This window comes from Canis lupus, chromosome 28 (assembly GCF_048164855.1).
Source record: "Canis lupus baileyi chromosome 28, mCanLup2.hap1, whole genome shotgun sequence".
NCBI classification, from domain to species: domain Eukaryota; kingdom Metazoa; phylum Chordata; class Mammalia; order Carnivora; family Canidae; genus Canis; species Canis lupus.
The window spans coordinates 32,636,979-32,689,385 of record NC_132865.1 but is presented as its reverse complement, the minus strand read 5'-3'; the positions used below and the strand labels follow the sequence as shown (position 1 = coordinate 32,689,385).

The 52,407-nt window shown below is 37.3% G+C and overlaps 1 protein-coding gene and 1 pseudogene across 4 annotated transcripts; one reads left to right on the top strand and one right to left on the bottom strand.

The window, feature by feature from the left end:
- Window positions 1-15,738: 15,738 nt before the first annotated feature.
- On the bottom strand, window positions 15,739-51,660 carry CYP7A1 (cytochrome P450 family 7 subfamily A member 1). Of its 4 annotated transcripts, none has more exons than XM_072804553.1 (6): window positions 34,294-34,450; window positions 31,889-32,129; window positions 30,496-31,073; window positions 28,579-28,709; window positions 26,780-26,955; window positions 15,739-16,465 (listed from the first exon to the last, which is right to left on the bottom strand). In XM_072804553.1, exons 1-6 carry the CDS (start codon window positions 34,371-34,373, stop codon window positions 16,448-16,450), a joined length of 1,224 nt encoding a protein of 407 aa, XP_072660654.1. In that variant the 5' UTR covers window positions 34,374-34,450; the 3' UTR covers window positions 15,739-16,447. The 4 variants fall into 4 exon arrangements, with proteins under 4 accessions (XP_072660654.1, XP_072660653.1, XP_072660651.1 ...); XM_072804552.1 differs by lacking the exons at window positions 15,739-16,465; window positions 34,294-34,450 and adding exons at window positions 24,037-25,960; window positions 51,544-51,660; XM_072804550.1 differs by lacking the exons at window positions 15,739-16,465; window positions 34,294-34,450 and adding exons at window positions 24,037-25,960; window positions 34,965-35,090.
- Window positions 44,381-45,137, top strand: LOC140620007 (ATP synthase subunit g, mitochondrial pseudogene; annotated as a pseudogene).
- Window positions 51,661-52,407: the final 747 nt, after the last annotated feature.

Here is a 52,407-nt window from a genome sequence, read left to right as displayed (position 1 = left end):
CTGTCTCTCATGAATAAATAAAATCTTTAAAAAAAAAAACATTTTAGTTTTACTAATGTTTTATTTCAGAATGTGGCACCTTAATGTTTTTGTTTTAGAGTGTTTTATTAACGTTTTATTTTGGAATGTGACACTTCATCATAATTTATTTAGCACTTTAATACTGATATCTCAAAGATGTGGAAGTTGATTTATCAGTTAATTGAGAGTGTGCTAAAATATATGTAAACTCTTGTTAACTGAAAAGCAACAGAAAGTCATATGATACTAGAGATTTTATTTACACGTCCCTCGTGCCTTTGAAATGAAACTAGTTTGAGGAACTGTTGACTTTGGCTTGACTCTCAATTTGGCTGAACTTGCAAAGAAAATTCTCACTAGTCACTTTATATTGTTCTTGTTCTCTAAATTAACTCCCATTACCCAATCTTCCACGCAAGCAAAGAAAGGAGAAATGACCTGGAGTTACAGATTTCCAAATAACCTTTTAAACAGACAAGTATACCAGCAAACGTGTAGGAGTTTCAATGTTCCTGAAATTATTTTTCAGAGAGAAAATGTTTAAAATTCTCTTATTGTTGATATTCTTTAATAGCGCTTTTTTATGTATAATAAAATAGCTAGTACTTATTTAATTTGCATAGATTTTTTAACATATTGTAAATACAGATCTTAAGTATGTTTGACATTTAAAATGGCACTGGAGCTCATAGTTGTAAGTGATCAAGGGTTCTCTATGTGCAGCCCTTGAAATAAATGACTTTTTTTTTAAGGATTTTATTTATTTATTTGTGAGAGGGAGTGAGAGGGAGAAGCAGGCTGCCCGTTGAGCAGAGAGCCCAATGTGGGGCTCAATCCCAGAACCCTGGGATCATGACCCAAACTAAACGCAGACACTTAACTGACTGAGCCACCCTGGTGCCCCGAAATAAGTGACTTTTAACATAGAATTGTATCCCTAGGCATCTTAATCATTTTGTTTTAGATGTAATAAAAATAGCAAAGAGGCTAGATTTGATTCCAAGATATGCACATGACTCAGTGAGTGTGTGGCATATATTCATTTGATCTAATCTCCTCAGATGTGAAAGACCACTGGATGATTCACAAACTGTATGTCTTTTCTTTCTCCAAATTATTATTTTAAATAAGAGGATCTACCTTAAACTATTAGTGAAAAAATTATGAAAAATGTTTGCATTTTTAGAAGTTGTAATTTTATGATTTCAGTTTTTCACTGAGAAACTGCAATAAGTGCAGTAAGTCCCCTAATTCCACTTTTGGATGGTTCTCCAATCAAGGCTAGGACTTTTACTCAAACATTGCATGTAAGTGTATGCAAAAGCATATTTGATTATTTCCTTATCATTCTTCCTATTATAAACAATAGTGCTTAGTTTGACTCAGAGGAGCTACCAAAATATCTAAAAATCTTCATACTAAACATGTGGAGATTGGGAATAGTGCTGATGTGTGTTTTCCAGTCAACACACAAACTTTCACTTCCTTTCTTATTTCTCCTCCCTTTCTCTTGTCAGGTTACCTTTTTTCTTTTTTTCTCCACATACTTGTAAATACTACTTCCCAAACTTTCTGACTTACTGGAAGCTTTCCTTGGAGGAATAAGTTCTCTATCTTCAGATGTTAAGGAGAAGAGTCGAGTGTAGGGAAGATGAGGGGGGCAAGCCTTCATGAGGACTGTGGGAGATAAGCAGAATCAATGTTTTCACCATCATCTTCATTGGGAAAATCACACTAAGCAGAGATGAAGTCAGCGTCTCCTTCTTGGTGTGCTTCCATTTCCAATGTCCATCAGTGTCGGGCAACAAACATTGTCTTCATTTCTTACATAATCAACTAATTATCTACAGTGTAGGTACAGAGTTACCAGGACACTCATTTTATAGATCATTGATAAAAGATTAAGTTATTTTCTAAAAGATATTTAGCAAATGTGGCAAATATTCCCCACTTCAAGTAATTTTCAGCATGCTAAGTAATATCCTAAAAGATATTCAGCAAATATAGTAACTTCACCACCAAAACCATCCTCAGGTAAAATGTTAATCTATGATAATTTGGTAAATTTGGTGCTTATGTACCTTTCTGTGTGGAGTATTCAAATACAGTTAAAAGTTTTGTTATATCTTTCCTCAGTGTTTGCTGTCTCTCTAGCAATTTTGTTCATCAAGAATAATGCAGAGAAAGCGAAGTATTTGAAGGGAACTGACTTTCAATAGGAATATGTGGGGTTTTTATTAACTGGAGATAGAAATATCAAATCCTTTTTTATATTGATCTAGCGGATGAATACCGGTGTTCTTACTAAACTCTAACCCAGAATATCTTGAAATCCAAAAAGTTGGTAATCTTAGAAATCTGAGAAGTTCTTCATATAGGCTTTTAAAAATCTTATATCATGGCAGGAGGGTGGGGAATGGGTGCTGTTAGGTGATGATCTTCAATGTAAGAAAATAATTGAGATTACTATAGCACCTATCATTGCCTGGAAGCAATTAACAATATCAAAAATGCTATTGTTGATTACAGTTTTAACTTTCACAAAATGCTTCCAATTTTACAAAACAACCCAGCATGGAAGATGGAAGAACTGCATTCCTACCCACCAATACATATGTCTGGAGGAGGAGCCGTGTGAGGTAGAAAAGTGAGTGAAGAATTTTTTTTTTTTTTTTAGAATTTTTTTTTCATATGTCATCGTCTGACAAGAAATATCTAAGGCCATGGGCCCCTTTGATCTCCACAATGATCAAAGTGCTGCTGTTAATAAAACAAAACGTTATAGTACCTTTGACAAGTTAATACTACATCAGTATGTGGGAATTTGGTTACTTATTATCTCCACCAGAGGGTGTATAGGCCCTGGGAAGGAATTTACATCATTCTGTCTCACCAAGCTGTTTAAAAAAAGTGAAGGAGAGTCTAAAATTTACTTGTTAAAATAAGAACTGGGGGTTACCCAGACATCAATATCATTTAGCACTGCTTTTCTGACCTGTAGTATATATAAGAAATATAAGCTAAATATAATTTGCATTTTCAGAAATGTAATAGTATTAAATGAAAACTATCAATAGTATCAAGTACTAGGCCTTGGGTTTTTTTAGTGTGATAGTGGCCAGATGTTTATCATTTTGTCATATGCCCACAGGCCGTTCTCCCTAGAAAGTATTTTAAATGCCCCAAATGTTTTAATTCCCTCAATAATGCATTTTTCATTTTGATGCACTGCCCTAAATGCTTTGTCTGTTCTGTTTTGTTTTGTTTTGTTTTTTCTTTCACCCATATCATATTCCCTCTTGTTTTCCTTGGCTAAATTCTGATTACTCAAATTTCAATTCTTACAGTCACCAGTTCTTCCAGAGTTGTGTGTGCAACTTTATTATCACCAAGCCCACTAATGGAAAAAGAAGTGATAGAATTGTAAAAATTAAAATGGAGAGGATTGGCATAAGAGCTGGAGGTCCTACTCTGCTCATCATGCCTCCGCCACCAACTCGGCAAGTCTCGATTTTCTTATCTCCAAAACAAGATTAGAACACAGTCCTTCAGTTTTCAGTTCTGATTCTTTCCCCAAAATTAAGTGCCAACCAACATAACATGTCTAAAAATGGTGTGGTGGAGGTAAAGAGGTCAAATGATACAATTCAGTGGCAACCAATAAATAAATCCATAGGAAATATAACTTGCATTGTTCATCCTCTTCCTTTTGGTTGATTTTCTGGCACTATCTTCCTGGTAAAAGAATTTGAGAATTCTTATTAAAAGCATTTTTATTCTAGTAATATCTGTAGGATAACTGGTAAGGTATAGATTAGCAAATAGGTTAAAGATAATTTTACAGGTCAATACAATTTTCCTAATTGTTTAATAGCTTCTTTAAAAAAATTATGTTAGGGTCTAACTACAGATTTAATCAACAAAAACGATGGTGTCTTCATATAACAGTATTCGGTCATTTTTTTAATGTAGAATATTTAATGATGTGAAAAAATTCATGATAAGAACAAAGTCAAGTTAGAAAAAATTTACCATAGGACAACAGTTTACTTAGGAAAAGCAAAATGAGCAAACAAACAAGCTTTTCTAGCCCAAATTTTGGTCTCTAACATATTCCTCACTAAGGGTAGCCAGAACCCCTTCAAAAAATGTCTGATTCCAAATTTAGGAAAGGGAAACACAGGTGACTAAAAGGTTATCTTGTGACTAAAAGTAAAGGTGCTTTCAATTACCGATGGAGTCAAGAGCCAGCTGATGTGATTCCCACTGACACCATATCAGCATCTAGATTTTGGTTAACCAAAAGACATTGGGTCTACAAAAATCCCCTAAATCTTTATGACAATCAAATGAGCTATTAAAACTTCTTGGTCACCATGTGAGGAAGCCATTACCTTTGAAAACTGGTAAGTAAAGGGAAGCATTTACCCTGCCTTTCCCAAGACCTTCATTTCTAGTAACCAGTAGCCCTAGCAATAAGTGAAAGCTGTACTTTACAGAAGAACACCAGCTAATAAATGTTGATGATATAGAAATATAAAATCACCATTTGAAGTCCCTAATGAAATTACTAACTCAGACGAGGATTATCAGCTGGTGTTAAAATTATCAAATGATTGATTGGGGGAAATGAATTTTCTATGTAGTTTGCCCAAGGCACATCAAAAAATACTGTGGGAAGGGGGATCCCTGGGTGGCTCAGCAGTTTAGCGCCTGCCTTCGGCCCAGGGCACAATCCTGGAGTCCCAGGATCGAGTCCTGGGATCGAGTCCCACATCGGGCTCCCTGCATGGAGCCTGCTTCTCCCTCTGCCCGTGTCTCTGCCTCTCTCTCTCTCTCTCTCTCTCTCTCTCTCTCTCTCTCCTTTCTGTCTCTCACGAATAAATAAATAAAATATTAAAAAAATATATTGTGGGAAGGGGGAAACCATAACCGCACAATGAAAAATAAGGCCATTATCACCCTAATTCATTGACCTAACTTAGCAACCCCAGTGGCAGAACAACCAGAAACTGTATCTCCTCGTGGGTTACCTGTGGTGTATACATGTAACCCGTGATGTACTCTCAACTAAAATATTTGACTTGAATCCATCAAGCTTTTAGATGTAACTTCTACTTTATAGGAAAGATATAGAAGAATAAGTTAATAGTTGTCTGAAAAAGTAGTCAGACAAAGCCAGAAGATGAAAAGTTTTACAGGACAGATCCATGTCATGAAAAGAAGAGACTTTTCTAGATTAAAGGAGGAGTAAGGAATACAGCTATAGTGTGCACTGGGCTAGATCCTGATCTAGCTCTAAATGGTATTTTGAAGGAAACTTGTGAAATGTGGACTGGGAATATTGAAAATTATTATTAGTTTTGTGAAGTGTGACTAATATTTTTAGTTATGAAGAAAAAAATTAATGTATACTAAGGTATTCAAAAATGTTAATGCTCATTAATTATAAAAATGTTAATGGTTGTGGAATATTGGCTTTGGAGACAGGCCTGGGTTTGATACCTAATTTCACCACCAGCTGGTCAAGGCATGCAAACTCTATGCCTTAATTACCTCATTATGCTATACTTACCTTACAGGCAATGGGAATTAGATGAGATGAGATGATGCATAGTGTAACAACTATCAACTGCAATTTTCCCATTTACCTCCTGATGGTTGATCGATTTTTCTGTCCTAAATTAAAAAAAAAAAAATCTCTTCTTTGTTCCTGTTTTAAGCTTTCACTTGATTTCATTCTGATTCCCACTCAAGATTCTTTTGTTCTCTCTGTGCTATGAGGACTCTGTGAAATTATCCTTTGTTATCTCTGTGCCATTGAGTACTCTGATTACATAACTACTCACTTCTCTTGGTCTGTTTGTCACTAAAGAATTTAACAATCCCTGCTACTGTGTCACTTGGTGACTGTTCATTTAGGACAGTATCTTTTTTCTTACTGACTCTTCATAATCTCCTTCAGCTGTTTATCTCCTAAAATAATCCTGCCTGGTTTATTCTCATTCATTCATTCATTCTCTCTCCTTCTTACCCTTCCACTATTCTGTCTCTTTCTGTCTCATGAAAGATATGTAAGGGAGTACAGTTTTTCTCCTTCAGCATCCCTATGCTTCTCTTGTCTTCATGATTCCTTTATTTTGCTCCTCAGTGGAGTCTGAATTAAGTGAGCTTTGTGTAAACCCTTGAACTGCCTCTGTGTCCACTCTCCAATTCTCTCCCTACGTTGGGTACTAACCTTTGTTACCCTCAAGAAGCAGCAGGATAAGGTCTTCCTTAACCTCTTCTTTCTCAAATAAATCCAAAATCCTCCTTGAGGTATCTAATTTTCAGATGTTTCAATTGCTGATGATTGTGATGAATCAATCTTGATTTACATATAACTGGCTTTTTTTTTTCTTTTCCAGTAATGTATTAAACTCTCTCATTTGATTGCAGCTGCTCATCATCCTCTCCTACCTGTCGCTCATTCACACATAAGGAATTCTTTTCCATATTTCATCATTCTTATTCAGTTCCTGCAATTTCTGTGGAAAGAACAGAAACATTCTATTCTCTGGAGCAAATTCACCCAAGAAAACTGACTCTGATAAAGAACCCATGTTGAGAGATTAAATGAAAATGATGATATGCCAAAAGTCAGTAGTTCCTTTAAAATCTTCTACTTTTTTCTTTAGGGATCTGAACATATAGATCAATATATAGTTAGAGTCACTAATACATGGCAAACTGCGCTGTTTAGATCACAAGCCATCAGATATCCTCCCCACCCCCAGTGTAAGGTAGTAAGCTGTTCAGTGACTCCAGGGGCATCCATGTTATAGTCACTTCCCTGTGCCCTAACCATCACCCGTGGTGTCAGGTTTCAGCTTAATCCCTTGCTCTCCTGCTTTTCCTAAGTGGCCCTAGAAAAGAGACTCAGAGCTCTATTATCTTCATCTGTAAAATCAAAATGAAGCAAAGACACGTTTGTTAAACACCCCCTTCCAGAGAGAGAAAGAAAGAGAGAGCAAGAGACACATGTTAAGTACTTCTACCAGGAGTAGCCATGATTTCCCATCCTTCTGACTTCTACATGAGATTGGCTCTGACTTCTATGTCCTATGGAAGTCAAAAGCCCTTCCCAACATTTCCCCCATCTCTAACTTCCTTCTTCTAATTAATTTGATTTATGAACAGCCATACCACCACTCCTCATATGCGGTTCCTATTCTACATGACATTGACACAGATCTCAAACTTGGACACTTCCCATTGTTTCATCACCCATTATACTCTCACCCAAAACCTAAGCCCAGCAAAAACAGAACCTGGAAGACAAGGCCTTTCTTTTGGCAGCCAACTTGAATAAAAGGAGATAGCAGAGGAAGACAAGAAATATTACAGCAATACAATAACTTCAGTAGACCACTCAGCAAGTCCTACCACTTCCATTCCTAGGGATTATTCTTTGGCCATCTTGTTCTGTGCTGCACCTTCAAGCTTATGCCATTGTGCCAACTTTATGTTCCCTGTTAGGAAGTTAGTGCTCCCTAGGATTCCAAATTTTCTTTCCAAATAGAGCCAGTTCCCTCTTTTCTATCTCTAATCACAGACTTAGCCTCTTCACCAAACCAGTGATGTCCTCGGTAGAAAAGGACTTACCCTTTCCTATTCCATAGGATTATCTTCCTTAGAACTTGTAAATAGCATTTTCCCCATCCATTACATCATGGTTTGAGCTCTTAATGAAAGTTGTGTCTATAGTATCAGTTTTTTTAAATGCCATTTACCTAGAGATTATTGACCTAGTAATAGAGAACTACTTCAAAATAAACATAAGAAGTAAAACACACACAGGTTCAAGGTTACATGCAAGTGCAGTTTGGTTTCAATGTTCCCAAATAGCTGTAGTGTAGCTTTGTTCCCAAAAAAAGGGAGAGAGAAAGACCTTGATAAATACTGTTCAAGGTCTACTCTTATCAGCAAATGGCCTTGATCTTGGCCATTTGGTCCAGAGTTGAACAGGCTATGTATATAACCTATTTGCTTATGTTGACTTTGGAAGCTTCATAGCTCTTTAGTGACAAAATGTTTGCCATTTCCAAGCTTTCTAAAATACATACAAATGCACACTTCACTTCTACTGGTATTTCTTTGTCCCAAGAGATATGGTTATGAGTTTAACTACCTTTTTGTATAAGCCTTTTATTTGTAAGCTTTGAAAAGTATACCATTTCAAGCTGAACAGAACAAGGAAAGAAAAATAATATCAATTCAAATAACATATCTCAATAAAACCAACTTTGGCTCCTCCTTTGAGAGATATTTTTTTAAACACTTATAGCACCTAATAGGTGTGGCCAGTATTGGATGAACCCACGGTGAACTGGAGGCTGAAGTAGGGAGAAAGTTCTTGCTATCTTTCTTTGAACTTCAGTTAAGCAACCAACAAAAATAGCATGTCCCATGGCTTCAGATGCTTGAACCAGTTTTTCAGTTAAGTTTTGGTAAATTAACACCATGGCAATGAGCTCATTGGGTTGCATGTTTAAAGTTGTCTATTTCTCAAATGTTCACATCTTATGTAGGTTTCTTCTATAGAAGCAATATGATATATAGACACAGCATGGCTTAGGGGAAAGAAATGAGAAATCCCATCTTTATTCCAACACTTACCAACAGTGGGACCTTAGGCAAATCACTTCACTCCTCTAAAGTATTAAACAAATGAGAAATGATTATGTATCATCTATTGATTTGAGGTCTTTCTTGCTTTGCTAACCTCTCCCTGCAAATTCTTTTTAGTTTTTCTAAAATGTATTTACATCTTAAGGGGTCCAATACTTCTTAAATAATTGGAATTCAATGAAAAATAAAGCTACTCTGTTGATAACTGTCATGATCATAGAGTCATCTGCCAAATCTTCTCTCAACATTTGACCATGATAATAACATGCTGATTTAGAAGCCTACTTATTTCTCCCCAAATACAAAATCAATGTAGACCAGTACTCCTGAAGATTCTCCCAACTTTGGGATGCTTTGATGTTTTCTTGAGGATTGTGATCAGAATGACAAGAGAGAAAACAAATACAGAGACAACATATTAGTCATTTGTATCCTTAAGTATTATTTGAATTTTTCTTTGGATGAGTTATCTTAGTACTGTTTGGGCATATCTAAGCTCATAGATGGATGTAACCTGTTGTACACAGAAAGCAGGATTTCTGTGAGGGCAATGCTATTTCCAGCCTAGCATTTAATACCACAGCATCACTTCTGGCCAAACAAGTCATGGCCCACCCAGACTCAAGGGCAAGGGAATTGACCCCAACTCTCAAAGAGAAGAGGGTCACCTTTAGTCTGTCACAAGTTCATCTTCCAGAAACATCATTCTCAAACATTTTTACCCAAAATGACATTTCAGAAAGCCATGATGGATTTTATGAGTCACACAGGCAGGATTTGATCTAAGATACAGAGAAGTTCTTTCTTTGTTTTGGAGTTAAGTAAACTATAATGTAATATAATGTGTAATAATATTGCACAATGCAAATGCTCTAATTTAGGGATCCATTTTCCTTGTTAATGTGACTTCAGAAAATTCACACCCCAGGTTTGGATAAATTATTTCGTCAAAGTTGTGGGTGGTCGGATAGGGAGAAGAAATTATGCTTCCAAAAGGAATCAATATTTATGTTTGTATCCAACAGTAATACTAAATGTGAAAAATAATGTCTCAGGGTCTGGTAGTTGTGCTTTATCACTTTAATAAACAACTAATGCATATTCTTATTTTTAGTCTAGTGTAGCATCTGAGAACATTGCCTTGATCAAGGCTTTGCAGATAAAATCAGCAGGCTACAAAACAACAACAACCAGTGCAAAACTGTTCCATCTTTTCAGAGCTACAGGTTACACAAACTTGATTTGTCAGCTTTGGAATCTAGCCACTGACAGAGGTAATTGTCCTGTGACCAGACCCTGTAGATGGGAGCTTCCCATCTATGGTGTACATGTGCAGGTATGCATGAATAAGTGACTGGAGTGCAGAGACAGTCAGGGTTTGGCAAGCTGGTTGGGTGTTGGGACAACTAGAGCCCCCCAATACCATCCCTGCTCCTGACCAATGACCTTCAGCTTCAAGCAGGCCCTTCCAGTTATGCCCATGTGCCTAAAATAGAAAATTTTTCCTATGTGTACCATGTTAAGGGAAAAATTAAGAACCACCCACCTGGTAATAGCTATCATCAATTTTTTAAGCATCCAGGTTAGGAGGTCATCTAGTCTAGTATCTAGACAAATTTATCAACAAATGTATTTATTTTCTAACAACAGCAACGTTGTAGAACATTGGTCTCACCGGTTGTTTGTTTTTTTTTGTAATTGTGGTAAAATATACATAACATAAAATTTACCATCTTACTCATTTTTAAGTGCACAGTTCAGTAGTGTAAAGTATATCTCTGTTTTTGGACAACCAATTTCCAGAACTCTTTTCATGTCACAAAACTAAAATTAGTACCCCTTAAACAACTTCCTATAGCCCCCTCCTCCCAGCCCCTAGCAACCACCATTCTCTTCTCTGCCTTTATGAATTTGACTACTCTAAGTGCCTCATGTGAGTGGGATTGTACAGCATCTGTCTTCTTGTGACTGGCTCATTTCACTTAGCATAATGTCCTCAAAGTTCATGTACGTTGTAGCATACTTCAGAATTTCCTTTCTTTTAAAAGTTGAGTGATATACCATTTTATGTGTCTACGGCAATTTATTCAACCCACCTATGTTTTATGCATATTTCTACTATTGAAACAAATTTACCTGATCTTCTGGAGCAAGATCTCGAGCCACTGCATTATGACTCATTGTCATTCATCCCTCTTAAGTAAATGCCTCTGCTCCTAAGTCAGCCACAATATTTGTTTTGGTAGGGGTTGCTTATTTGTTTGTTTTTGCTTTTGCCTTGGTAATGTTAATGGATGTTATCTAATAAAAATGGGGCAAAAATTATTAGAAGTCTAGTCCAGGCCAAATAACTTGAGTATGTATGACACTCAATGGAATATCTTTGTTGGTTGGATTCATTATAGGATTGTATTAGTGAGGACTCTTGGTTGCTAAGGCCTCAGGGGCATCTCACAGAATCTAAAGAGAATCCAAGGAGTAGAAAGGGAAGGACTTATCTGAGGTGCAAGAAAAGCTGGACCAGGAACTCAAATGGTGTCAAGACTTTCTCTCTTATATCTACTTTTCTCTTGTCTGCCAGCCTTATCCTTCTCTCTCTCTCTGTATCCTGGCCTTCTCCACATGGCAAAAAATACAAGCCTTCAGGACCTAATTTAACTCAACAACCTTCAGCACCTGATTGACTTTAGCAGCCTTCAAGGAGCTCAGCCTACCCAGAGCCCACTTCAGATGTGACCATGGGGATTATGAACACTGTGCCAGAGGGAGGATCCCAGGACCTGGAGAACACAGACAAGGGATTCTTCACAGAGAATGTGATCAAGGTCTTTTGAGGGGCTACAGACACATTGCCAGACACAGAATCCTTACAGCTCCTCCTACCCTGTGGGATTCTGTCTTTGTAGAGAAGGAGTGGCTGCTGGGTTTCCTCTTTTTCCAAATGGGGATATTTATTGCAGTTACCAAGCCTTGCTTTACCATGTTCTCAGCCAGAACATGATGTAAGCAGAGCCACTCTGTGGTCTCATTTCCTCCTGGTTTCTCTGATGATATAGCTCCATGTGTCTGACTCCTCTGTCCTAATCTCCTTCCCCTGTCCTGCTTCCCCACTTCTGCTCACAGAGGGCTGGGACAGCAGGAAAAGTGGTGCTCAGCCCTGTCTTCCCTTACCTGTTTTGTCAAACCCAGCTGGTATGCCTCAGTTCTTTCTTTCTTCACCATCCAATCAATGGCTAGTGAGCTGAAATGTAGCTAGCTAGGTTTCCCAACATCCTTAGCCTGTGAATGCTGGTCTATAATGATCCAGCCCTGCTAGGACATCCAAATTTAATAGTCCATCTTCAGCATACTCCCATCTCACACCAGCTGTTACTAAACACCTTCTGCCTTTCCCTTCTCACCAACAGTAGCAGAAGCTCTTCAGGGCTTTGCATTGGGGGGCTTCAGGGTACAGATCATTCCTAGCCATGAGTCACCTAGCTTTCTGAAATCTCAGTTTCCTCATCTAGAAAAAAAGATAATAGTATAAACCTCATAGGGTGATCAAGAGGGTTAAGTGAGACAATTCATGGGAGCCCTCAGCACAGTGCCCAACCCATACTAAGTGTGCAATACATTTACTATTAGTAACAGTCTCAGTCTGAAATATTGGTGGAATTAGACACTAAACATCTCAATCTGATTTAATAAATCAAGAGGTCTGATCTATGAAAATCTCAACAAAATTCCTATGTCACTTTCCATTACTAAATGTCATTAATTACAATAACTTCTATGTGATTTATATATCCATTCCTCTGGATATATCCATGGGGTGGGGGATGGAGTGAAGGGTTGGAAAATCTTTGGAATTCTCATCCTGCTATAATTTGAAAAAGATGTATTCTGGGAGATGTGCCTCTGTGCCTTATGTAATGATCCTTATTAAGAAGTTGGACGTTGACCTCTGATTTCTTTTGTTCCTACATTTTCCAGCCTCACAGGTAAATCACAGAAGTGTTTTCTTTGCTGGCAATTGCATGGTTTTCAGGCCTGGTGGGGAGGCATAGCTGTACCCTAAAGTCAATAATGACTTGCAAAGATATGTTTACTTTGACTTTAGTTCTATTGGAATTCTGTAACCTTGGGCAGTTCTCAAATATATTTTTTCTGAAGGGCAAAGTCAAGAGGTTCCCAATCCCCTATCCTCTTCTTAGCAATATATATATATATTTTTTAATTATGATAGTCACAGAGAGAGAGAGAGAGAGGTAGAGACACAGGCAGAGGGAGAAGCAGGCTCCATGCACTGGGAGCCCGATGTGGGATTCAATCCCGGGTCTCCAGGATTGCGCCCTGGGCCAAAGGCAGGCGCCAAACCGCTGCGCCACCCAGGGATCCCCTCTTCTTAGCAATAGAGATAGGGGACCATCAGAAACAGGACAAAGCTACTATTCTTCAGGTTCTGAGAATTGCAACTTGTGGGACTTTAGGTGAGATTTTAGGTTCATCCTGTCAACATCTCTCTTTCCATCCAAGGCCCTTTGCCATGAGAGGGGAACTCTGGCAATGCTCTGCTTGGACAGCCATTTATAGTTTTGCCATTTTAGTTTTCCTTCAGTACCACTTCTCTGTGGATAATACACATCATAAATATATTACCTATTATGTAAACCAATACAGAAAGTTCTCATTTTATCCCAATAACATTCTAAAAGCTAGAGCATTAGTAATTTTTGTAATAATAACCACAAGTTCTATAAGGCTTACTTAGTGCTATGCCATATTTTAAGTACTCACCAACTATTCATAACACTTCTCTGAGGTGGATGCTCTATTATACTCTTTTTAAAGGTAAGAAAATTGAGGCACAGAGAGATCAAAATTATGAGGCTAGAAAGTGGAAAAGCTGAGCAGTGAATGCAGATATCCTGGTTCTAGAATCAGACTTCTAGCCACTGTGTTAGCCCCTAAGATGGCCCCAGTGATCCCTGCCTTCTTGTATTCATGCCCTCGTGTGGGAGCTGGAAATTTGACTTGCTTCTAATAAATAGAACAGCAGGAGTGACCATATATTACTTCTGCGGTTAGGATATAAAAAAAACCTATAGGGTCCATTTTGGACACTCCCTCTCGCTATCTCTTGGGTGACTCACCCTGGGGAAAGCCAGCTGCCATGGCATGAAGCAGCCCTGTGGAGAAGCCCAACCAAGTAAACTGAGTACAAATTTCTAAGTCTGTCAACAGCTATGTGAGTGAGCTTGGCAGCAGATTCCTCAGCCCCAATCTGCCCTTGAGATGACTGCAGTCTCAGGAAAGACTTTGAGCCACAAGTACCCAGGTGTGGACTCCTGGCTCACAGAAATGGTGACTTAATATTTGTTGTTTTAAGCTACTAAGTTTGGGGGTAATTTGCTATATAGCAACAATGCAACTGCTAAACAATACTGCTCAGTCTTTTGTTTATTTTATTTTTTTATAATAAATTTATTTTTTATTGGTGTTCAATTGCCAACATACAGAATAACACCCAGTGCTCATCCTGTCAAGTGCCCCCCTCAGTGCCCGTCACCCTCACCCCCACCCCCCCTCCTCCCCTTCTACCACCCCCAGTTCGCTTCCCAGAGTTAGGAGTCTTTATGTTCTGTCTCCCTTTCTGATATTTCCCACACATTTCTTCTCCCTTCCCTTATATTCCCTTTCACTATTATTTATATTCCCCAAATGAATGAGAACATACATTGTTTGTCCTTCTCCGATTGACTTATTTCACTCAGCATAATACCCTCCAGTTCCATCCACGTTGAAGCAAATGGTGGGTACCTGTCATTTCTAATGCTGAGTAATATTCCATTGTATACATAGACCACATCTTCTTTATCCATTCATCTTTCGATGGACACCGAGGCTCCTTCCACAGTTTGGCTATTGTGGACATTGCTGCTATAAACATCGGGGTGCAGGTATCCCGGCGTTTCACTGCATCTGTATCTTTGGGGTAAATCCCCAACAGTGCAATTGCTGGGTCGTAGGGCAGGTCTATTTTTAACTGTTTGAGGAACCTCCACACAGTTTTCCAGAGTGGCTGCACCAGTTCACATACAAGATATTACATTGAGAATTTGCATTCTTTCTTTTTTTTTTTTTTTTTTAAAGAATTTGTATTTCTCAATAAAGCCAGTGGTTAGCGAGGGCACTTAGCTATTTGTGGTGCTTATGTTGATGGTTTACTCCAAGCAAGTTTTTTATTCCTGTTTAAGCAGAATTATTTCTGTAAAAATTTCATGATTGATTTTTTTGAAACTTATCAAATACTTTTTGAAATTCTAAATTTATTCACTGCTTCATATAATTCCTCTCTCAAGGAAATCCATTTTGTCATGTCAATCCACCTCACTAGAATTCTGCAGACAACTTTTGGTTAATGAGGAGTGATCACTCTATATAGTACAGGCTCCATGAGCTTGAGCAGTATGGAGAATCACCCATAGGTGATGACCCAGCCTACCTTCTCCACCTGACACTTTCAGTGTCTTTTTTTAACTTTTTTTTCTTTTTTCTTTTTCTTCTTCATCCCTGTGTGTGAAGTGTGAATGCATCTGTGTGTGTCTGTGTACAGGAAATCTATTTGTAATCTTCTCAGCTAGCACAATGAACACATTCTGACCAGAAACTTTCCCCTACATTCCTACAAAATGATCAAATTATTTTCATTCAGGTTTATTAAGGTTTTTTATATTTATCAATTCAGCTTAGAAGTGGTGAGATACTATAATATGGTTTTGTCCATCTAATTTGTACAAGTTACTCATGAATTTGAGCTAAGAACCTCTAACATATTTATCAGTAGAAGTCAAGGATGTATGTGATCAGTGAGTCATCAGCCTCTGTTTCTTCAATCTTTGCCCCATAATCATGAGACAGTCCCTCCTTTGACAATTTACCATCACAGCTTTGGGCATCCAGGAGGATCCCTCCACCATTTATAACATTTAGTAATCTGCAGTTATGCCAACTGATATTTGTGTACAGGAGTGAGGTGCTTACCTTTGAGCAGACACATGAACATCAGCCCAATATCAACATTTTAATGCTTTGTGGCAGATATATTTTACAGAGGAATCATATGTTGCAGTGCTATTTGTAAGTTTACATGATCTTAAAAACACAACTCTGAGTACCAAGGGGCTACTTAATCTGTTTGTTTTTGCTGTTCTCTTATTTCTCCTCAAAGTCCTTTGGCTTGGATCATTTTTAAAGTTTGCCATCTAGTCAGGAGATGTTTCATTATTTGAAAATGCTTTTTTTGGGGACCTGGGTGGCTCAGTGGTTGAGCGTCTACTTTTGGCTCAGCCTGTGATCCTGAGGTTCTGGGACTGAGTCCCACATTGGGTTCTCCACAGGAAGCCTGCTTTTCCCTCTGTCTATGTCTCTGCCTCTCTCTGTGTGTGTCTCTGATGAATAAATAAATAAAATCTTAAAAAAAAGAAAGAAAATATTTTTCTCTTTACATATAGATGTAAATGCTCTTTTTACATATAAGATGTAAAAGATTACTTAAATTGTGTGTTTGTGTGTGCGCGCATGTGTGTTGCCCCATATGGCATGGCTTTGGATTTTTATATTCTTACCCATCAGCTTTACCACTGCCCTTAAGTGACTTTAGATTCCAAAGCTGATTTATCAGGAGTGCCTGAGTAGCTCAGTCAGTTAGGCATTCAACTCTTGGTCTCAGCTCAGGTCTTGATCTCAAGGTCCCAATCTTAAGGTCATGAATTCATGCCCAGCATGGAGCCTACTTAAAGAAAAAAAAAACTGATTTACCAAAGATAGAGTGATAGTTACATCATTTCACCAAGAGTAACCAAGGTGAATTCTTTCTAAACAACTAGTGACCCTGTATCTCCTGCCAAAATTCCAAACACCATGAGACAGCATTGGAAGACATCCAATGAGAGTTATTAGTTTAGAGCACTGAGGCCCAGGATTGCTTTGCAGGATTCATATGGCACATGATGGTTGATAAGGACAAAAAAAAAAATTGATGAATAAGCAAAAAGCTTGTTTTGTAAGTGAGCAGTCAGATAGAAGAGGCAATCATCGTGTCCCTGAAACAGGGCCAGCCTGCAAAGAACATTTGTCTCCAGGCGTGACTGCAAGACCTTAGGAAGATAGCTTTATCCATCTGCTACTTGAAATCCTCTGATATAGGATGGGGTCTCTTTGCTCTGAAATCAGAAGTTACATATGAGGAGACGAAAAAAAATGTTATTTTAAATCTACTCTTAGGTAAACATGTTGTTGGAGTTCTATCTTTCTGGGCTTCTGAAATGGTTGAACTCAACTCTTAACTATTTGAGGGCAGGATTGGGTCTTTTTCATCTCCATAAATTACTGTTCCTGGCACCATGTCTGGGCAGTCTGAGCACTTAACAACTCTTAACTCTTTCATGAATGAAATATGGGTGGAGAAAAATGAGGAAGGAGCCACCAAAGATAAGCCTCACTTCATAATTTCACCTTGCCTTGTTCTCAAGTGCCAGGCTAAAAGCATGTTGGATTAGTCCAGGAGTTCCAAAGGGTCAATCTCATTGCAGGAATGCTATAGACTCTGGGTAGTTACAATATTTGTTATCATCAGCTGCTAACAGACCCACTGCCTGTATGTAAATACTGGGTACCTGGTGAGACTGAGATTTATTCTGTGGCTCTATTAGTCCTGCAATTACCTGCTTACCCACTGGGTAATAGGAGTGGGGAGAGGCCTCACTATGTGTAGATATTTATGCTATTTCTTTTACTTTTGGGTTGCAGTGAATGAAAGAATATGTTGACCACGAAGCAGAAAGGGTCAGGATCAGATCAAATCAAGCTGTTATTTATGTTCTCAGAGAGAGCTGAGTGCTAAATGGGGGAAGGGGCTGTTGCTGGTGGTTCTTAGCTTCTCCTTCCTCATCTTGAGCAATCAGCCAGTCTCAGGGTTGCACACCTCTTTCCTTCGAAAGCAATTGAGGAGATACTAGCCATTATAGGAATGTGCTCCTTGAGGGGGTTTCATTCCTACCCCTTGCCACAAACAACTGATTAAAGTATTCTGAGAGGAATTTTGGTAAATACAATTCTTTTCACTTTATTGCATGTCAGTGTTTTCCATTGGTCCTCATGGGTTGGCTATCAGAGCAGCTGCCCAGCTGATCCACCCTTTTACTTGACTTTGGTTCTGAGGGGAACAGGAGTGTAGCACAGAGGAGCAGTTTGAGAGCTGAGAAACAAAACCTCAGAACAGCATCTTGTGAAGTTGCCCTAAACTTTTGGAGAACAAAGTATGTACGGGACTATTTGGAATGAATTAGCATGTGAGACTGGCTGGAATTTAAGATAAGAAGTCTTTATGAAAGCAAATGTCAAAGGAGATTGGAAAGGAAGTACACAAGCAGGAAAACATAACAACAGAGATGCAGTTTCAGTATTAGGAAAGGCTGGGATAGGCCCATGTTTTGATGGCATACACATAATGACGCAGATTAATTTCTCACTGATGGAACACCCGGTGTGGGTCAGGCAGCCCTCGTCCATCTCATGCTAGCCTCCAACGCATGATCTGCAGTCACCATGGCGGGGGAAAAGACAAGTGGCCAGTCTTGAAGAAGTTTCCTAAAGGTCAAGCTGGGAGTGCTTACAGTGCTAGAGACCTCATCCAGTTAGCCTTCTGCTAACTAACGCAGTCATGTGGCTCCAACCTCACTACAAGAGAAGTCAAGATAGGTAGGCACCCATGTACCTAGGAGGAGAGCAATGAGATAGAATTTGAAGACCCATACCATTGTCTCTGCAGCAGTCCACCCTCTGTCCATCTCTAACAATTCCATTGTTCTTCTCATTCATAGAGCACTACCAACCCCTTCCCAAGGGAGATTCCCTAGAAGATGATCAGTCCCATTCCAGCTGAAAGTCTAGGATCTCTGGCATAGACTACATCAAGTCAGAGATGCCTCCTCTTGATCTGGACATCTATGGACTAAAAAGACACACACTGGACTAATGAACCAGGGTGAAGCAGGAGTGGAGTAAATGCAAGAAAACCCTCCCATTTAGAGTAGGAAAGAATGGAAGACATATAGGGGTCACTGCTTAGCAACCATTCTGAAATTCCCATGTGAGACATGGAAAAGACCTACGATTAGGTGGGGAAGCTCCTTGGTTAGCGTTGGATAACTGTCTGAGGAGGAATCCCTTGGCCATTGTTATCTGATTGCCATGCGTGAAATGGGTACTGGGAAGTATGTTCTCATGGGTGGGGGAGGGGGTTGCCACAACCCTTTTGGATAGCTTCCTGTTCAAGGGGTTTAAGACAGGATAAAACTCTTCATGGAGCCTGTGTGTGATGGTGTTGGCATTTTGGGCCCTTAAGGCAAAAGTAAAAGTCATGGGGGTGAGAATTGAGGTGTCTTAATTACACCCCCGCCATGCACATATTTGCACAGAAGGCTGGGTCAAGCTGATTCAGGAGCCCTGTACCCCACTCCATATCCCCAAGCCAAAGTTCCCAGCCATCTTCTTCCCAACCACTGCTCTGTATGCCCTGCCTTGTTCACTTGTCACATTGGCAGCACACAACTCTTTAACTTATTTCTTGCTTTCTCTCACTTTCCATGCTGGTATGGACTGAATTGTGTTCCCCGCCAAATTTGTATCGTGCAGCCCAGTTCCTCAGAATGTGACTGTGTTTGGATATACAACTTTAAGGAGATAATTAAGGCTAAATGAGGTCATATTGGTGGAGCCCTAATCCAACATGACCGATTCCTTATAAAAAGAGGAAGATACACCAGGGATATGATATGCATGCACAGAAAAAGACCGTGTGAGGACACAGGGTGAAGATGGTCATCTGCAAGCCAGGAAGAAAGATGTCTGAGATCATGGTGTTGGCAGGTTTGGTTCCTCCTTTGTGGTATTTTGTTATGGCAGGCCTTGAAAATGGATACACTGACCTGTCCAATTTTCTCACATTCTTCTTTACACACCGTTAGCCTTCTCCCACCACCTTCTCAGCACTAGTGACATTGCTGAATAAAAGTAAATAAAATGGATGAACTTTGAGATAAAATGAGAAATAACTTTCTGTCTCTTGCTTTCCTCAGCTATAAAATAAGTGAGTATCCATAACTTGGAGATTGTGATTCTAAACCACCTCCTATAAAAGCCTTTCCTTTGAAAGTGCCTAGATGACCTCTTCTGATGCTTCATATTCCATCTCCCATACACTTAAGACATCTGTTTTCAGTTTAAAATATGCACATTTCAACAGCATTTCCCCCCTCTTTCCTTTTGCACTGCAAAATTATTCAAAACAGAATGACCATGTGCTGTTATAGATTAAATTAGCTTTTGTTCGTTTCTCTAAGAATTTAAATCCCATTTATAACATAGTTTTTTCAATAAAGTATGTTCTGAGTCCCAAATATCCTATTCACAGTGCATGTTTGGAACACACGATTTATGAATTGCAACTATCTGAACACGGTTGAATTGAAAGAAGTTATATATCTCGATGCTATTTCTTTGGCAATAAGCTTTAATTATTATGAGACAAGCAGCCTGACCTAATTATAACATGAGCAGAAATCTTAAGAAGTGGCAGGCCCTAGAAAACTGTACAATGAATGGGTTACCGCATTGTGCTATGAGCAAAGGCCTGATTATCACCAAAAATCGGCCTAGACCCTCAGCAGGGTGAGAATTTCTGAAACTTCAATTAACAAAATATAAATATAAAGTATAAATATAAGGAATATGGTACATTATTGAATACTGAAGAGTTCTATTAGGTTTCCACCCAGCCTGTGTTCCACTTCCTATCTCTGACACCACTCGGAGGCCACCTTTCTGTCTCTGAGATCCATGGGCAGACTGCTCAGCTGTGCCCAGGCCTGAGACCCTCTCTGCCTCTGCTTTATCTTAGCAAATACTGAACCTGCCTTATCACGCAATCTGGGCCTGAGCTCAGGCCAGCTGTGTTCTCAATTCTGTGTGTAACTCTTTCCCAATATTTTAATAGAGTGAGAAATCAATAGAGAGAAGCAGAAAGGTCTGCTAGCAAAGCAACCAAATAAGGCATTTGCAACTTGTGAAGCCTGGACTAAGAAAAACAGGGACACCCCACCCACACACCGCCCAGAGAGCAAAGTGCCTCCACACACATTTACTTCGTTTATTCACTTCGCCACTGGCTTCAAACATTTGAGCTCCTACTATGTGTAAAACATCAGTCAGGAGCTTTGGTGAGCTATAGAGGAGAATAAAATAGTGCCCTTCTGGGGTGGCATTCCCTGGAATCACTCCAAAGAAGTGATGAAGTAAAGGCACGAAGGTCCAGATTTCTGAGAAACTGACTGCTGAGTCCGCCTGATTGTCCTGTGTCCTTGCCCGACCCCCCAGGACACCTGCCCTCCCTCCTCGGGGACGGCCTTCCACAGATGCACGTGACTTAGAGCACCAAAAAAACTGGACCTTCCCCCTGACCATATTCTCACCAACCCACCCCAAGTAAACTCCTGAAGAAAAATAGTTTCCTGTGCAGATTTCCCCACATGTATATATTTTTATGCTTAAAAAAATATTTCTGTTTCCAGGGGAGTTTAAGTGAATTTCACTTTTTTTTCCTGACAGAAAAGTAAAACAAGATTATGTATGGATGTAGTGCTAGTGGGAAGAGAATCAATAACTCTCAATGACTGCCTGGTTCCCGCATCCCTTTCTCCCCCCAAAGGTCAGAGGAACCAGATATCAAACGCCAAAATTGGGAACTTATAAAGGAAGATAATTATAGGGGCGCCTGGGTGGATGAGTGGGTTAAGCATCTGCCTTCCGCCCAGGTCATGATCCCAGGGTCCTGGGATCGAGCTCCTTGCTCAGTGGGGAACCTGCTTCTCCCTCTCCCTCTGCTCCTCCCCTGTTAATGCTCTCTCTCAAGTAAATAAGTAAACTCTTTTTTAAAAAAGGAAAATAATTAGAAATGAAAACCCTACTCAAATCACTGTTCAAGGCAGCTTTCTTGGGAAAGGTAAACGCAGCAAAGTGAACAATTGGTGGATCTGGATGAAAGTGGAGGTTGTTCACTCTGTTCTCTAACCTTTTTCTTAGCGTTTGAAATTCTGCAGAATAGCACATCAGGGAGGGGATCATGCTTTCTCCTCTAAGCTCTCCCTTCTCTTGGAAACTTGCTCACACAAACTTTCATTCTTAAAATTGTCCTTCTTTTAATCCATGATAAATTGGCTCCAGAGCTACCAAGTGGTGCATCTATATTCCAATTAACTTAACAGCAGATTGTTGCATAACTTTCACTGGGAAGTGGTTCTTTTGTAAATGGGGTTGAGGATACCAGACATTGTTGGTATATACCTTTTTCAAATAAAGGTGAGAATTATTTTTTTTAAGATTTTATTTATTTATTCATGAGAGACACAGAGAGGCAGAGACACAGGCAGAGTGAGAAGCAGGCTTCCTTTGGGGAGCCCGATGTGGGACTTGATCCCAGACCCCGGGATCATGACCTGAGACAAAGGCAGACACTCAACCACTGAGCCACCCAGGCATCCCTAAAGGTGGGAATTTTGTAAAAATATAGTAATGTTAAAGTTTATGAATATTTTAAATTTTTCTATTTTTGTTCATGGATATCCCTATAGATAAAGAAATGGACCTCATGGAATCTATGAAACCTAATCCATCTAGTTTGGAGAGCAGGGTCCATAATATTAAGTGTATACTGGTTAATTCAATGACTACAGCATTTGCTGTGCAAACAGAAGATTTCCAGACCTTGGGCCTGCCCTATAATTTGCTGTGCTACTTATTTAACAAAATCATTCTCTTTTACCAGATGCCAGTTTGTCGCTAAAGTGAGAGCATAGACTAGAAGAATCAGAGCAGTTTTGATGCTCCATGAAACATCAATGCTGTTGTCTTGGTGTCCCTTTCTATGCCTAAGCCTCTGAACTGGGATAAGTCAAGATGATGTGGAGAAGGGACTGGTGAGTATGATACTGGCATTCAACTACCTACTAAATGAAATGAAGGCTGAAGTCTTAATCCCAACCACCTTAAAAATGTCTAAAACTGATCTTAGGAGGAACAGCCTGAAGTACCACAGTGAATAAGTCCAAGCTACTGGGGAGGCAAAGGAATGCCTTCCAGTGTGGAGGAGAGCATAATTCAATATAGCAACATTGTTATGTGATTACACAGTAGCACCTCACAGGCTCACAGCTGAAGTCACTGCAAGGTGGGGTCCCAAGTATCCTGGTAACCCCGGACCAGCTGAGCATGGCCAGGTGATACTCCCGAAAGGTGGAGATTTTAGGACAGAAGTGACAACATGGATTTTGTTTACTGTGGCCTACCTTCAATGACCTGAGTTTAAAAAGACAGCCTGTCACTTGGACTTGACATAAGGTGAAAAACGCTGGCTCTGGAGTGGTAACAACTTGGATTCCAATGCTCTGCCATTTGCCAGCACTGTAACCTTGGGTCAGTGACTTAACCTTTCTCTCCTCTGTCATGTACAGCTAATAGTAACAAGCACCTCACAGGACTGTTCTGAGGATCAAATGAGATTGTGCAAGTAGTGTTCAAGTTTGAATCTGGACTGCAGTAACCCTGAATACATTTAGCTACTAATATATCTCTTTTAGGCTTTACAACTTAATACATATTTGAAACTTTGCAACCACAGGGTCTGTTGCAAGTACTTTAGCTCTGCACCTGCATTGCAAGAGCAGCCCAAACAGGAACACAGATGGGCTGGGGCCCATGGTGCAGTAAAACTTCACTTGTGGACATGGAAATCTGAATTTCATGTAATTTTCATATGTCACAAAGTATTCTTTTGATTTTCTCACAACCACTTAAAGATGTAAAAAACCATTCTTAGCTTTCAACCCATTAAAAAAAAAAAAAAAACAACAGGTGGAGAGGCACTTTTGGCCTGCAGTTGTATCAATTGCCGACCCTTGCTCTATCAGAATAAAGGTGCAGTAATATGTATAAGACCCATCCACAATGCTTAGGGAACCACAATTAAAAATTTAGTTTAAAACAATTTGGTATAAAATGGAATTTTGTTCATCGTGCACCATATCCAAATAACTTTGATTTTCTTAGTATATAAAATAGCCTACATAAGAGACAATTCCACGGTAATATTAAATAGCAAGATTAAGAATCTTCAATGACCTTTATGAAACATGGAGGAGATTTTTGAGTGAATGGATATTTTAATTTTTCTAAGAGATGAATAATGAACAAAATTGTTGCAACTGTCACTAGGTGAATGCTTTAAACATTCTGAATATTTAAGAATTTAAAATATACACATTTATATTTTTATTTCTGAAATGTGAATCATTTCAAAATTATCAAATGTTACAATATTTTCTTAGTATTTGTATACAAGGAAAAAGGAAAAGATAATTTACATATAAATACATACATAAGAGGTTCCTGGTGGCTCAGTCAACAGTTGGACTCTTGATTTCAGCTCAGGTTGTGATCTCGGGGTCATGAGATCAAGCCCCGTGTGAGGCTCCACACTGGGTGTGGAGACTGCTTGAGATTCTTTCTTTCCTTTTCCCTCTACTCTTCCTCCCCACCCGCAATGTGTGCTTGCTCTGTCCCTCTCTCTCTCTCTCTCTCAAAAAAAAAAAAAAAATATATATATATATACATACAGAAATATCAATAAAAATAGTATAGCTGATAACTCCAATGTTTAAAATATTTTACCAAAGCACTGTTATGCATAGTGGTTAAACACTACTATATAGCCTTCAATTATATTTCCTTCATCTACAAGTCATTTAAAGATAAAAAGTATTTAAATAAGGCAATTCTAGCTCCATTTAACAAACTCTTTGTATGTTTCATATCCAAGGCTTTCAAATGGTCATTTTCATTTTAAAAGATATCACACAAGAGCTATGTTCTCTTTATTGATGCATGTTTCGTAGTACCAGAAAAAAACCGCATTGTCTGAAAAAAATCTTCTCATTAATATAGAATCTTATGAAAATATAGGTAAGATAGTTGCAACCTGATGTAGACATTAGAGTTTCCAGCAAAAATACATTAAAGGATAAAGAGAATATATTAAAAACATCTTTAATATTTTCAGAACATAAATGTCACCATTTGAAAAGCCCTAAATACCACATATAGGGAAAGCTGAAAAACATTTTCTTTTTATTAAAAAGCATGATTAAAATCATTTAAAACATCCTTTATAATATATATCTACATTTGACTGGTAGGGAGTATGTTGGGCGTGGGCTTGGTTGTACTAGTAGCACATTCCCAAGTGTTAAGAGAGTCACTGACTTCTGGGTGTGCCTACCCACTCCTTTTCCTTTGAAAGGGCTAATAGTGCTCTAAGCTTCCTGCCTTCTTTAGAGAGACATGAAACTGTCACAGGTGCTGGACAATAAGAGGGCTATGTTCTAAAAAAGAAAAAAAAAGATATATCTATTCAAAAAAAAACTCATATGGTTTCACTAAAACGTGAATTTTTACCTTTTTCATAATTAATGGGTGGTTTTTATAAAAATAAAGCTGTTTCCTTAGGAAAAAAAATAAAAACTTTTGCCAATCAGAATATCTTCACTGTGGGGAAAAAAAAAAACAAAGAATTTTTCCTCTGAAAATAATGAACTTCGCTGCCTGGTTAGATGAACATTCATGGACTTATTCAAATGAAAAGAAATTATTGTGCTTCTAGAATCTAGGTTTTTTTCACTAGCACAGTCTGAGATAGCATCTGGAAACAGTCACCAAAATGTTAAGATTCAGAAGCAAGCATCCATGTGTAGAGCTGGACCCCTGGTAACTCAGTGCCACCACCACCAAAGGCCACTGTCCAAAGGGACAGATACATGATGGTGTTCTGCAGACTGGTAACATCATCTCATGTCCTCTGCTTCCAATTATATGTTCACAAATGTTTGAATTTATATTTAAACTCGATATCATTTAATGGTGGTAAAATGCCTAAGCCTGCACGGGACTGGTCCAAAGGGGGACATTTGACTTGGCTCTCTACAAGCTCTAGTTCAAAATAGGAAAGCATCAGAATCAAAAACTGCTTGATTTCCTGGACAGCAAATAATCTTCCAGGACACATTGTCGCTCCTGACCCAAAAGGCATGTAGTAATACTTTAACTTGATTCCGTTACTATAGAAGGTGGTCTTTGTCTTCCCATTTTCATCAAGATACCGATCATATTTAAAAGTCTGCAATAAAAATACAAAGAAAACAAATCTATAAGCTAGTTTTAAAATGAATTTATCTGTTTCTTGATCTGGATGCTCCAAAGAGTAATTTTCTTTTTTAATCCAATCTATTGGTAATTTAGAAAATTCCCCACCTTGACTCAGAAGATAATAAGGAATAGGAACTTGACAAGAATGGATGGGAACAGAAAATGCTTTATAATACCTTCCATCCTGCCTGGGTGACTAGTTCCTCCATTAGGCAGAACAAGAAGGAAGAGTTCAGATTAGAAACTGGAAGAGTCAGTATATTAGCCACTAATTTCCTGGATTTGGGAGCAGGCAGTTGTTAAGGAAAAAGAAAGGCTGCAGCTTTATTATCATGATTGTAAACATAATTTAGCAGAGATGATATGAAGACAAGTATCACGAATTTTCAAATTCAGGCCATCATCCAGGCTTTCCAAAATACATGAATATTGGACATTATTAAGAAGACAATGCTTATGGCTTCAATAGTTAAATCAGTTCTGCAATGGTATATTTCCTCTGTATTTTGCCTAAAGATTGATGGATTGATTTATTAGAGAGAGAAAGTGCATTGTGGGGAAAGGGACAGAGGAAGAAAGAGAGACATAATCTTAAACGGACTTCCGGCAAAGCACGGCACCCAACCCATGGGGCTTGATCTCATGACCCATGAGGTCAGGAACTGAGCCAAAACCAAGAGCCCAACATCTAACCAACTGAGCCACTCAGGCGCACCCTGGTAAATTTCCTCTTTATTTCCATCTGGGTAGACATCATCTGGATATTGAACTTTGATGAAAAGTCACTTACCAAAGGGTCTGGGTAGATTTCTGGATCTAAATGCACTAACTGCGGATAAAAAGCTATGATGTCATCTTTGCGGATGTTATAGGAACTGTCCTGGAGGTGCAAAGTAAAATCCTCTGTAGCAGTCCGGATGTTCAGGGAGGCACTGGAAAGCCTCAGAGACTCCTTGATGAGGCTATCTAGATATTTTTAAAGGAAGAAACAGGAGGAAGGAGGAAAGGAAGAACAAATCAAGTATTTAAAGGCTTCATAATATGGAATCTGAAATACTACTAGCAGCCTATAACACAAGCTGGATAAACTAGGGGAAGCTGGCCCGATAAAACTTCCCCCAATATTTTTTATTGCCGCTATGATGTAATCAATGATTCAGTTGTGTCTGAAGTAGCTTTTAATCTGATAATCCGAGTTTATAATAATCATTTGGTAAAGATATAATCTTTTGGTCATCAACGGCAACTAGACTTTTAAAATTTTATGGAAAAATAATCTTATTTCTGCGTGACACTGGACATCTAATATAATTAGAAAAATCAGTAAATCACTTTTATGTGAATTATTCAAAGTTTATTACTTGTGAGATTTAATATACTGATAACATTTTCATATAGAAATATTTTTCCAGATGTTTAATGCCGCTTCAGTTCAGTGTTTCCAAGAACCCATTTTTATAATTACACTAACTGATGTTGTATGATAATGCCCTGGTGCCTGGTAAAGATATAAAGGGACAAAAAGAATCACCCTCCAAATAGCTAAAATAGGCAAATCCAATAAGCAGGTCTAGCCTGACCTTCTGGCCCCTGTCCTTTTAACTATCATGTTTTAGGTGTTCATCATGTGATTGTGTGTAACATCATAGCAAGTTAGCCCTTTATTTTACAAATGAGAACAGCAAGTCCCCCCCGCCCCAAATGAAGTGATGTGTTTGGGGTCACCCATGGCAGGCAGAACCCAACATAGAACCTATGCTTCTTGCCTCATGATCCTTTCCAGTAAGACCTGCTACCCCTAACAACACATACTGGGTTTTTTCCTCAAGAGAAAAATAACAAAAACAAAAAGAATACTCTTTATCACTATAAAAATAAAGTACTTTTATATTTCTATAAAACACAGAGAAGCAGAAATAAGAAATGTAAAATAGCCTTCAATCCCATCACTCAACCCAGGCAGCTAATTGTAGTTTCTTTCTTTTTTTTTTAAGATTTTATTTATTTATTCATGAGAGACAGAGAGAGAGAGACAGAGAGAGAGACAGAGAGAGAGAGAGAGAGATAGAGGCAGAGACACAGGCAGAGGGAGAAGCAGGCTCCACACAGGGAGCCCAACGTGGGACTCGATCCTGTGTTTCCAGGGTCACGCCCTGAGCTGAAGTTAGCGCTAAACCGCTGAGCCACTCGAGCTGCCCAAATTGTGGTTTCTTGATGGAACTTTTTCCTCCTTTATTTCATGAAAATGAGTAATATGCTCCCATTAATCATAACATTAGTAGTAAGAGTAATAAGAAATGAGATAGAGTAAGACAGGGCAGAGAAGCATTTGAGAATGTAGGGTCAGGAGTCCCACATTAACCCTGAATCTCATTCCACCATTCCAGCCCAGGTACAAACTTCACTTTTCAATGTCAATTTCCTGACCTATTCTATAGAAACTTGGCCCCAGTCATAGGATTGCTGTGAGGATCAAACAGGACAACACATATGAAATACTTAGCTTAATGCTACCAGTAAGTGCATAATATAGATTGACGATTACTACTTGTGAGACACAGTAAATGAAATGGAACATAGTAAGCATACCTAGCACTGGCATGTCATTCAGTTGCATTTGATTCAGACAAATAGGACTGCCATCAAGGCTGATTTTTTGGCCAGCATTCTCTAGTGTTTTATTCACTTCTTCAGTAGCTGCTTTCATTGCTTCAGGGCTCCTAACAAAGTGGAGAAAAGAAAAGATATATATATATATATATATATATATATATATATATATAAATCATAGCGAGTTAGCCCTTGAAAAGAAAATAATATATATATATATATATATATATATATATATATAATGTTTTCTATATCAAAAGATCTGCAAACAGATAGAAGTTTTCCTCTCCTTTTAACTAGGGGTCAAGATACCAGAGAAGATGGGGAAAAGGACATTCCCCAATCACCTTTTACCGTGTTTTGTAATTGTGTTTAAGTCCTTGGATATTAGTGAGAATTGTTGCCTTCAAAGGCTTTGCAACACAAAAGTAAAACTTTGGCCATACTTTTATAAATAAATGTTTCTAATAAGGATTAAATGGTCAAATTTGACAGTACATAGCAGTTGAAAAAGAAAATTGCATGTACGTAAATTATCACCTAAATTGCAAATGGTATCAAATTTACTCTTAAAATCCCATGATTTCAGGTAGAACAACAGCTTTTCCATTCATATTATAATTTCCTATTCTAACACTTTAACTTGTAAAATGAATGCTACTTCGTTTTAGTACATGGACATTTACTGGATCCTTAGTGCCATGGGAACGGATCTATATAACATGATTGCAGTAAATTCTCAGAAATGTTTGACTGATAGGTATCTGTCTGATTGTCATAAAATGGCTACTGTTACCCCTATAATATTACATTGATGTTGTAACCTTACTGTAAATATATGAATTTATTCTAGATGGAGGTCTTTCAAGTAAAGACTTTGGAAGACATTTAACATTTGAGATAGATTAGTAATGGGTTTTTATATCTGAAATTGTTAATACAGTTTTTTTGAGACAGAGAGAGAGAGCGCGTGCACGCATGGACATGTGCATGGGATGGGAGGGGCAGAGGAAGAGAGAATCTTGAGTAGGCTTCATGCCCAGGGCAGAGCCTGATGTGATCTCACAACCCTGAGATCATGACCTGAGCTGAAATCAAGAGTTGGACGCTTAACCAACTGGGTCATCCAGGTGCCCTTAAGTATTTTTTATATTAAAGACATACGGTTACCAGCTATCAGTGGAAATTTGGCATTCCCAATGCTACAAAACAGTAATTTTGTGTCCATGTGACACTAAACACCCAATTTAACTGGAATAATTAAACCATTTGAATGTCCAATTTCCAACAGACTAACAGTTTTAAACAAAATCATGTAAAGTATATGTTACATATAGTGTTTTTGTTACATACATTTTAAAGGCGAAATCTAGCTAAACCCATCAATGATAATCAATATTAATAGGATTGGTCCATAGCTATCATAGTTGATCAAATAAACACTAAAACAGAAGTTACTAATGCAGTGGAAACAAACTGTTAATGCACAAAGGACTAAGGCATAGACTCCGATCTCTCACTGTCCACAAGTCAGAATCACTTAAATACATTTTTATGATTATGAAGACAGAATTCATCAACATAAGTAGGCATCATGAGGAACAGCCTGGGGTTGAAAGCAAGGGTTCTGGGCCCAGGCAGCCTGAACTGACCCTCTGCAGTGCATCCTTCCCCCTGGAAAGTTCTCTGCTTCCACAAGATGTGTGTACTAGTCATAGTTGTTTATGCTTTTGTGAGGATTGGAAGAGCTGATACGTATTAAACACTTATAAAGTCAATGTCACACTCTTGATTGATAGCATGAGAAAGTACCATGCCTCTATTTTTTTTTGTTAAAATAGTAGCTTTTCTACTTTCCATTAAAATAAAAAAATAAATGGATAAATTGCTAGTTACCTAATCATTTGAAATAAGCTCCAGAAGGTCGCTGGAATAGTGTTTGCTTGTGATGCCCAGAGGATAGCGAGGTGCGTCTTAGCCTTATCCATGTCATCTAAAGTGGAAAGCATGTCATTCAGAAACCTGACCAGTTCCGAGATGTGGTCTCTCTTTCCAAGGTTCTCATGCCTCAAGCCCTCTGCCAGCTTTTCCCTAGCGTGGTGTGCCGTCTTGAACACATGAATGGGGAGGCCTGCTACCAGAGCAGGAAAGATTTTGTCAAATTCCTTGAAGTGGTCAAGGTTATTCAGAATAAGTCCTTTTTGTGCATCTTGCCCTGTAAGATCTTTGCCAAAGAGAGTTAAATACCCAGCTTCAAACATCACTCGGTAACAGAAGGAATACATCCCTTCCGTCACCCAGGCAGGAGTCTTTGATTTAGATACCAGGGGACATCTCATGACAAGTTGGAGGTTTTCCATCATGGCTTCTGTGAGGGAATTCAAGGCATCGCCCTGCAGGGTTTTGATGAAAGTTTTATTTATATTTTCAGTGGTATTTCCATCACTCGGGTCAATGCTTCTGTGCCCAAATGCCTGAGAATACATGAAATGTGTGAAAAAAGAGATTAAACCTGATACAGTGCTAGAAAATGGCTGAAAAACAGATTGTATACTTTCAGGATTCTCTACTTGTTAAAAGTAAGGCAGGAAAACCTACAATTTCATAGCAGTCTTCAAATTAAATGGCCAAATCCTACTCTTCCTGGAAGGCCAAGTTGAAATTCCAACTCTTCGGTGAAACTTCCCTCAACCACACAAATTGTCCATTTCTTACTTTTCTTATACTACTGCATCTATTGGCATGTTAATTTGATACTAATCCAAATTTGTCTTAACCACCATGTCTTCCATATTTTTTGTAGATGAACTTTAACCAGGCTTTCATCTACTTAGAGCCGAGACCATGTCTAATATTTCCTTGCAGAGACTCACTAAATATACAGTTGCTTACCAAAATAAACAATTTTGTGGCCTAGGTGTGGTAAAACAATTATTCAGTGATAAGTTTCTACCACATGTGCTCTGGGAGTTATGTAGATGTCACTGACATGAAGGAGTTTGTACCTATTTTACTGATGGGGTGCCATCTGGCTCAGTAAAATATTTCATTTTTATTGCACTCTAGGTGATTAAGAAATAACAAATCTATACCTATTTTGACTTTTGAAACAATTAGTACCAAGAGGTTATGTCTAATTGGATTTATCGTGTTTCTAAGGATCTCCATGGAAGGGTAACTCTATTCAACATCTCTATTTTTAACTCTAAGTACATCAAAATGCTAAGTAGACTGACATACTAAAAAGTAAAAAACAAGAAGAATGCTGTATAAATGAGAAACTGGTTACCTTTGCAGAAGTAGTAAAGTGAAACTTTTTCCAATCCAAGTATTTTCCATGGCACAACACTTTCTGGTATGACAAGGGATTTGTGATGAAGTGGACATAGTTTCCCATCAATCTGCAGGTAAAAACATGACCATATTTCCTTTGATTTGCTCTCAGGAACTCGAGAGGATTGGCACCAAATTTCAAAGCACATCCCAGGTATGGAATCAACCCATTCTCCAGCGGTGGTTCACCCATTTGTCTGTAAGACATAAACATATGATAGATATAGGAAATTATACATTTTTTTATTTATACCTTTTAAACTTTTTAAAACTTTTACTACTGACTTCAAACTTCAAAACTCTACAGTTATAGTTTTTTTGTTGATGGGGCCCTGCTCTTTTCCTAAAATAATGAATTATATTAACCTAGTATGTTGATCAAAATAATTGCTAAATCCATCCATCCATCCATGCATTCCACAAACACTTATTGAATGTCGGCTATGTGACCATCCCTTTTCCCAATGATGAGGACAAAAAGATCAAAAAAGCCAACAAGATTCTTCCTCTCAGTACATTCTAGTGTTTATATTTTTCCCAGCCATCATTTGCCTATCTCAAAATGTTTTGATTATTTAAAGATATAGAATACTGAATTGCAGGGAAGATGGCAAAATTGAAGTTTTCAAAATCTTCATAGTTTAAAGAATGTTTAAAAGATTTTATTTATCTGTTTGAGAGAGAGTGAGAGAGAGCATGGTTGGGGAGGGTGGTAGGCTCCCTACTGAGCAAGGAGCCTGCTGTGGGGCTGGATCCCATGACCCCAGGATCACAACCTGAGCTGAAGGCAGGCGCGTAACCACCACCCAGGTGCCCCAGTTTAATGCTATTATTATTCTATAATGATAGTTGAAGATAAGAAGAATCTCATTTGAGAAATTAGCTTAGTATAAAATGAAATTAAGTAAAGTAAGTATTGATAGGATCAACTGTGATTCAGCATTCATGCTACCTGTTGTCTCTTTTTTATTGAAGTATAGTTGACACACAGTCCTTCATGCTATTTTAAATGTTTTTATTGAATAACATAAGCATTAATTTTTCAACATAAACTCCTTCCCTCTTGACAGAACTACTTAGCATAAAATAATTAGTTTCACTTTATTAGTTCAATGATAAGTAAGGTTAACTATAACTAGAAATTACCAGGCCTGAATTAAAATACCTTAGAGCATGCGCGCATGCACACACACACACACACACACACACGGACACACAAACTTGTAAAAGAGAGTCAACACATAGCAATCTTCATAACTAAAGATATGCTGTGGGTAAGTCTATCTTTTAGAGGTTGACAACAGAATACTTACAAGCCCATCTCCCAAATGCTCTTTGAGCTCATCAGAAGGTAAATAAGTATTGGCTATGTAAGTGACTCTATTTGTATTTCTTGTATTACTGAACCAGTTATAAATAAATGACATATAAATAAAAGTGATGCTATATACATTTAGCAGTTTCCCAATTTACCATGGTTGATTACCATTAATGAGAAGAAGGTAATAGGAGGATCAAAGCAGGCTCTGTGGCTCTTATCCAAACCTAGACTGAGTCTATACAACACATAAGAACTAGCTGAGAAGAGAACATTCATTTAGTCAGAGCATCTATTTAATCCTCGTGCTACAAAAAAACCCTTTCCACTGCAGATCCCACATACCACTTGTATCCTTACTAATCCAGACTTCATCTTTAAATCCGCCCAGAAACATACACAGAAACCTTATAAAATTTCTGTATAATTGTGTACATTTTCTCATGACCATGGGTATGTCAATACTAAAAGGGAATCACTATCATTCTATCTTTTCTTAGATATAATAAAATACCACTTTTATTTTTTTTAAGATTTTATTTATTCATGAGACACAGAGAGAGAAAGGCAGAGACATAGGCAGAGGGAGAAGTAGGCTCCTGTCAGGGAGCCCGATTCAGGACTCGATCTCAGGACCCCGGGATCATGACCTGAGTCGAAGGCAGATGCTCAATTTCTGAGCCACCCAGGCATCCCAGAAACCACTTTAAATCTTTAAATAAGAGGCACCTGGGTAGCTCAGCAGTTGTGCATCTGCCTTTGACTCAGGTCATGATCCAGGGGTCCTGGGATTGAGTCCCACATCAGGCTTGGGGAACCTGCTTTTCCCTCTGCCTATGTCTCTGCCTCTCTGTGTGTCTCTCATGAATAAATAAATAAAATATTTTTAAAAATACATCTCTAAATTACATTTTCAATTTAAAGCTTTTTAGGTTAAAAATGCTAGTGAGTGTTACAGAACACCAAATTTATGATATATAACAATGAAGGTAAAAGAACATTAAATGAATTAAAATGCAGTTTAAAGGTAAAACTTTCCTTACCTTCTCCTCATTCCAAAAATAAGCCATAAACAACAGCATACTGCTACAACAATCCCCCAGATCAAAGATATGGTCATCATTTTGCAAATCTAATGCAAAACTTTTAAAGAAGAGAATCTCTGAATAGAGAGGTAAAGATATCACTGAAGAGAGACTCCAGCTAGACTTTTATATAAGGTACGATCCTACATTTGAGTGACCAAAACAAACAATTAACCATTTGTTCATTCTATTAGAAAAAAAAATAACTGGCCTTGAACTAAGTCCACAGGTATCAGAAGAGGTTCCAAAACAATCAGAGACCTGCAATACTTGATAAGTTGAAGGTCTCTCAAACATATGCTGACTTAGCATTCAGAACTGGTAACAACAGCTAATATCTCAAGTTTAGTGTGCTTATAAAAAGGACAAAATATAAAAGTGTTCAGGATGAACATATCAAATAGCAATGTAAAATATAATAACTTAAAGAAAAATAAGCATACTTTATCATCAAGCTAATGGTTGGATCTTGTTACCTTTTGAAGAAGAAATCAATTTAAATGATTAACAAGAGACATGGTGGTTCAAGTTCAAAGGAAAGAACTAGGTGAAATGTTTCTGCTGCCTCATGTTTCAGCGCTTTTACAAAATCATAGATATTTTACTATATATAGTAACACATTACTTACCTAACATTCTCAAGAAAGTATCCACATAAGTTCATCTTCCAATTAAACAGTTTAAGCATCCATTTATCCATTTTTGCTAATTGAAAACATGTTTATTAATTTTTCTAATAGTTACAGTAATACAATTTCATTTCAAAAAATTTAAGACTAACTGAAACATATCTCGGTAGAAAGTGAAAGTCAATTTATAATTAACTTCCCCTACTACTCGCCACTCAGAGTCGACAACTGTTAACTGTATGGTATGTATCCTTCTAAATTTTATTTCAATGTACGCATATACTTACTTGAGCATCTATTCTGTGCCAAGAATTCTTCAAAGGTATTTTTTAACAAAACGGACAAATTTCCTACTCTAATGGAGATTCTATTTCAGTAGATAGATACTAAAATATAAGTGCTATGAATAAAGTAAAACATGGTGTAGAGAGTATTGGGGATGAGAGCAACTTTAGAAATATGATATTCAGGGAAGAGCTCTTTGAGGAGGTGACATTTAAGATCTGAATGGCAAGAAGCGATTAAGTGAAAATCAGAAGGAAGAGAATTCTAGGAAGAGGAAACACCAAATGCAAAGGTCCTGAGTCAAGGATGAACTTGAAGTGTCTAAGAACCAGAAAAAAAGTAAGATAGATCAGAGCAGAGGCAGTAAGGGGAAACTTGGTTACAATATATAAGAGCTTGAGGTAGACAAGAGCTAGTTCATATACAGTGATGCTTTAGAGTAGGGAAAGACAGATTTTGGGGGGCAACAGGTCAAAATACAATCTTTAGCTCTGTAGATTGTTGTGTGTTGTCAAGTTGACAATTGAATGTAAAAGAATCTGAAGCTAGGAAGAAAAACCAGGTTGGAAATAGACTTAAGTCTTTAGCATTTGGTTGTTTTTTAAAGCCAAAAGACCTGAAAAGATCACCAAGGGAGACAATAAAGCTCAGGAAAATAGAATAGAGTCCAACACCAAGCCACAAAGCACTCCATTTATTGAGGTCAGTAGGGGAGCAGGAAAAGAGAAGATAGGTAAGGAAGAACCAGAAAGAAAACCAAGAGAATATGGTGTCACAAAAAGCAAGAGGAGAATGCATTTGAAAATGAGTGGTTAACTGTATCACATGCTTCTTCGAGGTCAAGAAAGATGACAAAGAAACCCTGGATTTGACAACATAGATATAGTTGGTGAGTCATACTCAGAGATGGCTTATATTGAATACGTTTTTTGTTCAATAGCATTAAAAAAATGAATACCACATTATGGACATTTCCTGTGAGAGGGAGAGAGAGAGAGGAAGAGAAAAAATTTTTTTTACATATTGTATATATCTCTTTACTTTTAATGTGTGTATAGTCTTCCATTGACTAACTCAATTAACTGACTCCCTACTGATGGACATTTGGTTTGTTTCCAGATTTTGGCCATAGAACCCATAGAATTATCTCATGTTTTTTTTTTTTTTTTTTGCCTCCTTAAACAGAGACCACAAATCTGTGTGTGTGTGGGTATGTGTGTGTGTGTGTGTGTGTGTGTATGATTTATGATCATAATCAATATCAACCATTGTATGGCAGTATATAGATTTCTTGATTGACTTAGGCTTTTTGGGGGGCTTTGTGCATGTTAAATGCATTTAGAGTGATGTGCTTTTTTGAATTATTCTGTTTTCTCTATGACTCTGAAGGCTAAACCTTTATAGGCAGGATATCACAGTTAGAGGAAGCACCAACCTCCTATCTGAACAATTTAACGCCTTAGAGTCACCTCTCAAGCAAACAAATGAAAACAAAATACCTAGAGGAAACGGGGCATGGGACCTCTAAGTATCATCTTGCAACTTCCTGTGAATCTATAATTATGTGAAAATTAAAGATTTCCAAACAGTGAAGGGGAAATATGTTCACAACCCTGGGAAAACTTTTGTCTTCCCCACTACCTCTCAGAACCCTACAAACTCCTTTCAAATACAACCTAGTCAGTATTTATCTCAGTTTCCTTTACCCTGATCTATTCTTTTAACTCCTTCACTTACTATCCCTCTTCTATACAATACAAGCCCAGGAAATATACCCATACAATTTCTTTCAGTTGGCCGAGGGAAAGCAATGACTTGAATATCAGTACTCATATTTTTATTATATATGGTTTATGTGTTCCTTCTGAGGATGTCTCTTCTTGTTGTTGTCACATGTCCACAAATGGCATCATTACACCCCTAAATTCTGCTTCTAATCTGATGAGCGGGAATGGAGATGCTTGTTGCAGTTGTCAAAACTCTTAGTAGGCTTCATGGAAATACCTAAAAGATTCCCTGATGAAACAAGGGTATAAAGTTTCATGCATGGATTTTAGGAAAATCCCAGTGTGTTCAGCATGGTGTTCAGAGTACCAGGCATTAAATAAATGCTAGCTGAGTCAGAAAGTCCTTTTTTTGCTTTTTTATTCTCCACTGTTTCAAAATGTGAAGTTTTGTTTTCTCCCGCTCCCCTTCTGTCTCCAAACTCATATACTCACACTGAGAATCTACTACTTGTGTCAAGCACTCAGCAAAACTGGGGATATAGTGGTAAACAAAGCAGCCATGAACCCTGATCCTGTGGGGTTTCCACTGCAGTGGGGAAAAGAGTAAGTGTCTTGATACACAAGGAAGGATGTTCTGGTTGCCAGTAGGCCCAGCATGATAAACGGGGTCTATCTAAAACTAGAGGTTATCTAAAACTTGAATCCCTCCATTGCCTGTCAATTTCCTCTTTCTTTGTAGAGTAGCATAAAGTACACGCTTACTGAGGTGCAGAGGAAACCCTTATTCTGTGCCTCAGAGAATATAGGGCTTGAGTCTAATACCCCATCGCCACAGAGATGTATACAAAACAAGGAAATTCAAACTAGAGGAACAGAAAGTAAAAAAGAACAACTAGCGCTATCAGCTTAGGTAAACAGATGACACATTTAAGTGGTTTCTATTAAGAAATGCAGTAAACATAGTTTACATAGAACTTGCACATCAGTAGGATTGCTTTAAATAAAATGAACTGTGAATGTGGCCAAACAATTGAATCACACAACTTGTTTTCCATAATTTACAAGTCAGACCAGCTGTCTATGGTGGAACATAGATTGCCCGAATTAATGCAATGCTTTGCATTTTTTCAAGAGCATCTCAGTTCCCACAGATCAAGAATGCACATCCGGTTCCTAATTCAGGGCAAGTCAGTGGGAAACCAAAGTAAAATGAGTTGGTAAAATTTTGTTATGATTAATTCAGGGCTTTTTCATTCGCATTTAGGAAATAAGTCTATTCACATTTGATTCATATAATCTATTTTTCTTAGAAAATAAAAATCCCAATTATGTTATAGGAGAGATATAGAGTAACTGATTCCCAAATACAGTTTTGAATCTTAAACAAAAGGTGTTGAGGTTGTAAATGCTTAGTATATGCCCATTGAACAAATATAATTTGACCAGACTAGAAAATAAGAAAGTGTTAAGTCCTGTTTCAGACAATCATAATCGTTTTTACATTAGTTTTGAAGTTTTCACTTTTTAAAAACTTCTAACATACATTTTCCTACTTGAATAATCAGCTCAGTTGTGCAGAGCAGGCATTTAGCTCTTTTAATGATGAGAAAAGGGGTGCCTGGGTGGCTCAGTTGGTCAAGTGTCCAACTTGATTTTGGCTCAATTCATGATCTCAGGGGCAGGAGACTGGACTCCACGCTCAGTTTAAGATTCTTTCTTTTATCCTCTGCCTCTCCCTCATTTCCCCATGCTCTCTCTCTCTTTTTCTCTCCCTCTCTCTCAAATAAATGAATGGATCTTTTAAAAAATAAAAAAACAAGAGGAAAAGGCACCTGGGTGGCTCAGTAGGTCAAAGGTCTGACTTTTGATTTTGGCGTAGGTCATGATCTTAGGTCATGATCTTAGGGTCGTGAGATCGAGCCCAGTTGGGGTCCCTGCTCAGTGGGGAATCTGCCTGAGATTCTCTCTCTCCCTCTGCCCCTCCCACAGAGCAAGTGCATTCATATGTACTCATGCTTTCTCTCTAAAATTAGTGATCTCTCTAAAATTAGTGAATAAATCTTTAAAAAGAACAGATAAGGAAATAGAAGTGTGAAGGTTTAGTGGCTAATGTTGCATAGCTTGTAATAGTTCAAATATTGGAGTGGTAGCTGGAATTAAATCTAAGTTTGCATTCTGACTCTGCCACCGATTAAGCATCTGTCTTTGAACAAGGTGCTCTCCTCTTCAAGCAAGAAAGCTCTTGCTTTCTTATCTGTAAAATAGGGATGATTATAGTACATGACTCATAATATAGATGTCAAGGTGAAACATGGCATAGTGCATAAAATGTTTAGCCCAGGGCTTGGCACAATCTGTGCCCTCAAATGTTTGTTGTAATTATTAAGTGGCAAATTTAGGATTACCCCAGATTTTTCTGAACTGAAGCTCAGCATTCCTCCTTTACAGCTCAGAACCTCACAAGAAGTTCATTGCAACCAGAGGGCACCTAACTACACATTTAGGAAAAAGTAAGCATGCCACCTACATATTCAGAAATAAGTTGATTCATCAAACATGTTTTGAACACTCAGTATGTAGAAGGTGCTATTAAGTAAGCAATGAGGGAAAGATGAACTGATCATTTAGCAAATACTTATTTCATGCATCCATTCATATTAACTTAGCACCTACTTTGTGCAAGGCACTTCTTAGGTGCTGAAGATACAGAGGTAGATAAGACACGCTAAGTCTCTGGCCTCAGGGGGATGCTGCCAATCATCAGGAGAACAAAGCCACTGTTTGATTTCTGATAAAGAAAGCATTATCTCTATTACCACAGAAGGTCAGGCCACGCATTAGTGTTCTGTGCCGAGAGATGTTCACAGGCTTGCCTCATTTGCTCCACTTGCCAGAAATAGGAGATGGACACTGTTGTCTCCCTTTGTAGATGACTCTATGCTACAAAGCTCTGGCTCCATGCCCCTGTGCAATACCTGTTCTGCTGCACTGTATCATAGGGAGAAGTCCTTTCTTTTAAGTTAAAGGCAGGCCCAAGGACCTAGAATCAAAAAGGCTAAGTGCTATCTTGCTTTTTTCATGGGTCTCACCTTAATCAGAACTTTCTGGAGCTTAATCCAGGAAGAGCAACTGGACAGTGAAAGAAGAGAAGCAATGAGTCACTGGACTCATTGGGCCCAACCAACCTAGCCAGGGAGGTAAGAGAGCTCAGGAAGAGAGAGAAAGCAGAGTGTAGCCAGAGAAGGAGGAAACTGATGCTTTTCCCATTTCTTTCCCCCTACTTTTTACTTGTTATGATTATGAATATTCATGTCAAGTTTTTGTATGAACTTGTTGGAAATTTCCTGGGTAGATAGCTAAGATTGGATTTCCTAGGTCATGTGGTACCTCCATATCTAACTTTTTGAACTACAAAACTGGCTTCCAAATGGCTGTATCATTTTACACTTCCAGTAGCAATGTACCAATTTTTCCATGTCCTGGTCAATACTTATTATTGTCTGTCTTTTTTGAGTATAGGGATCCTAGGGGGTGTGAAGTAATATCTCATTATGGTTTTGATTTGCATTTCCTTAGTAACTAATGATGTTGAGCATCTGTTTTTTTTTTTTTTTTTTGAGCATCTTTTTATGTGCTTATTGGCTCTTATTAATCTTCCTTGGAGAATGTAATTCAAATCTTTTGCTCATTTTTTAACTCAGTTATTTGTCTTTTTATTGTTAGCTATTAGAATTCCTGCCATAATCTGGATACTCTACCTTTATCAGATATTATTTTAAAATATTTCCTCCCATCGTGTAGCTTGTCTTATCAGTTTCTTGATAAGGTGTTTGGGTGCACAAAGTTTTTAAATTCTTTTTTAAAGATTTTACCTATTTATTCATGAGAGACACAGAGAGAGAAGCAGAGACATAGGCAGGGGGAGAAGCCTGATGTGGGACTCGATCCCAGGACCCCAGGATCACAACCTAAGCCAAAGGTAGATGCTCAACTGCTGAGCCACCCAGATTCCCCCCCAAGGTTTTTATTTTTGATGAAGTCCAATTTATCTATTTTTGTGTTGGTTACTTATACTGCTGGTGTTGTATCTAAGAAACATGGCCTAATTTAAGCTCATGAGGACATAACACCTGTTTTCTCCTAAGGGTTTTATAATTCTATCTCTTATATTTGTATCTTTGACTCATTTTGTGTTAATTTTTGTATATGGTGTTAGGCACAGAGTCCAACTTTGCTCTTTTTTGCATGTGGACATCCAATTGTTCCAGCACAATTTATGGGAAAGAATGTTTATTCTCGTGGAAATCTCTTGGTACTCTTGTTGAAAACTCTTTAACCATACATATAAGGGTTTATTTCTGGACTCTCAACCCTATATTCCATTGATCTATGTGTTTGTCTTGGTGCCAGAACCTTAGAGTCTTAATTATTTTAGGCACATAGTAAGTTTTGAAATTGAGGAGAATGAATTATCCCACTTCACTCTTTTTCAAGATCGTTTTGGATATTCTGGATCTCTTACATTTCCACAAGAATTTGAGAATAAGGTTGTAAATTTCTACAAAAAAAATGTAGTTGGGATTTTAATAGGGATTACATTTATTCTGTAGAACAATTTGGAGAGTATTGTCATCTTAACAATATTAAAGTCTTTCAATCCATGAAATGGATAAAAGTGCCTTCCCACTTATTTAGGTCCCTAATTTCCTTTGATGATGTTTTGTAAATGTTAGTATACAAATCTTGCACGCTTTTGTTGTTGTTCAATTTATTCTTGTTATTTTATTCCTACTGGTGCAGTTGTACAGGAGGTTGTTTTCTTAATTTCACTTACAGATTGTTCATTGCTAGTGTATGGAAATAAACTAATTTGGAGATGTTGATTTTGCATTCTATAACTTTGCTGAACTTGTTTATTCTAAAAAAAAATTTATGGATTCTTTAGGATTTTCTATATAAAAGATCATGTCTTCTGAAAATGGAGGTCGTTTTTCTTTCAAACATGTATGTCTTTTATTTGCCCAAGTGCCCTGGATGTAATTTCTAATAGTGTTGAATAGAAGTGGTAAGAGCAGATGTCCTTGTCTTGTTCCATACCTTTGAGGAAAAGCTTTTAGCTTTTCACCATTAAGTATGATATTAGCTGTGGTTTTTCATAGATACTTTTTATTGTGTTGAGGCAGTATCCTATTTCTAGGGGTTTTTAAAAATGATTTTATCATGAAAGGGTGTTAGACTTTTGTTAAACACTCTTTCTACATCTATTGAAATAATCACGTCATTTTTGTCCTTATTGTATTTATGGTATATTTCATTGATTAATTTTCATATGTTGAACCATCCTTGCATTGCTAGGATAAATCACATTTGTCAAAAATGTTTATGCTTTTTATATGTTGCTATATTCAGTTTGCTAGTATTTTGTTAAGGACCTTTGCATCTATATTTTTAAAGAATACTGGCCTGTAGTTCATTTTACCTGTAATATCTTTATCTGATGTTGGGATCAGATAATACTGGATTCACAGAATGAACAAGGAAGTGATCCCTCCTCTTCTAATTGTTGGAGAATTTGTGAAGAGTTCATGTTATTTCTTGCTTAAATGTTTGGTAAAATGCACCAGTGAAGCTATCTGGTTTTGGGATTTTCTTTGTAGGAATTTAAAAAAATTTTAATGTCAGTCTTTTTTCTTGTTATAGGTCTATTTAGACTTTTTTATTCTTCTTGGGTTACTTTTGATAATCTGTGTTTTTCTGGGAATATCCATTTAATCTGGGTTATCTAATTTGTTTGTATACAATTGCTCTTAGCATTCCCTTATTTCTTTTCTCCTTTTTTATTTCTGTAATGTTGGTAGTAATGTCCCCTCATGTATTCTTCATTTTAGAATTTGAGTCTTCTCTCTTTTTTTGTAAAGCTAGATAAAGTTTTATCAATTTCATTAATCTTTTCAAAGAACTAACTTTTGGTTTTGTTGTCTATTGTTTTTCCATTCTCTATTTTATTCATTTCTGTTCTGATTTTTATTATTTCCTTCCTGCTGCTTGCTTTGTGTTTATCCTGCTTTTACTTTTCTAAGTTCTTAAGCTGAGAGTTTAGGTTATTTATTTGAGACCTTTTTAAAAACATGTTGTAAGTTTCTAAGCACTGCTTTTAGTGCATCAATTTTTGACATATTGTGGTTTTAATTTCACTCATCTCAAAGTATTTTCTACTTTCCTTTGTGTTTTCTTCTTTGATCTATTGGTTATTTAGAAGCATATTATTTAATTTTTATACATTTGTGAAGTCCGCAAATTTCTTTCAGTTATTGAATACTAATTTCATTCCATCATGAATAGAGAATATATGTTACATAATTTCAATCTTTTAAATTTATTAAGACTTATTTTATGGTCTAATGGATATCTGTCAAAACAATGTTCCACTTATACTTAAGACTTTGTTTTCTGCTGTTATTGTGTGGATGTTCTGAATACGTCTATTGACTCTAGTTTGTTTATAATATTGTTCAAGTTTTCTAGTTTCCTTTTGGCTTCTTATCTATTTGTTATTGGAAATTAAGTATTGAAGCCTCTATTACTGTTGAATTGGCTATTTCTCCCTTAAATTCTGTCAGTTTCACTTCATATATTTTAGAACTCTATTGTTAGGTGAGTATATATTTATAATTGTTATAATTTCTTGATGAATTGATTCTTTTATCATTCTAGAATGTCTCTAGCAATAATGTCCTCTTACACTTGCTTGATTTTTCTCCTATTAATGTGCATTTTTAGGAAATATTAAATATGTTCCAACCATACCACAAACCAGAAAGTAATATGAAAATAACTTAAATATTGTTTTAGAGTTCATTATTTTTTTTCCTAGTGTAAAATACATTCCTGATAGAAATCTGGCTCAGTGCCATGTTCAAAGTAGTTAATGCTCATATTGCTCTCTAGTGGACAGCCACATACACTGACACTTTCTCTGTAGTGAAGGAAACCAGAAGAACCATGGAACCATGGAACCATGGACTAGAGCTTAGAAAGTAATGTATGAATCCAACCTACAGAAATACAGCCAGTGTCCCACCCCACATTTTTGAGCCAGCAAAACCTGGACTTGGGGAAGCCTCCATTTTGTTGTTATAAGCCAAGGCCCTTGGATTTACAAAAGAAAACAGTAGGACCAGTAGGGGCAGTGTAACCAAAACAAGTTGAGTTCAGTCCTTTGATGAGTCACAGAAACTATACCAGGTGAGTTGTCACACAAAGGAAAATTTATTTGCAAAACATAAAGACATCATGGGGACTTCCAAAGCTGTGACTCTCCAAGCAATCGCAAATGGCTTTATTTTGTTTAGGTTTAGGATGAATATTTGTTTTAATTTTATTTATGTTTTTGAGAGAGAACACACAGCTGTGCACATATGAGAGCGGAGGGTGGTGGGGGGCAGAAGTAGAGGAAGAGAGAATTCTAAGCAGGCTCCATGCTCAGCAGGAGCCCAATGTGGAACTTGATCCCACAACCCTGAGTTCATGACCTGAGCTGAAACCCAGTCAGAATCCTAATGGGACATTCAGCGGCCATCTGAGGAGATGGAACTACCATCCTGGAACCATGGCCCAGTTCATCTGTAACCTCGCCAAGAAAGCTCTGGCGCTGATGAATGCTGCTGTGACTTACTCGAAGCCTCCATTGGCCACATTTTGGCACTGTGCCAGGGTTGAGCTGATTCCTCCAGCCTCTGCTGAGATCCCTACAGCTATTCAGAGATTGAAAAAAATAGTCAAGAGTACTCAAACTGGTAGCTTCAAACAGCTCACAGTTAAGGAAGCTCTGCTGAATGGTTTGGTGTCCACCAAGGTGTGGATGTGTTTTTACTTCAGCGAGATCATAGGCAAGCATGGCATCATTGGCTATAATGTTTGAAGGCCAATCTTTCTATCAACATCTCTTTTTATGTGGCTTGTTATTTGGGTGTTCTTGGACCATGTGTGATCAGACTGGTATTTGAATAAAATATGATAATGTATCAAAATCAGTGTTTTCTCTGTCAGATACTACATGGAAGGATCACAGTTTCTCTTGATAATAAGATGGATTGTCTTTTTGCTATAATACATTGATACGGCTCTCAGAGCATATCTTTTGCATAGCCTAAAATCGGAAAGGATGTATATGAATATACCAACCTGGGAAATACATTTATAAGAATAACATTCTAATTTGAAAATTTGAAATATATGATAAATTTCTTTTATTTCAGGAATAGTCAGGGGAAAGGTCTTGGGAAAACTAGGATTTGCTACAGTAGGAAAAATAGCAATACCATGTGCCAAAGTGATATGGTTAAATCATGTCTGTGATATAAAGAATAAAATTTCAGTGGTTTCTTTTTGTTAGAATCAGAGATAGACCTTTTTGATAACACCCACATTTATAAATGTTAGAGTACTTGGTGGTATTCTAAGTAAGTATGACATCTTTAGCACCAGGACAGAGCTACTGAGAGCCACAGTAAATCTAATTTTGATGTGTGTTATATTATTAATCTATTCAGTTTTATGGTTTTTAGAACCCATCTTTGCAAAAATAAAATACCTTATGGATTTTATTTTTATTTTATTTTATTTTTATAAATATTTTATTTTATTTTTATTTTATTTTATTTTATTAAATATTTTATTTTATTTTTATTTTATTTTATTTTATTTTTATAAATATTTTATTTTATTTTTATTTTATTTTATTTTTATAAATATTTTATTTTATTTTTATTTTATTTTATTTTATTTTATTAAATATTTTATTAAATATTTTATTTTATTTTTATAAATATTTTATTTTATTTTTATTTTATTTTATTTTATTTTATTAAATATTTTATTAAATATTTTATTTTATTTTTATAAATATTTTATTTTATTTTTATTTTATTTTATTTTATTAAATATTTTATTTTATTTTTATTTTATTTTATTTTATTTTTATAAATATTTTATTTTATTTTTATTTTATTTTATTTTTATAAATATTTTATTTTATTTTTATTTTATTTTATTTTATTTTATTAAATATTTTATTAAATATTTTATTTTATTTTTATAAATATTTTATTTTATTTTTATTTTATTTTATTTTTATAAATATTTTATTTTATTTTTATTTTATTTTATTTTATTAAATAGTTATAAATTTAATATCCTCCATGGTTCTGAAGAGTACATTATATTCTGAAATAAATAGAAATGCTTGCTAAAAAAAAAAGAAGAAGAAGCCTAATGGACTGAGCTACCTAGGCGCCCCTATGATGAATATTCAGATAGGGAAGTCTTGTCATCATATGTAGAGGTGGGCATAAGGTCATGCATGTGCCTTAAAGGAACATGCCCATACATACATTATATGTTATGTAAATGAGGCCAGTGGTCCTCCTCGGGTGGAGATACTAATATTATAATGAGGTAAAGGTAATTGTTGATCATTCCAGAGGTCATTCCAAGGCCCCTCTGTGGAGGCACAAGGGGTTTAGCTCAAACTGGTCTGGGCGGTCTGGGCTGGGTGGAGGTCTTGTCAGGGCAGTTGCTACCACCTGAGGAGTGGTTTTGCTTTCAGCTGCCCTGAGTTAAGAGATAAGCTGGAAAGAAAAGCTTAAGAAAAAACATAGGACAAAGGTCAGTGAGTATAAGCAAGTGGGCAGTAAAGGTCAGGTGTTGGGGTCTAGCTGGTGACAGCAGGACCCTGGAGAAGCTCCAAACCCAGAGATCCTAGGATAAGTCCATTTGAGTTTTCCTAACATGTGGACAATAAAGAGAAACCTAGCAGTGGGTCAGATAGCCAGTTGCCTGACTCATACTGACCAAATGGTTGTTTTGCCAGGCTATGGTATTAGGTCTATAAATAATGCTTTTCCTCCTCTGATTACCTTCAAGATTTCTTTGACTTTGGTTCTTAAGAGTTTGACAACGCTGTTTTTAAGATTTTTGTTTTATTTAATATATTTTTGGCTTGTCTTCCTTCGTTGACTTTGGAAAATTCTTGGCCTTGTCTCTTCAAATATTCTTTTCTCCCCTCTCACTCTCTTCTTCTGGGACTCCAATTACATGTGTGTTAGTTCATTATCACATAGTTGTTCCATTCCTCTCCTCCTACTTCTCCTTCTTCTTTCTCCTTGTGTTTCAGTTGTATGATTCCAATGGACTTATTTTCAATTGCACTGAATCTTCTGTAGTTTATAGGCTGTTCATAAGCTTATTGAAGAAATTCTTCATCTCTGACCTCACGGTGGTTTTTTTTTTTTTATTTTCTAGCATTTCCACTTGATTATTTGATAGTTTTCATCTTTTTTAAATATAATACCCTGTTATTGCCCACTGTCCATTTTTTTCATTAGATCTTTTAATATTTTAATCATAATTCTTTTCAATTCTCTCTGATTGTTCATCTCCTCTTAGTCTGGATCTTTTGAATTCTTTATTCCTTGAAGAGGGATTGACTTTTCTTACTTTTGTAGAAGCTATCTGTGATGAGATTTAAATTCATCTATGTTTGCTAGTGGGAAATAAAAACTCACCAGGAGAGCAGGGAGACTCTACTGGCAACTCTGATCCAATTGGATGTATCTGGTCAAGAGCCGAGTCTGTTAGAACATATGACTGAGGCAGAAAGGGCATCTGAAAGCAGGCCTCCGCATAAGGCAGCCAAGCTTTCACAAAAATAACTAAGTATGTGAATATAAAAATTCACATAAAAAGCCAGAAAATAAAATATCAAATCTAAGATACCCCAGCCTGCACAGGGATTCAAACAAATAGCAACAGCACAGCAGGGATACATCTGACCCTATGGAACAATGTTTGTTTGTTTGCTTGCTTTTTAACTATAGATTTCAATTTTTAAGACAGGTTTAGATTTACCAAAGAAATGAGCAGAAAGTAAAGAGTTCATATATGCCCCCTCCCAGTTTCCCTTATTATTATTATTATTATTATTATTATTATTATTATTATTATTATCTTGCATTGATGTGGTATGTTTGTTATAGTTTATAAACCAATAATTACATTATTAACTAAGTCCTTGGTTCACATTGGGATTCATCCCTTGTGCTGTACAGTTTTATGAGTTTTGATGAATGCATAATGTCATATAGCCACCATTACAACATCATATAGAATAATTTCCTTGCTCCACCAATTTATTCATTACTTCCTCCCTGACAAACCCCTCTCAACCACTGATCTTTTTACTGCCTCTACAGTTTGTCTTTTCCAGAATGTCATAGAGTTGGAATCATACAGCATGTAGCCTTTTGAGATTGGCTTCTTTCACTTACAATATATGTATAAGATTCCTCTGTGTCTTTGCTTGGCCTGATAGCTCATGTCTCTTTATATTGCTGAATGATATTCCAGTGTATGATTGTTGTAATGGTTAGTTTTACATGTCAATTTGACTGGGCCATGGAGGGGAGGTGGTGGAGAGGGTGGGGTAGATGTTAGGTTAAATATTATTCTGGGTATGTCAGTGAGGGTGTTTCTGGATGAGATTAACATTTGAATCAACAGACTGAGTAAAGCAGATGGCCTTCCCCAACGTGGGCAGTCCTCATCCAGTCCACTGAATGCCAGAATAGAACAAAAGGCTGAGCCAGAGAGAATTCACTCACTTTGCCTGAGGTTCTTCAAGCTGGGACTTCAGTCCTTCCTTGCCTTAGGACCAGGAATGGAACTTAAATCATCAGCTGTCCTCCTCAGGCCTTTGGACTACAGATCTTCAGACTTTTCAGTCCCAGACATATATTATATATTCAAGATAAGAACAAAGCAGCCCAAACAGAAAGCCAGACTAGCTCATACTTCTCCATATGGGGCAACCTGGAAACCAAATATTTATAAGGCCAGATGGGAGCAGGGCAAGAGCTAAGGGCAAATGACAAGCAGTGCCCCCTCCCTTGGGACTTGTAAAACATTGCACCTCGGACGTGTTCTACTTTCATTTCCAGATACATAATCAATGTTTTTTCCAAAAGTCCAGCTTAGTGCCTAGAACACAGAAATGATAAAGCTGGGAAGAATTTGAGATGTGTGTGTGGAGCTGAGGTGCATGGTGTTGCAGAATGCAATGGGAGAACCCTTAATTCACAGGGTGAAATGTGAGCCAGAAACTTACTGTTTTATTATTGTTATTGTTTACTTACTGAATCCCTAGGGGAGTGTACTTGTAGAAACAGATTATATGTAGAAATGTCAAGAACAATGAAGAAACACTGCATACCCATTATCCCACCACCCACACTTGACTATTCTTAGCTTGAAATTTAAATGTCATCATTAATTTACTCAATTTGTTGGAAATGTTATTTATTTGAAAGTACTGAACATTGCTAAGGTAATTTTCTCCTCTTTTGTTTTTTTTTAATAAATGGGAAAGGGAGTTTTAAATCCCAGTTTAAAATTCTTATAAAACGTTAAGCTAAAACACCAAGGTCTTGGGTGAGTTTGTATTTATAAATAGTCATAAGCAGCTAAGAATTGGAGTTATATAAAACATTTATACTTCTTTTTTTCTCACAGTGGTAGATAAAGGTGGAAGATAGAGAGCCAGAAGGCAAAAGAAAGATAATCATAGTTTTACTTGGCAATCAGCTGACTAACCCTTCAGGTTTTAGTTAGGTTCTTAAAGAAGATTTTAAGTAGATGAAATATTTTCCAAGTACATGCCAGTGCTTTATAACACAGTACTCCCTTCCCTAGCTTGAGGTACAGTTATGCCAATAGCACTTTTATGTCTCCAACTGATTGCTTAAGTACCCACCCATGTAAATTAGAAGGACATCTATTACCTCTTATAAACTCTTCTCATCAAGAAAACATAAGAACCCAAAGGGCCCACTTAATCCAAAGGGGTCAGTCTTGTTCCCAAACACTGCAAAGAGAGACAAGCACAAAATCCCATCTGTTCACCAGTAGATTCTAGTTTTAAAATATTGTTGCTACACATTATGGCACTATTAAAAATTGGCTCCTACTGATAACACCAAATGCTGACAGCAATGTGGAGTAACAGGATCTCTTAATTCATCTCTGGTGGGAATGGTATAGTCATTTTGGAAGACCATTTGACAATTGATCACAAAATATAAACTACCATACAATTCAGTAATCATGTTCCGGGTGTTTTCTCAAATGAGCTGAAAACTTATGTCCATACGGAAACCTGCACACAAATATTTATAGCAGCTTTATTCATGATTACCAAAAATTGGGAACAACCAAGATGTCTTTCACTGAGTGAATAAATAAACCAACTGTGGTACATCTGTATTAGGGTTCTCTAGAAAAATATAAGTAATAGAATATATATATATATATATATATATATATATATATATATATATATATATCTTTTAATGTCAAATTCTTCAATCTTTTAAAAAATATGCTGTGCTATTTGCATCTTGGTTAAATGAATCTATCCTATCCCAATGTCATAAAGGTATGTCTATGTCGGTATTTCCTTTATATTTTCTTCTGAAAGTTTTAATATTTTGGGCAGCGAGTTTTGTCTGCCTTAAATACTACTATATTCCAAATGTCAAGAGTGCTGGCCCAACAAAGGTAGAAAATATTTGTTAAAAGAGTGAAAGGAGGGGCCCCACCTGAGTATCTCAGGGAGTTAAGCATCTGCTTTTGGCTCAGGTTATGATCCCAGTGTGGTCTGGCCAATGTTGGGCTCCCTGCTCATTGGGGAGTCTGCTTCTCCCTCTCCCTCTGAAGCCTCCCCCTACTTGTGGACTTGCTCTCTCTCTCAAATAAATAAACAAAATCTTTAGAAAAAAAAAAGAGTGAAAGGAGAGGAAATGTTCAGGAGAAAACAAAGTAAGAATGGAAAATCAGAATGGTGAAGAGGAAATGGAATTTGTTTGATTTGTTCAGGGTAGAGCACTGCCTCAAGGCACACCTTTCCACACTTATTGATCGGAAATCAATGAGTGTCTATTTAGGACATGATAAATTCTTGTATCTGGATATTATCCAAGACAAAGTAAAGAAGATAGCTGCTGTCTGACTCAGCTGCAAGATCAAATCAGGAAATAATAGCATACAAAGCCGGGGCTGTCACGCACAGGGGGCTTCACCCAGCTGCTTAGACTTCACCAATTATGAGTTCTAAACTGGCTACTAATTTGACAATGTGTCTACTCTGTTGTTAGGTGTGTTTAATGAATACCTTATGGCCTCTTTATATTGCATTTTCTTATTGTACAGCGTTAGATAATACTTCTATTTTGGCTGTAAGTTGATAAAGATAATCTAAGTTTTAAGCTAGTGGATGTTATTTCTGGCTCTCATAAATTTTAATCCAAACATCAAATTCTCCTCTTGAGGTACTCTATTTTCCTTCAGCTGATGAGGAGATACTTTCCATAGCCTCACAGGCTCTGGCCTTTGAAGTGGTATTGATTATGACATTAATTGCTTTCATTAAACCCACATACATTGTCCCTTGAACCAATGTAAGAATTGTCTAATATTGTCCCAGAGAGTAACAGTACAGTATGGCACCCATGTACCTTGGGCTAAGAACAAAGACAGATATTTTTCAGAAGCTGCAGTGACAGAAACCAGGGTTCCAGAACTGAGCCAGTGAAATCTCCTGTAGGATTGGCATTGTAGAAAGGGAGGATATGAATCACTGGGCTAAGTTGAAGGATGACATCTGGCTAGAAGAAAAATAAAGAACTGGTAGTTTTGTGGATGTGAAACTTCTGGGCAGAACTTACATGTTTGCATACTATGGGACTCTGATATATCCAAGAACTGAGGCATACTATTTTTTTAAAGATTTTATTTGTTTATTCATGTGAGACACAGAGAGAGAGGCAGAAACATAGACAGAGGGAGAAGCAGGCTCCCTGTGGGGAGCTCGATGTGGGACTCTATCCCAGGACTCTGGTATCACAACCTGAGCCAAAGGCAGATAGATGTTCAACCACTGAGCCACCCAGGTGCCCCTGAGGCATACTTTTTATCTCTTATTAATTACCTTGCTTTTATCAAGTCTGCTTCCTGTATGACATATGTATTTCTCATATCATGACTCATTATAAGACGTCACTTCCCAGTTTATCTGAACATGTTCCATCATGTCACTGGTTGTCTGTACCTGGTCCACGATGGCTTTTGGTTGGGTCCAAGTGTAATGTCACATAACCCCTAAGGATAGCTAAATATCAAGGGCTCCAACACATGCATGGTGAGCTGCACAGAGCTGCAATCCTGCCCTCAAATTCCCACAGTCCCCACCCCAGCCCACTGTTCACCCACATCTCCTCCCTCTGTTCTATCTGGATCCCAGCGCCTCTCCTGCCCTGTATCCAGTCCTACAGCCAGATCAGAGTTTATCATTTTCTGTGTTTTCTTATTCCAGTTTGCAT

Excerpts from the sequence above, each read along its gene's own strand:
- CYP7A1 (XM_072804549.1), bottom strand. The coding sequence starts at position 34,373 with ATGATGACCATATCTTTGATCTGGGGGATTGTTGTAGCAGTATGCTGT. Across the intron at positions 31,074-31,888 it reads ACTTTACTACTTCTGCAAAG|GCATTTGGGCACAGAAGCAT; the intron begins GTAACCAGTTTC and ends ATGTATTCTCAG. Across the intron at positions 28,710-30,495 it reads AGCTTATTTCAAATGATTAG|GAGCCCTGAAGCAATGAAAG; the intron begins GTAACTAGCAAT and ends CCACTTTGTTAG.